Source organism: Crinia signifera, chromosome 4 (genome assembly GCF_055691185.1).
Source record: "Crinia signifera chromosome 4, ASM5569118v1, whole genome shotgun sequence".
NCBI lineage: Eukaryota > Metazoa > Chordata > Amphibia > Anura > Myobatrachidae > Crinia > Crinia signifera.
Window position 1 is genome coordinate 22,376,967 of NC_139220.1, and position 72,089 is coordinate 22,449,055.

The 72,089-nt window shown below is 48.0% G+C and overlaps 1 long non-coding RNA gene across 1 annotated transcript; it reads right to left on the reverse strand.

The window, feature by feature from the left end:
* Positions 1-5,225: 5,225 nt before the first annotated feature.
* On the reverse strand, positions 5,226-59,898 carry LOC146072256 (uncharacterized). Its single transcript, XR_014473007.1, has 3 exons — positions 59,705-59,898; positions 6,491-6,577; positions 5,226-5,606 (listed from the first exon to the last, which is right to left on the reverse strand). It is a non-coding gene; the product is annotated as an uncharacterized LOC146072256 (long non-coding RNA).
* Between the last annotated feature and the right edge of the window lie 12,191 nt (positions 59,899-72,089).

The window sequence follows — 72,089 nt, forward strand, 5'->3', positions numbered from 1 at the left end:
TATTCCATGCTTATGCTCGGTTTACAGTGTGGGGGGGGGGGGGTTAAAGTACTTAAGGTGACTGCCAGATGGGTGTGACAAAGTAACTTATGATGGACCCATTACTTTATGTACATTGTGCTACAGCGCCAGCCGGGCAGCCTAAAGCCAAAGTCTTCTTCCTTCGCCACCAGCATTCAGGGCCGCCAAGAGGTATGCCGAGCCTGGTAAAATTTTGGGGGGCATGGCCTGATCACGGGTGGTCACCTCCCGCGACTAGGCCATGCCCCCAAAATGTTTAGAGGGGGTGAAAAAAACTGTCTAAATTTGTGGGGGGATTGTTGGTGTTGTCTCCCCACCCTTAGCAGCAGCAGCAGCACACCTACAGAATATGCTGTGCTAACAGCAGGCTCAGCATGAGCTCTCACGCTGTCAGTGAGATGCTCATGCTGAGCCTGCTGTAGAGGTGTGTGCTGCTGCCCGGGAGGTAGGGGGTGTGTCGGACCAGGGCCCCAGCCGGGCCCCTCCAGCAAACCCAGGCCCGGGTAATTAGTAACCCCTCTCGGTGGCCCTGCAAACATTAGATCAGGCATGTCCAAACTGCGGCCCTCCAGCTGTTGTGAAACTACACTTCCCAGCATGCCTTGCCATAGTTTTAGCATTCCCTATTAGAAAAACTGTGGCAAGGCATTATGGGACTTGTATTTTCACAACAGCTGGAGGGCCATAGTTTGGACATGCTTTCATTAGATCCTACATGCCAGGTGTATAACCTTCATTGCATGCACATGGGCCGTATGACTAGTGAGTCCCTGAGCTCCCATACACGTGTGCTTAGCAGCATTACATGGGGAGGTGCATGTGTATAAGCCTAGAGCACCTGGAACCTTTAATCAGGCCCTGTGCACCATGGCAGCCTGTAGTCACCAAGGATGCTCTGTGCAGCTTGTAGAGTTCTAGACACCCCATGTACTCATCTTCTTCCAGGACATGGTGGCCCCTCCCCCTTGGTGTGATCATTATGATGTCACCTGCACGAGTCTGCCATATTTTGACCCTGTTTTAAACCAACGTCCATTGCCTTATGCTAGGCACATAATATGCCAGGGTTGCCGACTTTAAGATTCTCCTCTCCGGGAGAAGCCCGGAGAGGAGAGTTTCACCAGCCGATCAGGGGGCGGGGCTTATGAGTGACATCACTAAGCCCCGCCCCCATGCTGGTAAAACAAGGCATTCACAGATTTCCGTGGAGGGGGCGGGGCTAAAATGACGCGATTGTGTCGTTTTAGCTCCGCCCCCTCCTCTGAGCCCCGAGGATTGCGGCATTTTAATGCCGCGATCCGGGGGACAGCGGGGGTCCCCCCTGAATCCGGGAGGGTTGCCCACCCTTCCGGGGGGGCCGGGAGGGGGTCCCGATTTTCGGGAGACTCCCGGAAATTCCGGGAGGGTCGGCAACCCTGTAATATGCTACTGTTTTAGCATCAACTTGGCATATATACCACTTGGCACATAGACCACTGTCAACTTGGCACATATACTGTGCTTTTGGTATAAACCTGGCACATCCGCCTGTGAGATCATGTGTTCCGCTGAACATCCGAATCTACGTCAGTTGATGCATTTGTCTATAAATAATCAGTTCGCTTTCAGGAGTTTCACAGTTCTAAGTTTGTCATTCATTTTTATAGCAACGTTTGTTGCTGATTTTTCAAAATTAGACCATTAGTTCATAAAAAGCCTGATGTCCACACTGCAGAGAAGCAACATTTCAAAAAATGTATTAAAAAATGTGCCATTAAAATGTTGTATGTATAGCTGTCAGTCCTCCAAGTCTGTCATCCTCCAAAGTCTAACAAACTATAACACATTTGTATACAGTATATATTGGCAAAATACAACATGCAAATAAAGCACAGACTGACACCACTGCATACAGCACAGACTGACACCACTGCATAGAACAGACTGACACCACTGCATAAAGCACAGACTGACAACACTGCATAGAACAGACTGACACCACTGCATACAGCACAGACTGACAACACTGCATAGAACAGACTGAGTCTGACACCACTGCATACAGCACAGACTGACAACACTGCATAGAACAGACTGAGTCTGACACCACTGCATACAGCACAGACTGACAACACTGCATAGAACAGACTGACACCACTGCATAAAGCACAGACTGACAACACTGCATAGAACAGACTGACACCACTGCATACAGCACAGACTGACAACACTGCATAGAACAGACTGAGTCTGACACCACTGCATACAGCACAGACTGACAACACTGCATAGAACAGACTGACACCACTGCATACAGCACAGACTGACACCACTGCATAGAACAGACGGACAACACTGCATACAGCACAGACTGACAACACTGCATACAGAACAGACTGACACCACTGCATAGAACAGACTGACAACACTGCATACAGCACAGACTGACAACACTGCATACAGCACAGACTGACACCACTGCATAGAACAGACTGACAACACTGCATACAGCACAGACTGACAACACTGCATACAGCACAGTTTGACACCACTGCATAGAACAGACGGACAACACTGCATACAGCACAGACTGACAACACTGCATACAGAAAAGACTGACACCACTGCATTGAACAGACTGACAACACTGCATACAGCACATACTGACAACACTGCATACAGCACATACTGACACAACTGCATCCAGCACAGACTGACACCACTGCATAATGCACAGACGGACACCACTGCATCCAGCACAGACTGACAACACTGCATAGAACAGAGAGGCAACAATGACACTTCTGATTATGGGGGTTATTTTGGTTCACTCTTTCTGACAAATTCCTTCTTAGATGGACAAAACCATGTGCATTGCAGGTGGGGCAGATGTAACATGTGCAGAGAGAAAGATTTGGGTGAGTTATTTTGTTTCTGTGCAGGGAAAATACTGGCTGCATTATTTTTACACTGCAATATAGATCTCACTTTGAAGTAAAACCCCACCCAAATCTAACTCTATCTGCACAAGTTACATCTGCCCCACCTGCAGTGCACATGGTTTTGTCCATCTAAGAAGGAATATGTCAGAAAAAATGAACCAAAATATCCCCCTATGTCCTACTTGGCTGTAAATCTTGTGACAAATTAGTTAGGAGCTTTGCATGGGGCAGATGTATCATGTCTTGGAGAGAGACAAAGTAAATGGGTTCCCCAAAGTATCCAATCAGCATTCGGCAGCATGGCTCTCGCTAACAATGTCCTCCATCGTTGGAGGATGTCGCTGATGAATCGCGGAAGCGTACATCGTCAGCAACATAGAGTATTGGCTAGTACACAGCACCTTAACTCAGGCTGAATACATAGTGTTTCCCAATTCCTATCCTCAAAGCTCCATCAAATATCTTATGGGGTAATTCAGACCTGCTTGCTAGACTGCAAATATTCGCTGCCCAGCGAGCAACTAAGTGCCGCCCTGTCAAACCCCCCCCCCCGCGACATGATGCAATCGGATGTGCACACTTACATCTCCACTCGCATGCGTCCACACAGATGTTACTCACCATCGAATGACCTCTCCTCGTAGATAATAGTAAACCTGGACGTACTTTTATCTTGCCCATTCTTGTGCGAATTCGGGGTGGGCACTGACATCATATGACGTCATCCTCCCGCCCCACGCAGGCAGGACACCATTTTTGTGGGGACAAACACAAAACACTGTGCGGACCCCAGCGACCGCCCCCTGTATGTCCATCATTCTGTGAACGCCCAGACGAGTATTACCTGTAGCATACATGATCCTTGTTCAAGAGGATGAAATCTCGGTGACAAAAGGTGACTCGCTACGGTTCTAATTGTCCATCTGCACCACAAGTGGAGTATTTTTCTGCCGCATCCAAACGCAGCTAACTTGTACACATCAGCATTTACACAGACAGCACCGGGCTAGTAGGGATACAGTACCTCCCCCCCCCCCCATTAGGAACCCCCCTCCCCCAGCAGTATTTGCCCACACTGTGGGGGATATGTATTAATCAACCAGCTTTTAAATGCCGTTTTACAGGGTGTGGGTGGGATGCACCATGCACCACATTTTAAATGCGACACATCCCGCCATCCCATGTATAGTAGTTGGGTTATTGATACTGTATGCATGAAGATTTGCAATAAAAACCTCAATGGACAGCTGTCCTCTTGCGGTATGAGAACCGCCAGACTAATGTACATGCTGGGGCCACAGGGGACACTGGCAAGTCTGAAGTCTCTGAGGGTAGTCTGCAGTAAGAATCCCACAGGTTCTATTCAATGGCGGTTCCAGGGGCGGAGCTGCAGCACAATTCAAAATTCAAATAGGGGAGCCACACCCACTGCAACCAACTGACATTCCAAACTGACTCCCTGGCAGTGGGTGTGGCTACCCTATTTGATTTTTGAACTGTACTGCAGACCCCTCCAACATTAGTAGCGGATTGTCACAAATTCACGATCCCTTGACGCCTGATTGGGGAATAGGGAACCTTCATCAATTTTTGAAATATGGATACATCGAGGACGACCGCCAAATCAGGGTTTTTTTATATAAAGAATACCCCCGATGGATTACCACTTCTAGATGACCACCGATCTGCAGTTCAGCCGCGTCAGTCAGGGAATCAGAGAATCGGCAGCTAGATTTATGAGTAGCCTTCACAAAGTTATGCACCGTGAAATGCAATCAAAACATTTTGATGCGTGCTTACAGTATATGTCAGACATTAAAAATTATACACTAGGGTGTAATAAAAGTGACAGTATGTTTATCACATAAACAAACCAATAAAAGAAAAATGAGCTAAACCAAATGCCAGCATGCAGATATCTTATCTTCTGATGCCATCTTAATATTCAGCGGAACAGCGGCGAGAGAATAAATAAATGATGAAACGGCCAAAGGAATATATGGTGCTGGTACAGTAAGACTCACATGAAACAGAAGAAAAGATGGCATTTCCCGTTAGCTAACCTCATACACTTTAAATAGGGAAAGATTGAGCATTCTGTAAACCTATGGTGCCCATGGAATGTTGGAGTCAATGCATATCCACATGTCAGAGGTCAAGAGCCAACACCACAAACATTTTTAAAGCGGAAATCATTTACATTTCAAAACCAACTTTGCCTTTTAAACTATTACCGGTTTAAAAATATATGCATCCTTGAGTTTGATGTGTCTACTCCAGAAATGTGCCCTGTACTTACGGTGGGATATAGGGAGGGGTGATAGGGGTAGCACGGGAGTGTGGAGGCATGTGGAGGTGGAGCTGTCTCTCAGTAGCTCCACCTCCACCCTCCTTGTGTTTCCTGCAGGACTGTGTGGCCAGCTTAGGGAACTGCATGGGCAATGAATAGTGTCATTTTAGCCCTGCCCCCTCCCTGCAGGCCCACGAATCACTGAGTTTGTGAGGATTGGGGGCGGGACTTTGTGACATCAGCCTTGATCCCATTCGGTAACATGCCAACATGCAGCAATGGTTCCTCTCCGGTCTTCTCCTGAAGAGGCAACTTTAGAAGTCGGTAAGTATAGGACGAAGGGGAACTAGCCGCTGTGCTAGACAACCGCAAGTCTGAGAAATGAAAAAAAGAGCTATTTACAGTACAACCTATAACAATGATTTGGGGAGTACAAACCATGAAGCCATCATTATGTTGCTATTTATTTTATTTATTGCAACCATTTTAATTATTTAGTACCCATCCCTGTTAGCTCTCACGGTTTCCTGGTCAGAGTGATATAACAAAGGATGCACTGGATACGTTTATTTTGTAACACATATTTTGATCAGCTTTTTATTCTACTCTGGAAAAGATTGTGGTCATGTTCAAGTCAAGCATCAGATAGGAAAGCCTAGCAAAACAGTAATATGGCCTGTGGCCATGAGCATATTATTATTATTATTAATAATAATAATAATAATAATAATAATAATAATAAAAAAAAACCACAATTAAATAGTTATTTTTAGGTAGGTGCAAACACATCTATAGGTTTCCCTGACTTTGATAAAGATTGTGGTCAAGGTCAATCCAAGGTCATAGGTGTAAATAAAACTCGTTTAGGTTAAGGGGACAATTTACCAGAGCCCTCTTATCGGATAAGCACCACCCTGCTAGAGTGAACACCCGCCCTGTGCGAGTCTGCGATTGGCTGGTGATAATAGGCGGCCTGCTGCAAATACAATCGCAACTTGCTCACCATCTAATGATTTTCCCAGTCTGTGCATAACCCAGAACCTACTCTAACTGTACAATATAAACAGGTTCATCAGAGCCGGAGCGGGCGTCACACGCCTCCCCTGGAAATGCTTGGGCACGCCTCTGTTTTCCCTGACACTCCCTGATAATGGCCGGTTATAACCAACAAGCGCCGGCTTCCAATCAATAGAACAGCGGCCTGCTTGCGATTTTGAGAAAAAAAACACAATTTTTTTGTGGTGTTGCACATACGTACCGTGGTCTGTGTGCACATACGCAGTCATTACCGGTCACTGTGTGAATTTGTCCAACAGCAATCAGGTTTGAATAAACCCCCCCATGTCTGTTTAGGATCAAAATAATAAATAAATAATAATAAACAAAAACAACAATAATAATGATAATAATAATAATAATAATAAATGCAATTCAATAGTTATTTGGAGACAGGTGATAACAAGGGCCCTTATTCTGGTTGGTGCGGTAATATCCTCGTGCGTTCGTGCCGCCGATGTTTTGTGTCTGCGCATGTGCAGAGGCGTCTCTGCGCATGTGCGAGCGGGACGCACGGCCACATTCCGCATGAAATGTGAACACTACGAACAGGGGGTGGAGAGGGGTGTGAAGGGCTATTTGGGCTCATTACCATATGTTTACACCCCGCGTTTCATGGGCGTTCCCATGCAAACACTGGGCATACGTATGGTAATGCGGCCGTGGCGCACGTGTAGGGGGCGGACATATGACATTGCCGGATGTCAGCTGCCCGCCCAGATCCCTGCTTTTGCACGGAGAAATGCCCGTGTGGTCTGAGGTTGCGGGAGCTGCCTGGCCACTCGGTCCTGCGACCATCGAATGATGGGGGAGGTTCCCTGAGAAGGAGGAGGTGTATTCATGAGAAATACACGTGCGGTCCGTTTGAACAGCTTCTTACCGCGTACGGACTGAGTTGGTGATCCGTATGGAAGGCGGGGTTTAGGACGCACGGTGCTGGCCGCATATTCGGATCCGGCCGCACCGATCAGAATAAGGGCCAAAGTTCTATGTTTAACTTACATTGAGAAAGATTGTGATCAAGGTCAATCCAAGGCCATAGTTGTAAACAGGATTATAAATACATTATTATTATTATTATGCATATCTCTATATATAAACCGTATTTATTAAACATGCATTAAATAACAGTTATTGCATTTTTATGCTTTCAGATCTGTCACGTCTTTTTCTTTTCTAGAAGACACAACTTTTTGCAGAATTCATTATAAATCAATACATACACTTTAAAACATAAAAATCTTCAGTAAACAGTAAAACGAATATGCAATTTCTATCCTCAAGCAAAGTTTATCTAAGGAATTGAGCATGAAATGCGTTTGGCTTTTCCTTATTATTTCAGGGTCAGACAATATAATAAAACGGATTCTTTATGGGCCATTGAGCAGTGAGAATGACGCTCGCCACCATTCACAGCGAAATGCCACCTGTATATCAGACACCATGTAATGTTGTGGAGATAAATGTCCAGTTAGCGCCACATCTCTTTTACCTGGCTATGGGAGAATCTGTTTTATGACCAGTATTTAAGCTGTGCTGACTGCATTACAGGAGCCTCCAGTGTCTCTCAGGATTGTTACTAATGCACGTAACGTCACTAATTACATTATGCAAAGAGAACAGATTAGTGTGTGACACCTAATATGTAAATCATGGACTCATTGACCTTGTTCATTGCAGCTCTTTATTGGAAATCAATAAGATCAATTGCTTCTGTCAGATGATTTGATGGCTGTTCTGCGGTATAAGATTGTGATTGTCAAGAGGCGTCTTAAGTAGAGGCTGTCACGGAAGAGAATTGTCTTTGACTGTGTTCAGAACGGAGCTGTCCTGTTGTCTCTCTCATCAAAGCGACAACTGCAGAGGTTTAAGCGCCTCTTGTGTTTTCCGAATAACGAATAAGTTTGGGGCTGTGTTTGTATACTGTATACTTTATTTCTATGCTGCACTGAGGACTGTAATTATAAAGCAAGGACATTTGTACACTTTTTGATTCAAATGGAGTCAAAAACACTGATGAGGTTGGACCCAGTCTATTGGGGTATGGATTATAACAGGGGTAGCCAACTCCAGTCCTCGAGAGCTACCCACAGTCCACGTTTTCCAGCTCACCTCGCAGGTACACAAGTGCACCCATTACTGAATGACACATTTTAAAAGATCCACAGGTGGAGCTAATTACTTCACTTGTGATTCTGTGAAAAGACCTGGAAACGTTAACTGTTGGAAGCTCTCGAGGACTGGAGTTGGCTACCACTGGATTATAAAATAGACAAGCGTTAGGTCAACAAACATTAGGTCGAAAATTGAAGGTCGACATGGCTGAAGGTCGACATGCATGTGCATGAAGGTGGACATGACTGAAGGTCGATATGCATGAAGGTGGACATGACTTAAGGTTGACATGGGTTAGGTCGACAGGGTCATTAGGTCGACACAATCATTATGTCGACATGGGGAAGGCCGACCGTCAAAAGGTCGACATGGGGATTATCGCTTTTTTTTACATGAATCTCACCACTACAAAAGTGCACTGCGTCCGCTCACCAGGCTTCGGACATGGTGCATCGCTGCGCTCGGCACAGTGGATGGTAGTGGATGAAATACCGCCTGTCAGCACATGTCGGCTCAAAAAAAGTGAAAAACCCCATGTTGACCTTTTAACTGTTGACCTTCCCTATGTCGACCTAATCACCCTGTCGACCATGTCGACCTTTGGTTATGTTGACTTGCATGCCGACCTTCAGTCGTGTCGGCCTTTAGTGGTCGACCTATTGCTTGTCGACCTAGTGACCGTATCCCGTCTAGTGATGTTCTGCGCTTGCATAATCCATTAGCGTGTACATGCCGGTTGTCTCTGCACGAAGGGCCTGATTCATCTGCTTAACTAATGCAAAGAAAACAATTAAAGAGGGAGAGAGGGGTTGGAGGTTCGCACACAATTGGGCCGCATCCCTTATGTCATTTTTAGGGATTTTATTATATATGGACCACCTTTATTGGATATTATTATTTATTTATTATTTTGGCAGGGGGTGCTATCCGGGCAAAAAAGTCAGAACAATCATTGAAGAGAAGAAAGACTTTGCATAGTGGATGGGCATTCAAAACAGGATGGGCAGGAAGGGGGCGGGCATGAAAAACCAGAAAAAAATTGTGGGTGGGCCCATGGAAACACTGTGCGTACCCCTGCAATCGCCCCTTGGGGCGGGCGGCTGACATCACATGATGTCAGTGCCCACCCCCAATTTGGCGGATAGCGGGCATCTGAAAAGTTGGCTGGAGAAATCATTCGATGTTGATCAACCATCGAATGTTTTCTTCTCCCTGCATCCGCATGAGAGCAGATGTACACATTTGCTCGCATGCTAACGTGGGGATTCACTCGGCTGTGGGGGGGGGGGGGGGGGGGCGGCGTGTGTTTGGCGGGGCGGCATTCACCTGTTCGCTAGGCAGCAAAAATGCACCACCTAGCGAGCAGGTTTGAATTGGGCCCTTTGTGTCTGGAACAAAACATGCTGTCATACAAGGGGAGGGATTACATTTATATTTTTTCAATGCAGGGTAAATGCTGACTGCTTTTGCATGTAGCCCATTTTTACACACCAATTTAGATTTCAGTTTGGACACACCCCACCCAAATCTAATCTCTCTGCACATATTACATCTGCCCCACCTGCAGTGCAGCATGGTTTGCCTAGTTGCTTGATTTTTCGCTTTAATTACAAACATGACTGAGGCTCAGTGTCTGTGCTGGGTCGTGGAGAGCCAAGCCCGGCCCTGGTGCTGCCATGCGTGAGTGACTTACAAAAGTGGAGTATTTAATGTCCACTGAAAAAAAAAATCCGGACGCCATGTTTCTGGAGACCTGCGCATGTGCAGTAGACACTAGAACTATGCCAGAGACTACCGCACCGTGGGAGAGGAAGGGGACCAATCAGAGCCTGCACACGAGACACCCCCTGTCTTAAAGCGCCTCTGCACAAGTGTCTGTGTGTGTTTTTGTGTGTGCGTGTGATTATTTATTGCTTACAATTAATACGTCACAATTTCTTATTTGTGTATGATTGATTTTCTTTAAATTCTTAGAAAAAAGTTAAAAAGTTTGCCAGAACTTCTGTCCCCTTTTTCTCCAGAAAACTATGAATTATACATCTGAAAAAACTATCTCCAGGCAAAGTAAACATTTTAATCTTATGTTCATCTGTAATCACTTTTTCCTACTGTATTTTCCCCGTTCCTATATTTACCATTCTACAGAGGACGTGTTTATCCTTTCACATTAATCTGTGTATCTCCATAAGGCATTGCTAAAATGAAAACGCATTACTATGCATGAGGCCTTGGAAATATATCCGACATTTCTCTTTGTCTACGAGAAAATTAAAATTATTTTATTAATGACAAATTCTAGATTTTCATCTTAATAGTCTCGTTACATTAATGCTTGCATGGTACCACTTACAGTTTAGGTAAACAATAAATCGTTAGAGATGAGCCATCTGGATTCTTAAGAATCTAGACCTCTACGAACACTGGGGATCCGAGGACTCCCCGGTGTTTCCGCCAGACTCAGATCCCACGTCGCGGCGGTATGTCATCCTTCTAGAGGCAGATTCTCATGAGACATGGATTCCATATAAAGGGCAGTGGACAGGACTTGGTTCCATTTCACTTAAAATTCAAGTGCACAGTCCAGAATCTGATCCATAGAAGCGGAGATGTGGCCTCAGGCAGTGGGGCCCACTGGGTATTTCCCCTACAACCTCTGGAACAGTCCAACCCTGTATAGGGGTGCAATGCACTATACTCTGCTGTTTTGGCAGTTCTCTGTATAGTGACCGTGTACAGTATATAGGAGTATATAGTGCTGTAATTTTGCTGTTTGGTGTGCTTTACCCTAGCGCACTTTGTTCACATGCATATTTAAGCCCTTGCACTTTAAACCAAGTTGCAAGTTAAAAAACAAAATAGATTTTTTATTCCATCACCTGTGTTCCTGCTTCGACATCCCAGCGATCAAGCCTAGCTCCGGGACTCTGGTCCTTCCGATGTTCCAACATCGCACACCATGGATGCTCCGACATCATCTGTAAATCCGATACTCCGGATCTCCAGCCTCCAAGCTTCCGTCCGTCATTCCGGACCCACAGTCTCCTATCCGATGTTCCATCATCGTTCACCATCGATGTTCTAACATCATCCATAAGTCCGATACTCCGGATCTCCATCTTCCAGTTCCCGTCCGTCATCCCGGACCCACAGTCTACCATTCCGTATCCGATGTTCCACCATCGATTCCACATCATCCATCTGTAAAGTATTGCTATCTGTACAAGACTGTATAACATCTCCTGCATACTTTACTGCCTGTTTATATATACAGCCATCTGCTAAATAAAACTCGGTTGTATTTTACCACTGACTATTTATTGGCTTCGGGTGCACTGTCGCGCATCCCATGCGCAAGTGTCCTCTCCAACCTCCCCGGTTCAGGTACCGGTCCAGGTCCCCACCAGAGGTCTCAGTCTCGTCGACTCAGACCCCTGGTGTGACAGTAAGCACTAGCCAAATGGATCCAGCCGCAAGCCAAGCATCACCATCCAGCCCTGTACAGCAACTGGCTGTTCGCTTGGATCAGCAAGAGGCTGCGCAGAGCCAAGTGATTCATTGTCTGCAAGATCTGTCTTCCCGGCTGGATAAACTACAGACCACTCTCAGTGGCCCTGAGCCTGTCAGTGAACTTCCAAGTCCAGTTCATCCTCCTGTAATGGCTGCTGCACCTCGCCTTCATCTGTCTGTCCCCACTAAGTATGATGGGAACCCTAAAACCTGCCAAGGTTTTCTCAATCAGTGTGAGATCCACTTTGAGCTGCAACCCAGCAACTTCCCTACTGAAAGGGTCAAGATCGCCTACATCATCTCCCTCCTGTGTGGAGCAGCGTTAGAATGGGCGTCCCCTTTATGGGAAAGATCTGATGCCATCTTGTCTAACTACAAGGACTTTGTGTCAACATTCCGGCGCATCTTCGATGAGCCTGGGCGATCAGCATCCGCCTCCACTGAACTCCTCCGTCTCAGACAGGGATCCCGTTACGTCGGGCAATATCTGGTCCAATTCCAGATTCTGGCGTCTGAACTCTCCTGGTGTGATGGGGCCTTATACGCAGCTTTCTGGCATGGTCTATCCGACCGTATTAAGGATGAACTCGCTACCAGAGACTTACCCTCAGGTCTAGATGACCTTATATCATTATGTATCAAAGTAGACCTACGCTTTCGAGAAAGGGCTGTAGAACGTCACAAGAGTGCTCCAGTTAAAGTGCCAACTCCTCCGCCTTCTTTACCTGCTGCTCCCGTGGCTCATTCCAAAGAAGAACCAATGGAGATAAACCGCTTCCGTTTGTCCCCAGGAGAACGACGACGTCGTCGGTTGGCACAGCTCTGTCTGTATTGTGCCGATCCTGCACATCAAATTTCTGCATGCCCAAAGCGTCAGGAAAACTCCTCCTCCTAGCCCGTCAAGGAGAGGGTAGGCTAGGAGTAATTAAGTCCTCTCCATCAGCAACTGATTGCGTCCTTCCAGTTTCCCTACAAGTTGGTCAGCATTTCAAGACTGTCTCCGCACTTCTTGATTCCGGCACCGCTGGCAACTTCGTCACTGCAGAACTGGTCCGCAAGTGGGGGTTGCCCACTGAAAGTCTTTCCAAGACTGTCTTCCTTACTGCTGTGGATGGCAGTAGGGATCCTGATGCAACAGTCTCCCGCAGAACTTTGCCACTTACAGTGAAAGTGGGAGTCCTGCACACTGAACTTTTGTCCTTCCTGGTTTTACCCCGAGCCACTCATGCTCTGGTTCTGGGTTTACCCTGGCTCTGTCTTCACAATGCTCGCCTTGATTGGAAGACATCCGAAATCCTTTCCTGGGATCCTTCCTGCTCCGGTACCTGTCTCCAAAAGGTACTCCCAGCTCGTCATTCTTCAGCCGATGCAGCAGACCTTCCGCCTCTTCCCTACCAAGAGTACTCAGATGTATTCAGCAAGTCTGGCGCTGATATACTACCTCCTCACAGACCGTGGGATTGCCCTATCGACCTTATCCCAGGCAAAGAACCACCCAGAGGTAGAACCTATCCTCTCTCTCTTCCAGAGACTCAAGCCATGACCGACTACATCAAGGAAAATCTGGCAAAGGGATTCATCCGTCCTTCGACTTCTCCTGCTGGCGCAGAATTCTTTTTCGTAAAGAAGAAGGATGGAGGCCTACGTCCCTGCATTGATTATCACGGCCTCAATGACATCACAGTAAAGAACTGATATCCGTTGCCCCTCATCACCGAGCTGTTTGACCGTGTCAGCGGTGCAACCATCTTCACGAAACTCGACCTGAGGGGCGCATATAATCTCATCCGCATACGAGAGGGCGACGAGTGGAAGACGGCGTTTAATACCAGAGACGGCCACTATGAGTACCTCGTCATGCCCTTCGGGCTCAGCAATGCCCCAGCCGTGTTCCAGCACTATGTCAATGAGATTTTTCGGGACATTCTGTATCGACATGTAGTTGTATATCTCGATGACATTTTAATCTACGCCAATAACATCACAGAACATCGTTATTGGGTCAAAGAGGTTCTGTCCCGGCTGCGAGCTAATCATCTCTACTGCAAACTGGAGAAGTTTGTCTTCGAGGTGAAGTCTATACCCTTCCTAGGGTACATTGTCTCCGGTTCTGGTCTACAAATGGACCCAGGAAAACTGCAGGCCATCCAAGATTGGCCAATTCCCTCTTCGCTGAAAGGTATTCAACGTTTCCTGGGTTTTGCCAATTATTACAGAAAATTCATCCGTAATTTCTCTTCTATTGTGGCACCCATCACTGCCCTAACGAAAAAAGGGTCTAATCCAGCGAAGTGGCCGGCAGAAGCCATCGAAGCCTTCCATCTGTTGAAGCAGAGGTTCACTTCAGCTCCTGTCTTAAGACAACCTGATACCACCTTGCCCTTTATTCTCGAGGTTGACGCCTCCTCCGTGGATGTTGGGGCAGTCCTCTCGCAGAAAGCGCCCGATGGACGTCTTCATCCCTGTGGGTTTTACTCTCGCAAGTTCCTGCCTGCAGAGCGTAACTATGCCATCGGCGATCAAGAGCTCCTCGCCATCAAGTTGGCATTAGAAGAATGGAGATATCTTCTAGAGGGCGCTGTCCATGAGATCACAATTATCACAGACCACAAGAATCTTCTGTATCTCAAGTCTGCTCAATGTTTAAATCCCCGTCAAGCCAGATGGACACTTTTCTTTTCCAGGTTCCGATTCAAGCTGTCATTCTGTCCAGGGACACAAAATCGAAAAGCTGATGCCCTTTCCCGCTCATGGGAGCAAGATAGTGAGGTAAAGTCCACACATCAACATTTCATTATTGATCCAGTGGCCTTCTCCGCAACGGGAGTTTCAAATCTCACGCCCCCTACAGGGAAAAGATATGTAAAGCCAGCTCTAAGGAAGAAGTTGCTTTGTTGGGCGCATTCTTCAAAATTCGCTGGCCATGCAGGCATTCAGAAAACTTACGAGTTTATCACCAGGTCCTACTGGTGGCCGTCCCTCAAACAGGATGTACAGGACTTTGTCTCCTCTTGTGCTAAATGTGCTCAGCACAAGACCAGTCGTCAGTCTCCTCCTGGGCAATTGATGCCACTGTCAGTGCCACATCGTCCTTGGACGCATATATCTATGGACTTTGTAACTGATCTTCCAGAGTCTGACAAGTTCACCACCATCTGGGTGATTGTTGATCGGTTCACCAAGATGGCTCACTTCGTTCCCCTCACCGGTCTTCCCTCAGCTTCCAAGCTGTCCCAGCTCTTCATCAAAGAGATATTCAAGCTTCATGGGCTGCCTCTTGAAATCATCTCCGATAGAGGAGTCCAATTCGTAGCCAAATTCTGGCGAAGCCTGTGCTCCCTGCTTCAAATCAAGCTAAAGTTCTCCACAGCCTATCACCCTCAAACAAATGGCCAAACGGAGAGGGTGAATCAGGACCTTGAAGCATTTCTCCGCACATATGTCTCTTCCTCCCAAGATGACTGGGCTCAACTTCTTCCATGGGCAGAATTCTGCCATAATAACCAATATCATTCTTCATCAAATGTCACTCCATTTCTTGCCAACTATGGGTTTCATCCTCGAGTTCCTGACTTCACTCTGCAACCTGTGTCCTCTGTTCCAGCGGTCGACACGACCATCCGGCAATTCATTAAATCCTGGAAGCTCATTCGTTCTTCACTCCTGAAAGCTTCAAGCAGGTACAAAAAATTTGCCGACAGGAAACGCAGAGCTGTGCCAGCCCTCCGTCCAGGAGATCGTGTCTGGTTGTCAACCAAGAATCTTCGATTGAGAGTGCCATCTATGAAGTTTGCTCCCCGGTATATTGGTCCATTTCCAGTTGAGCGAGTCGTCAATCCTGTAGCTTACAAGCTCAAGTTGCCGCCTTATTTGAAAGTTCCAGCTGCATTCCACATTTCGCTGCTCAAGCCGCTGGTTCTGAATCGCTTTCATTCCAAGCTCCCCAAGGCTCCTAAGGTTTGCACCCAGCGTGGAACAGAATATGAGGTCAGTAAAATCTTGGACTCTCGCATCCGATATGGTCGTCTGCAGTATTTGATCGATTGGAAGGGCTACGGCCCCGAAGAACGATCATGGACCAATGCCATCGATGTCCATGCTCCTAGACTCATCCGGGCGTTCCACTCCAAGTTTCCCCGCAAGCCTAAAAGGTGTCCTGGGGCCACCCTTAAAGGGGGGGGTGCTGTCACGATCCGAGCTGTCAGACAGACTTTCTTACCGGCTAAGTGCCTCCGGAGGTTCAGCTTGCGGTCCAGATGTCATCCCTGCCGGCGTCCTGTCTGCCGTGCGCCATCACCGCTACCATCCTCCAGTCCTCTCAGCGCTGCTGAGTCCACGGCTGCGCGGCGCACCGCTCTCCTGTCTCCCAGTGACAGTGCTCAGTGCACGGCAATCCGCCTGTCCGCCGCCATTGCTCCCAGTAACAAGCATGGCGTGCACAAACACACTTTCCCGCCATAGCAGACATGGGGGCTGCCATGTTCTTCCCAGTCACATGTTTGTCCTGTCCAATCCTGATGGTTCTGATCTCCCAGTCATACCTGCCCGGCCAATCCTGGCCACTCAGTGGGTATAAGTATGCTGGGAGCTCTCAGAACCATTGCTAGTGCTTCAGTTGTCTCCAGTGTATGGTCAGCTGTCCTTGACTCCGTGCAAGTGTATTTCCTGCTGGTGTTGTCTTCTCTGCTGCAGTGTATTCCAGGCATTCCATCTCCTGTGAAGTCCAGGTTATTCCATCACCTGTGTTCCTGCTTCGACATCCCAGCAATCAAGACTAGCTCCGGGACTCTGGTCCTTCCGATGTTCCAACATCGCCCACCATCGATGCTCCGACATCATCTGTAAATCCGATACTCCGGATCTCCAGCCTCCAAGCTTCCGTCATTCCGGACCCACAGTCTCCTATCCGATGTTCCATCATCGTTCACCATCGATGTTCTATCATCATCCATAAGTCCGATACTCCGGATCTCCATCTTCCAGTTCCCATCCGTCATCCCGGACCCACAGTCTACCATTCCGTATCCGATGTTCCACCATCGATTCCACATCATCCATCTGTAAAGTATTGCTATCTGTACAGACTGTATAACATCTCCTGCATACTTTACTGCCTGTTTATATATACAACCATCTGCTAAATAAAACTCGGTTGTATTTTACCACTGACTATTTATTGGCTTCGGGTGCACTGTCGCGCATCCCATGCGCAAGGGTCCTCTCCAACCTCCCCGGTTCAGGTACCAGTCCAGGTCCCCCCCAGAGGTCTCAGTCTCGTCGACTCAGACCCCTGGTGTGACACCCAATCAGGCATAAAGTTGCCGGTGTGGATTATTAGATAGACAGTAAGTAGGTCGAAAGTCACTATTGGTCGACAGAGACATACATTGTCAAAAGGTTGACATGAGTAAAAGGTTGACAGGGAAATGGTAGACTCATGAACAGTTTGACAGGAGTTTTCCACGGTTTTTGGAGTCTATGTCAACATGGACCCCAAATGAGTGAAACGCGTTACCCTCACATGGCTCGCTTCACTTTACCATTGTAATCAACGGGGATTGTAGAGTGAGAACAAGTCAACTGGATGAATAAAATCATGAAAAACCCATGTCGATCTTTTCATTTGTTGGCCATTGCCAAGCCGTCCTACTGTGTTGACCTTTTTGTCACTGTTGACCTAGTGCATGTCAACGATTTCAGTGGTTGACCTATTGCTTGTCAATTAATGTTGACCTACAGCTGGAGCCCTCCGCATTTAGCCCTTTAATAGGATTAAGTGAGTAATAGGATTACTATGCTAATCCCCTACTGTATTGTTCTATGTATTGTATTGCAGCTGAGAACAATAGGATAGCCATGGTGAGCCAAGACCTAAGGAAGATAGTTGAGAGGGGCTCCACCTGTTACAACCGGAACCAAAAGTTGCAATGACATTGCTCAGGTATCAGAGCTAACAGAGTCCTAGGAAAATGTATTCATTTTTTTTTAAATTTAAAGAGGTGATGTTGTCGATAGCAACCAGTCAGATTCGGTCTATCATTTTCAACAATGCAATAAAGAAATTATTGATATTATCTGATTAGTTGCTATGGGCAACCAATCAGATGCACTACTCTGCTTAACATCACTTTTATGCTAAGATGATCGAATGATAACACAATTCTATTAGCAGAAATCCCAAAAGGACTAATACGGCCTTGGTTCAGTATTCCTGCTGGATCCAATCAAGGCCGACTCGTTCCCCCAAATACATCCAGCTGCATGGCCTGATAAAAAGTCGGACATGGGCACTTTCTGACGTGAGACGGTAATCATTTCTCCACCGTAATAACTGCTTATCATTTCTCCACCGTAATAACTGCTTATCACAATGTATGCAACAATAAGTCAATGGTATTATTTTCTGTGCAGATTATCTATCTTCAGCTTCATTGCCATCGATCATGTTATTCCCCCTTCCATAGAGAGAAGAAGCATGGATTTGTCATTGTACCACTGTTGGAATCCCAGGGGTCCTAACGAACACACAGTTCTGTCATGTTTCCTACATGAACATTAATTCCCTTGATTTATTATGCCTGATAGCGATGTGAGTCGTAAGTGGTATCAGGATCTATTTCTGACACGTCAAGTGCTGGTAGGCATAGTGTGATAACACTGCTGTACTCCTGGTACGAAATCCATTTAATGGGGGGAGGGGAGTCTTCATCAAAACATGTTTCGTGTATGCTATAGTATCCTACTTATTACATTTGGTAACGTTTTTATTTTTATTGTTACCGTACTTAAATTATTGTTGTATGGTATTTATCTATGGCTGAACCTGTTCACTCTTTAGGGCCGGATGCACTAATATTCAAAAGCGGTAAAACGGAGAGTGATAAACAGCCAGCCAATCAGCTCCTGCCTGACAATTTTCAAACGCAGCCTGTGACATGGCAGCTAGGAGCTGATTGGCTGGCTGTTCATCACTCTCCATATCATCACATTTGAAGCTTAGTGCAGCTAGCCCTTAGTGAACCAAATTTTGCCCCGATGGTCGGGTTTTCACATACGCACTTCTGCCGCATGTGCAAACCCCAACTGTGAACGGCCTTTACAATGTTGCCGGGCCGTTTGCAGTGGTAGGGAGGGGGTGGCCAGAACGGTGGTGGCTTGGGCCATGGGAACACCCGGCGTTTCAGGCATCCACATTGAAACCCTATGTGTACTCATGGGAATGCGGGTAGGGTGAAGACTGACGGGGTTGGGGGATGCTGTGACATGACGATAGGCGTCCACCCTGTCTTTATCCCAGCGCCCGCAAATATAAGACATACAGTATCTGCAAAGGCATTAGACATCATTCGATTTCGACAAGCATCGACTGATTTCTCCTGCTGCAGGCACATGCGAGGGGGAGTGTCTTGGGTTGCGAGGATATACGTTGGGGGCGGGTCATTCACCAAGGTGGCGACACAAGAATCAACCCCTTTATCAGCAGCTCTGCCAAAGTTCCTTATGCTGCAAATGGAAGTCCAACCCAACAGGATTCTGATGCTGAACTGCCCCTAGCCTTCAGCCACTATCAATGTTCTTGGCCGATACACCTGACCCATATCCTGAGATAAACACAATGACATTTTCAAAGCGGCAGTCATTAACAGCACCATGCCGTGTACATGATTGCAACTTAAAAAAAAAAAAAAAAACGTTTTAATTCATCCTGCATCCCGCACTGTTACTGTTCAAATATAGATTCTAATTGGTTGCCCATAGCAACAACCCATTTTAAATAGAAGTCCCATCTTAGTAAATTTCCCGCAATGTATGTTGCGCCATGCTGTTAAAAAGCAGGTTGCTATTATTGCCTTTGAATGCATAGTAATAGCACTTTTAGTATAGTGTAAATAACGCATTTCAATGAATCACACACTTAGGAGAGTTAAGGCCCCCCATACACTACGCGATTTGGGCCCGGTTTCACCTGATTCTGGTGGATCGGACTGAGAAATCAGGTCAATTTGGCCCAAATCACAGGTGTATGACATCCGTTCCGCGGTCTTGTGCACCCGGATCGAAATCAGAGGTCGGACGGGCTGCATATTTGATAAAGCACCAGCGATATATCGCATCCAATACGGTGCGGTGGGCGGGGTGCGGAGAACGGGGACCCTGTGCGGCGGGAAGAATTGAAAATCCTATTCAAAGACTGGGCAGCCCGAATAGGAGGCCACTGATTGGCTGACAGAGCTCTCTCAGTCAATCAGCGGCTGCCCCGTCTTTTGAATAGGATTTTTCAATTCTTCTGCCCCCCCCCCCCCCCCAGGCTTACATGTGATAAATCACATTTATCACATGTAAATAAAAAAAATGGTGTATCAAGTGCCCACCTGTCCGATTTTGAACGATTTCGCGATTTCACCAGATCCCGACAGATCCGGCCGAGAAATTGGCCCAAATCGGATGTGTTTGACACCTCATCCGACCCAATGTTTTCAAATTCAGCAGCGCTTCCCGCCCGCTGCCCGGGTTCCCAGCAACCGCACAGACCCCGATGGCTGCCCCACGCCACATGGACCCCGTTGCCCGCTCCCCCCACCCACTGCCGCGGCCAGCTCCCTGGGGATATGCATGCAATAAAGTGCCAGATCGTAAGCAAGCCTCCTGGGGAGCCCTCAAGGGCAAACTGGGCCTGCTTGTCACTAAGGACTAGTGTATGAGCCCTCCCGGGGAGCTGCTGGGGGAGATCAGGGGAAATCCTTAGGACAAGTCTGCCAAATATATGGGGCCCTTTACTGAAGTTTCCATTTTTCTTCTTGGAAATTTACTTGATGCAAGTAAAAAAAACAAAGGTCACTTTGCAAACTTTCCTAAAGGCTTGTTTTACGCTAATACAGAAGCAAAGGATCTTCGACATTCAAATAAATGATATATTTAACTCAATAAAAATGATTGTAGATAAAAAAAAAAGTACGATTTTAATATCTCCAAACATTGGAATGAAATCTACAGCTGGTTTGATTTCAGACAGAGGATTTAAGCTGTCAGAATGCAGCATTTCAGCAGAATGATTTCCCCCCGCCCCCCTAAGCCTGTCTGATATTTAATGCCATAGGTTATGATGAAATGATAGCCCTATCCATCTCTTAGCCTTAAATGTGCTGTTATAATCATAAATGTCTCGTTTCACTGCAGAAGGAAATGCTGGGAGAGCTGTAAGTGAGGATGTATTTATTATAAAAGATCCAGGTAATGGCCGGACAATGTACATTATTTGTCGGAATGCTATCGATATATTTTCAAGATGAGTTTGGCGTAAGATAATGAGCAAATACAGAATTATTTACTTGCAACTGGAGAATCAATACCCAACATTTCCATATATTACTTGGTGGCAATCTGATGGATGTTTAGGGGGTCACGTGTACTTTTGTAGTTTTTGCAGCCACACATTAGTTGGGTTCAACAAAAAATATATTTTATTTAGCGATGTGCAGGCTCGGATTTACTCTGATTTACTCTGATTTCAAAGCAGGATCTTATTGGCAATCCCAAATCACATGACAGTTGTTGACAGTTGATAGCCAATAAGATCCTGCTTTGAAATCAGAGTAAATCAGAACCTGCACATCTCTACAATTTGAACATTCAGGTTTGGGTGGAATGATGTAAATAAAACCTACCCCATAAAAGTCACCTACCTGGCTTTGGATGAACAGAGTCCTGACACCTCGCTGCATGCTCTCTCTAGCCAGGGGCAGATTTAGGGGTCAAGGTCAACACAAGCATTAGTTCGACTTTGGGAATGTCGAGAATCAAAAAGTCGACATGGGGTTTTCGCTTCTTTTTGTAACCGAAATGTGCCAACAAGTGGTATTTCATGCCCTACCAGCCACTAGGTCATGGAAGGGAGAATAGAATAGTATGACGAGCCCAGGGAGGCAATGCACTTTTTCGGTGTCTGTATCGACAGTGTTGACATTCGGGACAAAAAAAAGAAAAGCCCATGTTGACCTTTTGACTGTCGAGCTTCCCAATGTGGACCTAATGCTTGTGTCGACCTAATGACCCCGCCAAGTTGACCTTTTTCATGTGTCGATTTTCAGTGGTCAACTTAATGCATGCCGACCTTAGTTCAGTCAAACTGATCGACACCCCTTGGGGGACAGGGGACCCCTTGGCGAACAGGAGAAAGGAAAAAATGGTACTTGTGTATTATCACGGCGCCCAAGTTTCTTACGTGCGGCACCGTAGGAAAATCGCATCGCATGGGCCATTGTAACGGCCGTGCGATGCGATCCGATCCGATTTTCATATGTCATTTATTCACTGCTCTCTTACCCAGGGGGATCGCATCGCATCGCACCTCCCGCAAATATAGGGTGTACGATGGAATTACATTACCTATACAATTATATCATTGTATGACATACAATGAGGTTTTAGGCACCCCCCCTCTATCCACGCCACCCCGCGAGGGGCGGCGGAACGCGCCCTCTGACATTTTCATACCCCTGCTATCCACGTCGGCATGGAGTTGATTTTATATAGTGTGGTGAGCGCAGCGCGCCACCAAGCCCGAGCGTGGCAAGCACAGCGAGCCCCGAGGGGACGCGGATTACTTTACATGTATTCCGCTGCGATCGCCATGCTTCGGGCTCGGTGGCTCGCTGCGCTCGCCACACTATATAAAAATAAACTCCACGCCAACGTGGATAGTAGGGGTATAAAAAGGTCGTAGGAAGTGTTCCGCCGCCACTTGCGGGGCTCGCCATGCTTCGGGGTGGTGTGGATACAGTGGCGTAGCTACGTTTTGGGTGCCCCCCCACCGTTAGGGGGGGCACCCATACCCACCCCCCGCCGCCGCCGCCCCGTCAAGCACACCCCCCGACCGCCCCGTCGCCCCGCCGCCTATGCTAACCCCTTCCCCCGCAGTCTTACCTATTGCGCTGCGCTGGTCCCGGCGGCTCCGTTCTTCTGCTGAGGACCACCACAAAATGGCCGCCCCCGTACAGCAGACAGTTTCAGAGAACAGTGTGCTATATGGGGGCGGCCATTTTGTGGTGGTCCTCAGCAGAAGAACGGAGCCGCCGGGACCAGCGAGATACGTAAGTCTGCGGGGGATTGGGGGGGTAACTATAGCACCGCAGCCCCCGGCGCCCCCACATGCACAGCGCCCCCCCCCCCCGCGCGGTGGCGGGGGCTGCGGTGCTATAGTTACGCCCCTGTGTGGATAGTGGGGGGGTGCCTAAAACCTCATTGTATACCTAATGGCATTGTACACCCTATACAATATAAATAAAAGAGTACTGAATACATTACATAGGAAAATCGGATCGCATCGCATCGCACGGCACTTACAATGGCCCATGCGATGCAATGTGATTTCCCTAAGCAGAATAGCCCACTAAGCAAATAGCTTAGTGGGCGCCATGATAATACACAAGTACCGAAAAAATAATATACTGGTATAAATATCTATAAAGTTAACAACACTATTTTAAATGTTAGCTCAGGATACAGAGACAGAGAATGTTAACAACAAAACTTGCTTTAAATCTAACGCCCCAATAGCCATTGTATATGAAGGAGTTCTTCAGGAAAGGCTTAACCAACCAAGGACCCTTTAAGCCACCATAGGAAATGGGATAACAGTTTTAAAGGTTCAGAAACATTTAAGGAGGAAACATCTCAGGCTACTTTCTGTAAAACCATTGCCGTGAAATGCTTGAACATGTTCTAACAAATTCCTGGGCTTTTCAGTAACATGACAAAAGTACAATAAGAATGGCCTGTGCTATTTACTATAACAAGGGACATCTGATTTGGACTCAATAAAGCTTTGATAATATCTGCAGATAATATTTACTTACATAAAGTAAGATACTTAGAACCAACAGTTTACACTGATATATAAAATTAGGAATTGTAAAAGGTAAAAAAAATATGTTAGGTGCAGAAGACAATCGTTGATATCACAAAAATTACAGACACATGTTTATTGTAAATACTCACATTAATGCTCATGCCCTAAGTTTGTGGGGTACAAGTGTTTTAGAAGTGGAGATGTTGTTTATAGCCAACAATTAGATTCTAGCTTTTATTTTCAAGAAGGTAAGATAAATTATATAAATTATAAGAAGAATCTGACTGGTTTCTATTGGCAACAGGTCCATTTTTAAAAACCCACACTTTAGTAAACCTATCTCTATTTGTTAATGAAAACGTCTATGGATAATCATTTCAGCTTTGACTTGACTGAGTGACTGTTTTCCAGATAAATAAAACTTGACGTTTTTATAATACTTTTTTGAATATTGTGGTTGGGAAAGAATCTTCCTTGCATATAACCCTAACTGTCACCTTCTGCAGCCTTAACTTCACATTAGTGCCTAATCCTAATAACCCCTCCTGCAGCCTAACCCTATCCCTAGTGCCTAACCCTAAACATCCTAGCATCTGATGTGTGTGACCTCTAGCATGTATATACATGACATTTCAAAACTTACAAACTAAACCTGAAATAAAGACTCGGAGACTTAGGTTTGGCAGAAATTGTTAGCTGATTTATTTTAGCACTTTTAAGCTAGATTAATTTATTAATAATTAATTAATTAATGGTGGCCCAGAAAGAACGGCTAATTAACTAAGCTCCACCCACACAATCTGCATACGTAATCAAGCCTACCCTAACAAGAGGTATCCGCTCGACCTACTGCATTGACTACCCACCCATCTGATGGGTTCGCTGCCCCCCGAGCGGGAGATCGAGCGAAGGCCTAAGCCAATGAGAGGCGAGCGCACCGAAAAGCAAACATATACGTAGCATCATCATTTGAATAAGAACTAATTCTATTCACCTGCCGTTCTTTCCCGCCAAAGCGGGGACTTTGAGCCCAGAATCCCCGCCCGGCCACCAACCTAACGCACTGAGCTACAACCAGAGATAGATCCTCCAAAATTAATGAACCATCCCTAACCAAATGCACCCTGTTAGGCAGGAAGACCTGATGGCACCAAAACCTAATCCTCTCCTGTGGGTCAACAGCACCTCTGGCAGCTAGAACCCACTGTGCCACCGCCGATATAGCTGCTTCCGAGCCTCATTTGAAGCCTTACCATTTCTAACATCTCTCAAAACGGAGTCGGGGAAACAATTGGAGACCAACCAAGGTGCAGAAAAACCAAGCTGTATTAATGGCTGCAAGATCACTCAAGATCAAGGCCGACAGCTTCAATCGGGACATTTTCCCAAATTGTTGCCTCCAGCTGAAGTACCAAAGACCTCAGACACTGGCGGACGTTCACCTCAAGGAACGCCTCTAAACTCAAGCCAGTACGGCTCTCGAACTCCAAGCCGCCAGACTAACAGAGAATTTGCAACCGGCCTACTCCCAGATGAGGCCCAGCCGGCTGCCCAATACACAAATGAATGTTCAACTATGCACACTCTGAGCCTATCCTTCCCCATACCTCTAAAGGAGAAGCTATAAGAGGAGACTAGTAGTATTTATATTAAAGGGTTGACCTAAGTATAATAGGAGGATCTGCCAAAAAGAAAATAAATTTGTTCTGTTGAAGCACAATTTTAGGTGCTTAAGACATGCTCCAATACCAATTGAAGCCATACAAGGAAACAAAGATGGAAAGAGACAAACAGGGAGAGGGCAAGGTAGTGGAAGGGTATAAGGAAAAAACGGGTGTACTCGGCCGGAGAAAAAACGACTGGACCTGCTGAGGGACTCTTAATTGAGACTATCAGAGTGATCAAATTCAGTTCGTCAGTTCAGGCAAAAAGCGAGAAAACTCCGGACGCTGGCCCAACAGCAGAGCGTAGCTAATCCCCAAGTAGGATGGACAAGGATGGGGGAATAAACAAATGACCTCAATCAAACACATACATACAAAGCGCAAGGACCTACAGCGCAGTAGGTGAGGCCTAATGTACTATTTAAATTGCGGAGCGCCATCTTCCTAGCGATTTAAAGCTCGACAAGGCCAATTGAGCGGCTATAGCCAACGTGGCAGCCCCAAGGCAGTGGGAATGGATTCCAAATTCCCAGTGGAAACTCGCTGGACAACGCCACCTCGACCCAGCAAACTGACATCAGGTCATCAGAGAGCCACCAAAGTGCAGGAGCCAGAGCCTGCAATGGAAAGCCTGACCAGTGTATAAATGTTTGCCAAGGCCACTGGGAGGATGACCTAGGGCACCACAGGAACCAAGGACACACTTCCGCCCCCAGCCGTCAGATCCATCTCGGCCGCCTAATCTTAAACCCCCGAACCCCGGGGACTAGTCGGATATCTGATGCCAGCAAAAAACGCAGCGCGGGTCCTAGAAAGCACTACCAGATAAGACACCCGAGGGGCACCATGCAGCTGTAGCAAAACAGCAAGGATAGACTCCTCCCGGACAATAGCGTATCGTAAGCAGAGTCTGCGCAACCCTAAACCTAAACCAGCAGCAAGCAAAAGGTGATGGGGTGGTGGGGAGGGGAGGGCATTTTTTGGAAAAATTTAAAAAGAAAATACCCATTAGGTAATGCGCCAGTACCACCCTGAAGTTCCCGGCACTAAACCTCTCCTTGAATAGACAACATTAACCCCAACCCCCGCCAACCTGACTGTGCAGATCAGCCAACCCAACGCCCGGAACATACGTTCCCTAAATAGAATTGCGAATTGCAAACATTGCAGGGCGAGCTGCCCCTAGCCCACGCAACCAAGGAGACCCGGCCTACTGGGTAGATGGCTGCAGCCCTGCATTGACAACTACTAGAGCCAGCTGGATCCCATCCTGCCCAATTATGGTAGACAAGCGAACCAGATGATGGGATCTGGCCACGCCCGCAGCGGCCCTTATTAGTGAGAGGCAGACAAGTGACCCATGGGTACAAATGACTTCATGTAACAGAGGTCATACACAGCGTGTCAGGAACCAGTCTGTTTTGTTTCCTGTCAGTTTCTGTTTGGCATTTTGACTCACTGGTGACCTCCAGTGGCAGGTCTGTTGCCATTACAGCTTTGTGTTCTGGGAGCTTAGTTTATTCACTAGGCTGTGAGATATTAAGCTAATCAAGCACTAGCCTGGGAGCTCCCTGAATCTTCAGGTGTAATTAATCACCTGAGCCCTTTATAGGGCAGGCTCACCTGCAGTATTCCGCCAGTGATAGCTTTCTGTTTAAGTTCCTGCTGCATTTGCAGGGAACTTCTGTTTGCTCCTAGCCACGCTTCCTGGTCCCTTGTTCCAGTCTCCTGTTTGGATCCCAGGATATATCCTCTGCAGCTCAGCTCCTTGCTAGTAATAGCATAAGCCTGATTACCCGGTCCCCGGAGCATTGTTGCTCCAGTCTTTGAAGTGTCCTGGTGTATACTCCTGCTCTCTTGTCTCCCAGCCTGCTTGGATCATCATCCTGTCCTGGGCCAGAGCCTGCACCTGTCCCCGTTACCTATCTGCCTGTGGTTCACGTAAGTGCTCCGTTGGAGCCTGCTGGTTATTCCTTATACCATCTTTGGCCCGCCGTGGCTGTACCCCTCCGTGGGTCTGCTGTTACTTTGCGGTATCATTTCTGTTGTCCTTCCTCTTTGGTTATTGTCTGTCACCTTAGCGTTGGGTAGGCAGGGGTATTTCCCTTCTAGCTACTCCTTGTTTTGGGGAATCGCAGTCTCGGGGTGTCCCTGTTCCGAGATTCCCTATTTCCTTGTTTGTGTCTGCGACTGGGTCGCCGTTCCCCGTTCTTGGCCAGGTGCCGGTAGTTAGGGGTCTCTTCCCAGCTAGGCCCTGTAGTTAGACGGTCCTTTTGAGATACCCCCTGGCGATCGCTCACCCCTTGTCTTTACCTAACACCTGGCTGCATCGGGGTCAGAGCCGGCCTAACTGGCTCTGTCGAACGCGGCGGCTACAGGCGAAGCCTAGCACTTGCAGGGGTATTCCATCTGCCCGGGGGACTCAACAGAGTCAGTGTAGGTTTCGCTGTGGCCGTTCTAAACAGCGGTCCCAGCTGCGGGCTCACGCCTGACCTTTTTCCTCCTGCCAGCTGTCGTATCACCCAGAGCCCAGGCGAAAACCATAACATTATCACTGGCCATACCGATATATGCATGTGTTCACAGTAGTCATAGGTATACATGCATATATAAAATTTTGTTTCAAGGTGATTTGGGTGTTTTTGATTGGTAGCGGGACTTATAGATTTGTCCATATTAAGATTTTTTTTCTTCCCGCATTTTGCCCGTTACGGGGTTTTGCTTTATTCAGCTTGCCCAGTTGGTCTGGTCTGTTTGTTTCATTGCTGTACTTAATCATGCAGGCCTTGCAAGCTTCCTTGATGGCCTTAAATACGGCCTTTACAGAATTAAAACCTGAGCGGGTTAAGGGTCTGCAGCAGTCATTTCTGCAATTGCAAGATCTGTTAACCCAAATTTTCCTGGATCTGTCTGAGGTTTTTGGGGCTCAACCAGCTCCTAGGGAGACCCTGGCTAAGGGGGTAGTCAGTCAAACTTCAGATCAGGAGATTCAGAAGGGACATAGAAGATTTTTACGGCCAAGGCTCACACCAGAAGAGCGGCGACGGCGTAAAGACTTTAACCTATGTCTGTATTGTGGGGAATCAGGCCACTTTCTCCAGTATTGCGAATTGCGCAGACCTGGTGGTGGTACTGGGAAGGGTTTTCCTCAATCCAAGTGGTATCAGGAGATTACATCTATGCCTGTCTCCTCTAAGCAGGAGGAGCCTGACCACACACCCCACATACGTAACGCTCCGACTTACAACTGGGGTCCTAAGACTAGAGCGCCCCATGTTGAGGTACGGAATCAGACGGGAATGTGGAATTCATCCACAAAGATTCCAGACAGAAAGACGTTAGATACTAATCTTCCAGTCAGGGAGATCAACGTTCTTTCAACATTGGAACTGTTAAGTCCCGTAGAGGAGTATCAGGTTTTTCCCTCAAAAGGGGCTTCAAGCGGCATAATCCCAGAGGGGGTCCTTGAAGCCATCACCCCTAAGAGGGTCTTGGGGAACTTAACCCCACATGGAGTTATGGAGGTCATTGCTCCTGATGAGAACTTGGGAGGCATAACTCCGAAAAAAGAATCCCTGACATCAGTCTCAGCCGGGATTTCTAGTGACATCTTCCCCGATCTTGGGGTTCTCGGAGTTGCCTCTGAGGTTGTGGATCCAGGAGTCCCGGTCTCCTTAGGCGAGTCCGATGCCGGGGGCTCATCTAGCGGCAAGGGCGCTTGGGGCTCATTGAACGTTTGTGGTGCTCGAGGTCAGTCGAGCCAATTTGATGCCCAAGGCCCGCCGGGCGTGTCTGATGATACTCCTAACACTCCATACTTCGATGGAGATTTGGCCCAGCTCCGACCAATTGCTCAGCAATTCCTCGCTGGAATGGACTTCTCACATAATGTGAAGATGACTCCTGCTTCTGCTGTCCGTTATCTCTTATCATGCTTTAGAGGAGGAGCTTTGGAGTGGGTTAAACCTCTCATAGAGGCTGATGATCCCATCCTAAGGGATCTTCCGGGTTTCCTAAAAACCGTGCGGAAAGTGTTCAGCCCAAAGGCCGTAGCCCCGAGTGGGGGCCCAAAGGCCGTAGCCCCGAGTGGGGGCCCAAAGGCCGTAGCCCCGAGTGGGGGCCCAAAGGCCGTAGCCCCAAGTGGGGGCCCAAAAGTCTGTTTCGCCCCAGAAGGTGGGCAAGTCTGTTTCGCCCCAGAAGGTGGGCAAGTCTGTCTCGCCCCAGAAGGTGGGCAAGTCTGTCTCGCCCCAGAAGGTGGGCAAGTCTGTCTCGCCCCAGAAGGTGGGCAAGTCTGTCTCGCCCCAGAAGGTGGGCAAGTCTGTCTCGCCCCAGAAGGTGGGCAAGTCTGTCTCGCCCCAGAAGGTGGGCAAGTCTGTCTCGCCCCAGAAGGGGGGCAAGTCTGTTTCGCCCCAGAAGGGGGGCAAGTCAGTTCGGTCCCTGAGGGGGACTCTGCCAGTCCGGTCCCTGAGAGGGACTCTGCCAGTCCGGTCCCTGAGGGGGACTCTGCCAGTCCGGTCCCTGAGGGGGACTCTGCCAGTCCGGTCCCTGAGGGGGACTCTGCCAGTCCGGTATCTGAGGGGGACTCTGCCAGTCCGGTATCTGAGGGGGACTCTGCCAGTCCGGTCCCTGAGGGGGACTCTGCCAGTCCGGTCCCTGAAGGGGACTCAGTCCATCTAGTCTCAAGTGGTATCATAGAAGCTGTGTCCCCGGAAGAGGTGGCCATATCCTTGTCTGAGGTCCCAAAGACCACAGCCTCAGCAAGGGTCTTGATGGCTGCAAACCCGGTGAGCGTTTCTGTTTTGCCAGCCTCTCGGGAGGCTTCAGAAATCTTAGCCCCCAAGGTTGTTGTTCCCATAGAGAATTCCAGTTCTGAGGTCCCAGAGGTGGATGTCCCTACGTCCATCGTGTTTGATGGAGATCTTGCCCATTTTATTGCCCTGGTTGGACACTATGTTTCCCTGTTTGAATCTGGACCATCTTCAGGGGTCACTTGGGCTAACAATGTAGACCTCATCATTTCTGCCTTTAGGGGTAGACCTCAGACATGGGCCTACGAGCGGATCAATGCTGGTGACCCTTGTATCCGAGATCTATCTTCTTTCTGTGATGCAGTTATTAAGAAGTTCAGTCCCAAAAAGAAGGATGGAGTTCCACCAGCTCCTGGAAATGTGGTGCCCAGCATAAGCCAGGGGCTTAAGGACCTGGCTTCTGGAGACTCACAGTCTCTGTTTGTTCGTTCTTCTGCCTCATCGCTTGGTCCAGAATCCAGGAGTTTAGCTATTGGTTTTGTCTCACTGACTCCTGACAAAAATTTTTTGGACACATCTGGTACCTGTAATTCTGGGTCTGGGGAATCCAATAAGAGTTCTGCCTATGGCCAATTAAGACATTCTTCCCTTTCTGAGATTCCATCTGTTAAAAAGACTCTCATGATCTCCTCAGATCGAGACTTCAACTCTGTTTCTGATTTGGTAACCCATAGCTGTGATTTGATAGAAGGTACCATCAGATCTGATAATGTGTGGGGCCTTAAACTGCTGATTCCATCAAAATCTAGGAAAAAGAAAAAGAAGAAGCATTAATCTTTTTCCGCTTTCCTGGATCATCTTGTTTGTCTTTTTGGTTGTGCCCTGTGGTCACCCTCAAGGGGGGGCACTGAGACAAGCCGTGGTTTTAGCTTGTGTTCACCTTTCTGTTGCCTTTGCCCCGTTATCCAGAATCCAGATACATTTAATTTTTGGAGGTCTGGATTTTGGGGTCTGTTGACCCCTCCTCAAGGGGGGGGTACTGTCAGGAACCAGTCTGTTTTGTTTCCTGTCAGTTTCTGTTTGGCATTTTGACTCACTGGTGACCTCCAGTGGCAGGTCTGTTGCCATTACAGCTTTGTGTTCTGGGAGCTTAGTTTATTCACTAGGCTGTGAGATATTAAGCTAATCAAGCACTAGCCTGGGAGCTCCCTGAATCTTCAGGTGTAATTAATCACCTGAGCCCTTTATAGGGCAGGCTCACCTGCAGTATTCTGCCAGTGATAGCTTTCTGTTTAAGTTCCTGCTGCATTTGCAGGGAACTTCTGTTTGCTCCTAGCCACGCTTCCTGGTCCCTTGTTCCAGTCTCCTGTTTGGATCCCAGGATATATCCTCTGCAGCTCAGCTCCTTGCTAGTAATAGCATAAGCCTGATTACCCGGTCCCCGGAGCATTGTTGCTCCAGTCTTTGAAGTGTCCTGGTGTATACTCCTGCTCTCTTGTCTCCCAGCCTGCTTGGATCATCATCCTGTCCTGGGCCAGAGCCTGCACCTGTCCCCGTTACCTATCTGCCTGTGGTTCACGTAAGTGCTCCGTTGGAGCCTGCTGGTTATTCCTTATACCATCTTTGGCCCGCCGTGGCTGTACCCCTCCGTGGGTCCGCTGTTACTTTGCGGTATCATTTCTGTTGTCCTTCCTCTTTGGTTATTGTCTGTCACCTTAGCGTTGGGTAGGCAGGGGTATTTCCCTTCTAGCTACTCCTTGTTTTGGGGAATCGCAGTCTCGGGGTGTCCCTGTTCCGAGATTCCCTATTTCCTTGTTTGTGTCTGCGACTGGGTCGCCGTTCCCCGTTCTTGGCCAGGTGCCGGTAGTTAGGGGTCTCTTCCCAGCTAGGCCCTGTAGTTAGACGGTCCTTTTGAGATACCCCCTGGCGATCGCTCACCCCTTGTCTTTACCTAACACCTGGCTGCATCGGGGTCAGAGCCGGCCTAACTGGCTCTGTCGAACGCGGCGGCTACAGGCGAAGCCTAGCACTTGCAGGGGTATTCCATCTGCCCGGGGGACTCAACAGAGTCAGTGTAGGTTTAGCTGTGGCCGTTCTAAACAGCGGTCCCAGCTGCGGGCTCACGCCTGACCTTTTTCCTCCTGCCAGCTGTTGTATCACCCAGAGCCCAGGCGAAAACCATAACACAGCGGCAATCTGGATTCCCAGAAAGGACAGGTAAGTAACCGCTCCTCCATTCCAACCTCAGCAATTAGCACACCAAAATGTCCGAATAGCGAACGGAAACCACCCAGGAGCCTAGCGCAGCGTTCAGAATAAGCAGGGCCAACAAAAAGCAATTCCTAAAGGTAGTGAGAGATCCAGCCCTGACACGGGGACACTTCAACGCCCCAGTGTAAAGGTGTGTAACCCCTTAAATTATGTGCGAGAAATGGAACACCCCATCGGCAACACTTGACGATGAAGTATTCCTCGCCTCTCCACAGCAGATCCGTTCGTTAAGGCTAGTGAATAACAGGCTAAAGGTGTTATAATCCTGATTTATTTATTCATGGCATTGCTGCTATTTAATTGGTAGTGGTGATGTACATTGTTCCCATACTACGTAGTGCGTTACAGGGGACGTATGCACCCATAGATTGCTGCCTTAAACTTAAAGTCTATATTTTAATTCACCTGGACACGTATGCCCACCAAAACTCATTTCGTTCTTGGCATCCAATAAATTTTAGAAGTATTATTGTGGAATATTATTATCGAAAATAATGATTATTACTGCAATGCTAGAGATTTTGCCTTTCTTTATTTTGCTGCTTGTGACACTTTCGAGAAGCAAATATTTTGATTTGAACGACCCCTTATCCAGATATGCGTCTGTAGCATAGCCTGGAGCGCTGGAAATTTTTAGAAGGGAATATTACTGTGCGAGAACACAGCGTTGCCCATGCGCTTACCTGATGTGTTCTACCGCCAATCATGTCACCTTTCCCTCACTCATCGTAATTTTAGCATTACAAAGCAAATGACAGGTCTTGTACCTTAGAATACAGCTAATCCAAGCTTTAGATGCTCCTAAATAACTCATTAGCTGGTACTGCGCTTCCACCGCCATGTTATGTAATCTATTTATTCTGCAGTAATAATCACACCCTTCTGGAGAAATACCCTGGAGAAGGATGGTCCCTGAGCTGAACTACTTTATTAGGAAAGCTGTATCTGGGGCAGGGGTTCCCAATCTTTTTCTAATTGCGACACTCTAGAGTATCAGAATTTTTCCAAGGCACCCCCAGGCCCCAAAAATACATCAAATCAAGTAGATTCTGTTGATATATTTCTCTTAGGGTCAGTTATGTGGTAAAGGGCAGGATTTGCTTCCGATTGTACACATTTTATGATCTATGATTTTATCTGGACCTGTGATGGGACTATAATTACTGGCCACCACACCATCCAATCAGGACTTGGTAAATATTTGCTGCAGTTCGGTTTTTATACATATTTTTCCATTTTTATTTTTTACTTTTTCTGCAATTGCTTTTGAAAAATATTTTAGAGTATTTCTATACGAAATATATTTTTTACTCTGTTTGCATGCATGCAAAGCTATTTGTCAAGTGTATTTTGTGTTTTGTGTACTGTATTTATGTGTATTATTGATTATAATAATTTAGTTTACAGAAGGCGCCCACTGGCTCGCTCTTCCTTGTAAGCACTTTTGTTAGGGCGGTATCCCTATACCAGAGGGCAGCATTCTGTACTACACAGCACACGTGCCCCTAGCGCTCAAGAAAACCCCAATTGCTTTTTTCCATAGTTTGGGAACCACTGATCTAGGGGTTGAGGCTGATCTAATTGAGACATAGGAACACCGAGCCTGGGAGGCTTACATGGACTCGTCGGTTAGGCTGAACAAGTACATAAAGTCATCCTTCTAAATTTACCCCTTACGGCTCTCACTTAATGCCTCGATACCTGAAGGACTGCTGTGCATTCGCAGAGCCCAACCAATGTCAACCCCATGGGGGGGGGACGAGTGAGAAATGCCAGATAAGCCGCCCGACACAGGCTCAGCCCCCTCACCTGAAAATCCAGGCCGCGCCGCCCATGTACCAACATCAGCATCACTATCCATGCCCGCTTCCATAGCCGACTCCACTGCCCGAAAATCCGTGGGGACTTGACGTCTGAAGATTCAGGCTGAGCAGCCCATGTGTCATCATCTGCATCGTCCTCCCCGACTTCGCCAGCAGCGAACGAATCCTCTTCGCTGTAGTCCAGCTGTGCCTCAACATCTGTGGGAACATGCAAAAGGGGGGGGGGGGACCCCGAGGACTGTAGGCCTCGGTCACGTATGCGGCTCTGTGCAGAACCATCACCTCAGAGTGTCTCCCTCTCCATCATGGCAACAGCTGACCCCATATCCCTGAAAGCCTGCAAGAATTCTGAGCACCCTGGAATGGGCCTCCTTTGTGCCCCCATAGACCAATCCTCTAACTGTCTGGGACCCCACCGTCTCCCGGGGCAGAGTATTAACAATGGGCACCAGAGCCCCAGCAACGGAGGACACTGCTGCGGACAGCAGAGAGGGGTCAAAGGAGGTAATGGAGACTCCAGTCGTGGTTGCACCCCCAGACCCTGCCTTGGATCCAGAGCCTGCCATCCCCCCTGACTCCACCCCCCAGAAGCCCGTGCAGTAGTATGTCCCCTAGGTGGCAGCGCCTCACAGCGGGCCGATGAGGGCATGTAAATGCTGCCCGCACTAACCTGGCCCACGCTGCCCGACCCCTAATGTTCGCAGCTACTGTAGCGCTCACCTACAACACCGGGCCTTGCTGCCCCATGGCGTCCCGCCCCTTGGCTCTAGCCGCACCGGGGCCTGAGCCGGAAGCAGGCCGCAGCGCAGGAGCCTCCAAGGCTTCACCTGCAGCCAGGTGTCTACCACAAGCCCATCCGCGAACGGGATGATGCCACAGCGTCTGTTCAGGCCTCCTTGACTTCGCACAGCATCTACTCAGCATCGCAGAGGGGTGGGGGGGCCTAATCGCGGCTAATTAGCATATGCCGCGACCTAATTAGCATATGCAGCGACCTAATTAGCATATACCGCGACCTAATTAGCATATGCCGCGACCTAATTAGCATACACCGCAACCTAATTAGCATAGGCCATGCCCCTTGCGGGCGCTGTGAGAGTCCCTATTTGCAATCTTCAGAAATTGGGAGGTATCCATGGCATGGTAATAGTCAGGGAAAGCACTACTGAGGCAGCAAAGCAATGTATCAGCACTCAACTGAATACAGTTATACACTAACTGGGGAGCTCAGGGGCACAGGTCCACTCACCAGAAAACTTTCAGGAAAGAGAGAAATACTCCTCCCTTTCCTGCCCTGATATCCCAGCTAATACTGCCCTTCCCTAAGTCCTTATTGGAACACCGAGTCACATGCTTCCCTAGGTCACACAACAGTCTTGGATGTTTAACCCACTCCATGCCTATTGCAGACATTACGTTATTCTAACCAACCCCTCCTGCAGCCTAACCCTATCCCTAGTGCCTAACCCTAACCAACCCCTCCTGCAGCCTAACCCTATCCCTAGTGCCTAACCCTAACCAACCCCTCCTGCAGCCTATTCTTATCCATAGCGACTAACCCTAACCAACCCCTCCTGCAGCCTAACTCTATCCTTAGTGCCAAACCCTAACCAACCCCTCCTGCAGCTTAACCCTATCCCTAGTGCCTAACACTAACTAACCCCTCCTGCAGCCTAACCCTATCCCTAGTGCCTAACCAACCCCGCCTAAAGCCTAACCCTAGTGACTAACCCTAACCAACCCCTCCTGCAGCCTAACCCTATCCTTAGTGCCTATTCCTAAACAACCCCTCCTGCAGCCTAACCCTATCCCTAGTGCCTAACAAACCCCGTCTAAAGCCTAACCCTATCCTTAATGCCTATTCCTAAACAACCCCTCCTGCAGCCTAACCCTATCCCTAGTGCCTAACCAACCCCGCCTAAAGCGTAACCCTATCCCTAGAGACTAACCCTAACCAAATCCTCCTGCAGCCTAACCCTATCCCTAGTGATTAACCCTAACCAACCCCTCCTGCAGCCTAACCCTATCCCTAGTGACTAACCCTAACCAACCCCTCCTGCAGCCTAACCCTATCCTTAGTGCCAAACCCTAACCAACCCCTAATGCAGCCTAACCCTATCCTTAGTGCCAAACCCTAACCAACCGCTCCTGCAGCCTAACCCTATCCCTAGTGCCTAACCCTAACTAACCCCTCCTGCAGCCTAACCCTATCCCTAGTGCCTAACCAACCCCGCCTAAAGCCTAACCCTAGTGACTAACCCTAACCAACCCCTCCTGCAGCCTAACCCTACTCCTAGTGCCTAACCAACCCCGCCTAAAGCCTAACCCTATCCCTAGTGACTAACCCTAACCAACCCCTCCTGCAGCCTAACCCTATCCCTAGTGATTAACCCTAACCAACCCCTCCTGCAGCCTAACCCTATCCCTAGTGACTAACCCTAACCAACCCCTCCTGCAGCCTAACCCTATCCCTAGTGCCTAACCCTAACCAACCCCTCCTGTAGCCTAACCCTATCCCTAGTGACTAACCCTAACCAACCCCTCCTGCAGCCTAACCCTATCCTTAGTGCCAAACCCTAACCAACCCCACCTGCAGCCTAACCCTATCCCTAGTGCCTAACCCTAACTAACCCCTCCTGCAGCCTAACCCTATCCCTAGTGCCTAACCAACCCTGCCTAAAGCCTAACCCTAGTGACTAACCCTAACCAACCCCTCCTGCAGCCTAACCCTATTTCTAGTGCCTAACCAACCCCGCCTAAAGCCTAACCCTATCCCTAGTGACTAACCCTAACCAACCCCTCCTGCAGCCTAACCCTATCCCTAGTGATTAACCCTAACCAACCCCTACTGCAGCCTAACCCTATCCCTAGTGACTAACCCTAACCAACCCCTCCTGCAGCCTAACCCTATCCCTAGTGCCTAACCCTAACCAACCCCTCCTGCAGCCTATCCCAATCCGAAGTGACTAACCCTAACCAACCCCTCCTGCAGTCTAACCCTTTCCCTAGTGACTAACCCTAACCAACCCCTCCTGCAGCCTAAACATATCCCTAGTGACTAACCCTAACCAACCCCTCCTGTAGCCTAACCCTATCCCTAGTGACTAACCCTAACCAACCCCTCCTGCAGCCTAACCCTATCCCTAGTGACTAACCCTAACCAACCCCTCCTGCAGCCTAACCCTATCTCTAGTGCCTAACCCTAACTAACCCCTCCTGCAGCCTAACCCTATCCCTAGTGCCTAACCCTAACTAACCCCTCCTACAGCCTAACCCTATCCCTAGTGCCTAACCCTAACTAACCCCTCCTGCAGCCTAACCCTATCCCTAGTGCCTAACCAACCCCTCCTGCAGCCTAACCCTATCCCTAGTGACTAACCCTAACCAACCCCTCCTGCAGCCTAACCCTATCCCTAGTGCCTAACCCTAACCAACCCCTCCTGCAGCCTATCCCAATCCGTAGTGACTAACCCAAACCAACCCCTCCTGCAGTCTAACCCTTTACCTAGTGACTAACCCTAACCAACCGTCCTGCAGCCTAACCCTATCCCTAGTGACTAACCAACCCCTCCTGCAGCCTATCCCAATCTGTAGTGACTAACCCTAACCAACCCCTCCTGCAGCCTAACCCTATCCCTAGTGACTAACCCTAACCAACCCCTCCTGCAGCCTATTCTTATCCATAGTGACTAACCCTAACCAACCCCTCCTGCAGCCTAACCCTATCCCTAGTGCCTAACCATCCACTCCAGTAGCCTAGACCTATCCATAGTGCCTAACCCTAACCACCCCCTCCTGTAGCCTAACCCTATCCCTAGTGCCTCACTCTAACCATCCCCTCCTGTAGCCAAACCCTTTCCCTCTCCCTAATGCCTAACCATCCCCTCCTGGGGGATGTAGCCTAACCCTTATTCTCACCGCTTGGATTATTGTGTATTGTGAGCAGGGTCAGTGCAAAGTTTATCAATACCTTAGGCAAATCTATAGTTTACTGCTTTCACCACACACACACACACACACACACACACCAATACCCACTTTCTTGAACCTCAGGTGAAAGTGTGGAAGTGGCGTCTTAGAAGTTCAAAACCTCCCGCTTGCAACAAATTCAACAACGATGCTCTCTCTCCTTAATTATATGATAGACTCAGGGGCGCCCCCCAGATTCTGGAACTCCTAGGCGGCAGCCTAAAGCTATCTAATGGTAAAGCTGGCACTGACTGTGAGTATGGGGATTCTGTAGCCAAGATTGTTACTGTCTTGATGCTAGACTAGCAAGAGCATACCTCCCAACTTTGAAAACCTTGCCGGTGGGACCTCTGACATTTGGGGGCGTGTTCTAGCGGTAAGGGGATATGGCCTTCAAATTGTGTCACTCCCATGAGGCCACGCCCCCTATTTTGCACCTCTGGGGGCATCACCAGCGGCTCTGAGCTTCTAGTCATGCCCCCAGCCCCTGCGTCTGTGGGAATAGATGCTGTGCGCGTGCGCGGTGTCTATTCACTGCTGCTCAGCAGGTGGCTCCCAACTGCCCCCCCACACCGCAGGACACTGTTGCGTAGGACGTGGGAATGTCCCACAAAATAATGGGATTTTCCCATGGAAAAAGGGACAGTTGGGAGGTATGGCAAGAGTTCCGTATCTAAATAAAAATTTAAATTGATCAAAGTATAATATCTTCACAATTATAATTTAATAAAATGATGTACACACAGGCATTCATTTAAGTGTTTATAGCACATTTTAACATTTTATTCAATATATATCTAGTTAAAAAAATAATGTAAGTAAGTAGAACGGCACACAGACATTCTGAGAAGGTTCCGCTGTGCTTTGCTTTACTTCGCATCCATTTCAGCATAGCCTGCAGCATCCCAATGCATTAATTCCCAGTAACATACCACAGACTTCTATGGCAAGAACACAGTATACTGCGCCGCAGGGCAGCTCTGCGATAGGTTAATCAATACAATGTTTATGTGAAGACAAAGCGGAAGGTTGTTTTCTATACTGTTAAATAACATTGCTTTTCAGCTGCTGTTCCGGCTGTCAAAGCCTTAGCAAATGGTCTCATTTCTGTACATTCCAACCTGGTAAATGTTTACAATTGACAAATAGTAGTAATTTACATAGAAACTAAAGTTTCTGCATCATTTTATGGTTTGTTGCCATTTTGGCAAGCTGTACCATCCCGAACCCCCCCCCCCCCCCCCATGGTACGGCAAAAATGAAAGCGGCTTTAAATCTGATTCATGCAGCGAAACGCGTCAGTGACATAGCACTGAACTCCCACAGTTGGAGAACTGGCAGAACCAGCCCTAGGATTTGGAATCCACTTAAAGTTGCACTCCAATGCATGAATGAGGAGTAAAGGCACAATGGAGGTCGTTCTGGTTCCCACGGAGCAGTGTGGACGGGGGCCATGGGGAGGCTGGCATGGAGTGTGCCCATGGGAATGTCCAGCGTTACATGAACATTCTGGGTGGTCCCATGGTAATTTGGCCGGGGGCAGGCAGCTCCCACCCTGTTCATGTACCAAGGCACCACAAATCTGAGTCACCAGAGAGTTACTTAGATTATTGAGCGTCTTAGAAATCGTCCGATGGTCTCTGACCATCGAATGATTTCTGCCCCGCACGCAAAGCTGCGAATGGAGGATTATGCAAAACATCCATTCACATGCGTGTGAGGAAAATCGGTGTGTGAGTGGCGGGCTAGCCTTTGTGTGGGCGGCGTTTAGTTGGCTCACAAAGCTGCTTTGCGAGACTACTAGAATGACCTCCAATATCCCTTCCTCTAGTGCAGTGGTTCTCAGGTACTTGTACCCATGGGGGTACTCTACAGACCGGCTAGCGGTACTTGAAAATAATATTTTTACTGGAGGAAGAAGTCTCTTATTGCCATGGAGACGAACCACTTCTGGTTCTGTCTGCAGTATCACCAGCATCTCCTCGTGCTTTTACCTGGCCAGCAATCCACTGGGAGCTACCCGCGCTGCCCTCAGACATCAGCAATCATCAGCCCCATGCTACCACGGCTGAAGGAAGCAGCAGCACAAATCCTACAGGCATTAGCGGGAACCCTGGAGACAGTACACAGCCAGCAGCCAGACACGGCGGGGGCCCCGATTCCTGACCGCACACTACTCCTTCACTACTCAATATAAGGACAAGCATAGCGCTCACTTCCACTCCACTCGTAAGTACTGTGGATATTTCAAATTTAGTGAAGGGGGCTTTCATAAATGAAAAGCCTAATTAAAGGGTACGGAAGAGAACAAGGTTGGGAACTGCTGTTCTAGTGGTTCATTGGACATTCTACCACCAGCAACGGTTACCAAAATGCATGAGGTACAGAAACCATCAGCCCCACTCCCACACAAGGCGGTCGGTAAATATTTACCTTGTTTTCACTGGCTTCCAGAGATTCTATTGAATAAACAGAGGCGTGATAGGAACTGACAGTTGTTTAGCACAGCCACTGGGGTAACCAATCACAATGCAGCAGGGTTTTTATGGTCTACAATTGGTATGCCACAGACATATGCATAATATCGTTGGGTGCCGGGTGACAGAGCAACACCGACATCGGAATCCTGACTGTAAAATGCCCGACAGCCGGGATCCCGGCTTTTCTCCCCATAGAGTCGAGCACAGCAAGCCTGTCGGAGTACCAGCAATTGGGATTCTGATGTCGGAATACCGACTGTCAGGCCAGTATACAACACCCAATACCGCTAGTACGGTCATAAAAAGGCGCTAATGTTTTTTTTTTTCAGGATGATTTTGCTGCTAAAAATTGTTACGTTTTTGAACAGTTTATTGGGGAACAAAACCGTTTATACCGCCGCTGCTGTTAATGACATCTTCTACTGAGCAATCTTCATGCTATCAACGTCCTCAATAATGTTCTAAGTTTTAATAAAAGGCACCAATCAACCTCAGAGATCTGAGGACGTGTTAAAAAAATGAAAGTTCCAAACGTCTGCTTTGGGAGAAGCAGGTTGGAGAATACAGCTCACGGATCGGCAGTCTGATGGAGACAAAAGGTTTCCATTAGGACATGTGAAAGTGGCTGAAATTGCGTAGCCACACAATCCAATTCTAATAGAGCTGTAGCACCAAATGTAATGGCACAGAACAGAATGCTTCAATCACGGGCCTGGGCTGCCCGTCAGGGATCCGAGTTCATTTAAGAAGATGATATTAGCCTTCGTCTCTCTGATACCGGCTAATGGGCTGAAAATAAATGGCCGTGAATGAATGGTTAGATTTTCCAGGGTGTAAATTATTCGTAGAATCTTGCAAACAAATTGTAATTTTGCTGGTACTGTCCGATGGCTTTGTGTTCAGTGCTGTAAAAACATAGAGGGCTGGGTGCATAGTTGCAGGTATTACATACAGTAACTTATCTGCACCAAGGGCCTTATTCTGATCGGTGCGGATATTCCCGCATGCGGACGGACCGCCGATGTTGATTGTCTGCGCATGTGCAGAGGTCACTCTGCGCATGTGCAGGCGATTTCGCCGCACGGATTCTTTATACGCCGCACAGGGGGCGTAGAGGGGCGTGAGGGGCTACTTAGCCTCATTACCCTATGCATACGCCCCGCGTTTCATGGGCGTTCCCATGCAAACGCGGGGCGTATGCATGGTAATGAGGCCGTGACGCGTGGGTACGGGGCGGGCATCTGACATCGCCGGATGTCAGCTGCCCGCCCCCATACATGATTTCATACGGACAAGTGTCCGTGTGGTCTTGTGTTGCGGGACCTGGTGGAGCGTGCGGCCCTGCCTTCGATGTTCGGCGACCATCGAATGCAGGGGCTGCTCCCAAGACGGAGGAGGCGTATCCCCATCCAATTTCATGCGGATCGCCACATATTCGCGTACGGACGGCAGGTGGCGATCCGTATGGAAGGCGGGGATTCGCCTGCACGGTTGCGGCCGCATATTCTGATCGGGCCGCACCGATCAGAATAAGGCCCCAAGAAAGGTAGCAAATATACGCGTAAGTAAATTTGCTCACGTGTGATATTTGAAAGATGTAGGGATGGCCATCGAACATCGATGATTAGAAATCATCGATGGTTTATGGCCGATGTCAAATAGTTTTGACATCGATGGGGGAGAACCAGATGGTTTCCCACCATCGATGTCAAGCTTAAACAAATAGTTTCGTTTTTGCTTTTTATCCAAGGAGCCGGGACACGGAGCATAGCTCCACCCCCGGCACTCGCAAATCCCTGCCCCCCGTATTTTGATTGGCCCAGAGGCCAATCAATCAAACAAAATGGATGACCATCGATATGTAAAAACATTGATGGTTATCGACTGGATAGTTATGCACTATCGATGGTCAGTTGCGCTTTTGCCATCGATGGCAAAGGCAACGATGGACATCCCTAGAAAGATGTGAGAGGGACTGGGCAGCCTAAGGGGGTCATTCAGCAGTGTTCGGTCGATGGTGCGGTTCTACGCATGCGTATGGCCGATTATACTCATGTGCAGGGCCGCTGTGCAAACGCCTTTGGCTACTATCACAGTTAGAACGGATAGGGGAGGGGGGGGAGGCGGTCAGGGGGAATGCCCAGTTTTCTATGGGCATTCCCTTGCCTGCCGTGGGCAGGTGGATGATGTCACATGACGTCAGCGCCCGCCCCCTCTTCAGCAGACTCCGATGGAAATAAAAGTCACTTTAGACTGACTTTTATTTACGAAGGGGAGAGAAATCATTCGATGGTCAGCGAGGGGGATGTGTCCTCGTACAGATCCCCTCGCATGTTACAGAGAGTATTCAGCGTTAGGGCGGGCGGACGTTTAGCCGGGCGGCATTAAGGTGCTCGTTAAGCAGCAAACGACTGCTGCTTAGCGAGCAGTATCGAATCAGGCTCTAAGGGCCCAATTCAGACCTGAGCACTTGTACCCCTGGGGTACCCCCCCAGAACCCCCATACCCCCATGTGTGCATCCTGTGACTTACTTGGCGCTACGATAAAAGATGGCTTGATTGGAGCCAAATCTAATATCAGAGGTCCTTCCAATAAAGACCTGGTTGGCGCCTGCGTTTTTCCAGACACTCCCAATAAACGGTTGGGGCCCTCCTACATCCACCAGCTGTCAATCACCCAGCCTATGTCCTGCTTGAAAAGGCCTTCGCTGGATTAGTTCACACGGGGACCTCACCCATGAGCACTATAAAACGTGCAGATGCGCTCGATAATTGTCAGGGCTGCAAATTCGCAGACCTGCGTGAAGGACTGAATTGGGAGAAGGTGCATGGAGATGTGTATGCACCAGCAGTAGTACCGTGCCATAGCCTGCTAGCCAGTGCATTGCACCGCTAGTAGATAACTGTTTCTGATTGGCTGATAGTGTATTCACCTTTAGAGCTTATAGGAACTTTCTTTATTGATATTGCATATGTTATATGTCTCTGAAAGTGGGCCTTATTCTGGTTTACTCCTTCTGGCAAATTCCTTCTTAGCTGGACAAAACCATGTGCACTGCAGGTGGGGTAGATGTAACATGTGCAGAGAGAGTTAGATTTGGGTGGGGTTTTACTTCAAAGTGAGATCTACTGTATATTGCAGTGTAAAAATAAAGCAGTCAGTATTTTCCCTGCACAGAAACAAAATAAGTCACCCAAATCTAATTCTATCTGCACATGTTACATCTGCCCCCCTGCAGCGCATAATGGTTTTGTCCATATAAAAAGGAATTTGCCAGAAAAGAGTGAGCCAGAATAAGGCCCAGTGTATATTCAAATATAGTTTGTTTCTGCTACCTTTATACATTGCCATACTAGTAGTGTGCCACTCAGGAAAAAGGAAAATGCAGGTGCACATTATTAGCATAAGGAATAAGAACCATTTAACAAGGATTACAAATAAGGTTCTTAGCACGTTTGACCAAAGATTCATAAGGGGGGATTTAATAGGATGGGAGATTCAGAAAGTGAGAGATTTGGTAAGAAATCTCCAGTTTTTTTAAAGCGGCAATCATTTACACTCCAGTTTGATTTTGTTGTATTAATGATTGCCGCTTTAAAACAACTGGAGATTTCTTACCAAATCTCTCACTTTCTGAATCTCTCATCCTATTAAATTTCACCCACGCTCTCCTAGTAGGTAGAGATAAACCTGATTAAGTCATACTTGCCTACCTGACCCTCTCCATGCGGGAGAAAATGCTCTGTTCCTGGACGTCCCTGGTAATGTATGATTGCCATCACCTGTGGTGAAACACCTTTACCTAGCAGGTGATGGCAATCATACATTACCAGGGAAGCACAGGAACAGAGCATTTTCTCCTGCATGGAGAGGGTCAGGTAGGCAAGTATGGATTAAGTGGGTTCTCAGCATCCCTAATTATAGTCCTGGGTAAATGTAAAAAAGGCCCTTATTCTAGGTGTCCACCAGTCGCCGCCTGCACAGATGTTTCCCTACATGGAGGTGTATCCAGCTGCCCACACCAACTATGCCTATGTATTTTTTTAAAGGAGGTCTGGCAACACCTCCTCCCATTGGCCACACCCTCTGCATTTTGCGGGCATTTATTGGTGGACTGCACACGCGCCAAGGTACTTAATCAGAAGCAAAAATATAGTGCTATGGATTGTTTGAGGTAGGAGGGCCCCAAACAGGTATCTTGCTTAGGTTCCCAAGACGTCTAAATCAATCTCTAGTGCTAAGCACCTTATTTGTAATTATGTTTAATTGTGATTGATACATGAGGCACTCATCCTTCCATGCTCCGTGTCTCTGCCGCTTTCTCCTCTGACCTCTTACACTGGAGTCTGGAACCTCTCAGTAGTACTGTAGCCGCCTGTTCACTAATTTACCATCCGTGCTGAAAGGGGAACTTCTGCACTTACACTTGATTAGGCATCATCCCGAATGGTCCCAAAGGGTAACTTGAACCAAAGCTCTTAAAGGGCTTCCAGTCATCCCAAGTCACTCATTTAATCAATATGACCAGCAATTACTCCAGATGTATCATTGTGGTATCATGTGTCACAGCTGTCAAACAGTCGAAGGGTTATAACAGAGACAAGAATTAAAAATAACAGAAGACCAATGGAAAATTATAATAAGAGGCTAAAAATAGTTTCATAATAATTGGGGTCAGAAAAGTTTCTGTGGCTTATAATTACAGGGTGAGCAAGGTTCACGTAATCTTTTCCCTTGCTAAAAAACAGTAACTATGTATTGCTCATTGAGCAAGACATTATTACCATATACAGGCAACAGGAAGGATTCAGAGCTGACTGGATCACGTGCGTCTTAGACAAGGATTCCTCCTCGTAAGACTTTTGAAGCATAGCAAGCTTATCTGTATCCAATTCCGATTTTCAGGAGCCTCCCGGTCATTCTGGGAGGGCAGGTAAGTATGACGCAGACAGTTAGATTTGGGTGTTTTATTGTTTCTGTGCAGGGTAAATACTGGCTGCTTTATTTTTACACTGCAATATAGATATCAGTTTGAAGTACCCAAATCTAACTCTCTCTGCACATGTTACATAAGCCCCACCTGCAGTGCACATGGTTTTGTTCATTAGAGAGTGATTGTGCTTTTGCGAGTGAACCAGAATAACCACCATGGTCAACACAAGTTTTTTTTGTTAAACTATTATTTACCATCCACGTGGACTATGACTGGGAATAGTAACCTGAGACTAAAAACATACAAACATGTGTCAACCTTTAATTGTGTCGACCATACCTATGTTGACATTTTAACTGTGTTCAACTTTTGTACCTCTCAACCTTTTGTGGTATCGGCCTTTTTTTTATGTCAAAATGTTAACTCCCCTCCCACAGCCTATCTGTAAAACCCTCCCACATTCAAACCTTTCCTCCTGCACCTTTAACCTAATATCAGCATAGCTGTCGACAGTGGCATAACTAAAATTTGTGCGCCCCTCCGACCCAAAAAAATGTTCAACGCCCCCCCATTCGAACCACTGCTATTGCCATTTCTGTTGCTGCTCTGCTGCCAGCCTGCCGGGACCAGCAGATCTACCTGTCTGCTGTCCCGGCGCTCCTCCTGATACAATGAAAAAATATCTCTTGCAAAATGGCCGCTGCCTCCTCTACCATCCTCAAACTGTCTGCTGCGAGGGAGCAGCCATTTTGTGAGGGGCATTTATAATGGCAACAGGAGGAGCCCTGGGACCTCAGACAGGAAGATCTGCCGATCCCAGCGGAGCAGTAACAGACCTGGCGATGTCCGCAGTCTCCTTAGCGGGCAGCAATAGCCCCCCCGGTGCCCAAACTTATCAAGTGCCTCCAAGCCACCGCAGGGTCTGCGGAGCTATCTTACGCCACTGGCAGTCGACATTGCCATGTCAACATTACGACTGTTGACACAGTGGCCCATCCCGCATTTACTGTGGTCTGTCTTTATATGTATCTTGATATGGCTCATTATTAAAGTGATTTAATAACATCTGTCACTGATTCTCCTTTACCAAACCCAGGGAAATAATATAAATAATACTGAAATTTTGCACACTTTTTGCCCCGCTAAGCTGCCATGCTTCAGTGTACACGTAACTTCTTAGCTTCACATCCAATTACAGTGCATTCCTTACTTTATCAAGCTTGAAGAATCAATGCTCTAATGGATCCCGCTTCGTCTCGTACTGCACATTTAAGCATATGCTAACATATTCCAATGCTTAGCATGCGGCTCACGTCCTCTCGGCAATGTGATTGTGGTTCATAATCAAGGAAGGTTCATGGACCTGTGGACTCACTAATGGAAACATCTTCTCTGCTGCAAACAGTGTTTTGATTACACTTTATCTAACATACTGCAAAAGCACATCCATATTCCACTCACATACTTCTGTCACACACTTCCACCCACAAAAGTAACACCATTCTCTGGTTCCTCTCTATTTCCAGTTCCGGCAGCTCTGCATTTCTCAAAATAACAACTGAAGCACAGAAAGGAGTTAAGTGCCTTAGCTGCACATTGAAGAACCTACTTAATGTAATATCCCATAGGTTTCAATCTTACGGAGAATTTAAAATAAGGGTGTGGAATACTTGAGCTTGTAGTCTGATGGGAAGTGCTCAGTATCCCCAGATGTATCGAGATCCAAAAGGTGTTTTTTTTCATGTTTTCCCAACATTCGCTTAACTTGCTATCCAAGTGGACTATGGTGGAGTAACCGGTGGACAGAACGGTGGTAGCAAGGAATCACCTTGATAAAAGCTGGGGGGAAAGAAATGAGTGTCGAACTTTTGTACCTGTTATGAAAATCTGGGGTGAACTCAGTGGTAACCCTTGCTCTGACTGACAGGTCTTCAAGGTGTTGATTACAACCTGAAATGTGCTGCTGTGGCTGAGGTGGTGAAGCCACAGCAGCACCTGAGCCTGAGCCTGACTCTTACTATACCCCGAGTCGGTTGGCACCTGCAGAGGTCTTGGTACACACCAATACGATTTGGGCACAATCCCATCAATATGGATCCAATTCAGACTGATTGGATGCAGATTGGGTCAAAATAGTTTGGTTGGATCCGAAATGGATCCGATCCCGATCCTACCTGCTGCAGGTAGGATCTGTATAAGATCCATTCATCTAAATACAGATGGGATCAGCTTGCACAATGTGCATACGATTTGCATACGATCCAAATAGTTTTGACGTGTACCCAGCATTAGACTTTGCCTTTCAGGGCAGACTAGCTCCACCCTGTACTCGGATGCCACCTGGTCTTTTGCGGTGACACAAAGTCCCAACCGAGTCAGGGTACTAGTAAGAGGATACACTGACTAGACAATGCTAAGATAAACTAGGCTCTGCGCATTACACATAAACTAGAGAATGCAACCTTGCAGACAGGAGCTGAACAAAGGATTTGAGGCCTTTACCGCTATAATGCAAATCCGTCACAATAAACCAAACAAGAACTATAGCCAAGGTATTGCGGATAGGTCAGCAACCCAACTGCCTATGCGACACCATTAGAAGGCTAGACCAATATCTCTGGCATCTTGCCGTGAGACAAACAAACAAGAGACATAAACAAGGCAAGTTAGCATGCGGTTAGGCCTGCACCCAAAAAGCCTCTGTGTCACGGAACAAGACCTACAAGACCTGGCGCCATGAGAATAACACTAGCACAGTGGTTCCCAACCCTGGTCCTCAAGTACCCCCAACAGTGCACGTTTTCCAGGTCACCCAGCAGATACACTCATTATTCAGATACTTTTTTAAAAGATCCACAGGTGGAGCTAATTATTTCACCTGTGATTCTGTGTGGAGACCTGGAAAACATGCACTGTTGGGGGTACCTGAGGACCAGGGTTGGGAACCACTGCACTAGCAGATAGTAATGAAAGGTGCGACTTCCTCCATAATGTGTGGGGAAGCCGCTGGTACTCACAACACCTCTGTACAGAAGCTGGACAGAGACAAGATCTCACAGACTGGATGCAATGGTTCTCTGACACAGGCAGGAGGTCACAGGATACATGGCAGGTATGCTTGCTGGAATACTCAGACACGGGCTGGAGCAATCTAGGACACAGCTGCTGCACTGAGGTCTTAAGCGGTGTACACACGGGCAGGGGCGTAACTAACTATTTTGCCCCTCCCGCCGCACGTTTTTTCGCCCCCCCCCCCCCCCCGCGCGCACACCTAACCTGCCCCCCCCCCCTTCTTACCCGTACCTGTCCTGCACCCGCGGTCTGCGTCTCACCCGGCTCTCTGCCGGGACCTGCCTGACCGTCACGGTCCCAGCCGGCTCCTGCTGCTACAATGAAAACTGACTCTTAGAAAATGGCTGCCCCATACTGCAGACAGAAAACTGTCTGCAGTATGGGGGCAGCCATTTTCTAATAGTCAGTTTTCATTGCAGCAGGAGCCAGCCGGGACCGTGACGGTCAGGCAGGTCCCGGCAGAGAGCCGGGCGAAACGCAGACCACGGGTAACTATAGCCCTGCAGCCCTCCGGCGGCGCCCCCAATTTCTCTGTGCCCTCCCGCCACCGCGGGGGCTGCGGAGCTATAGTTACAACACTGCACACGGGGGCGATATAAGCAGATATAGCTGGCAATATGGTCGGAGGTAGGGCACAAATATATAGTTTGCAGGGGGTGCAGTAAACCCTGACTTCGGCTAATAGGGGGGTGGGGGAGGAAATTAGTTCCACCACCTCTCCAGGAGCACTTCAATCCCTACATTTATGGCATTAGTACTATCAGGCAGCTGGTACCACTTACACAATAGGCAAAACCAAGAATTTGTTTTCTGTATCTGTGTGTGGTCAGGAAACGGATGACGACTCCTGTCTGGCAACTGAGCCCCAAACTTTATTTTGTAGCCAGATTGATTTATTATTATGCTCAAACACATCCTATTACAATAATATTTCTGCTTTTTGGCAGCTGTCAGAGCTGATAAATGGAATATGCTATTAAAAGACACAACTTTGCTATTTAAAAACCTTACTGAATTATTATTATTTTTTTACACTACAGCCAAATTCATAGGAAAAACACATGCAAAAAACACAGCTCCGCGCCAGGAACATTTATAGAAGGCAGATGAAAAAATGACGGCACACAATTACCGATATTCCTATACATGTGTTACATGGAATAACGTGTGAAGTATATTACCAAATATTTTAACAGAAGTGAATCTTTCCTTGCCGACTGCTACAGAATCATAAACAATGTAACAAGACTAATTACAGAAGAGTCAAAACAGCAAAACACGCCAATCTGTGAACGAGAAAATAGGATAATGATATGAAGCAGGCAGATCAGAAGGCGCAGATGGGACGGTGGCTAAAATAGCATCCAGGAAATTACTCCCACAGCCAGGGCCGGATTTATCACTAGGCCCGGGCCTAGGGGCGGCACCTGTCAAGGGCGGCAGCCGCCGGGCACCTGCTGCCACTCAGTTTGTCAGTCTGACTGACACTGACTTTTACAGAGCGGCCGCTCCTCAGTGCAGGGAGGAGCTCTCTAGCCTCTCTGCATCCCCTCAGCGTTGCTGTCGGCTGCCGCCGTACCTGTCCCTCTTTTGGGCAGCAGCGTGAAGCCACAGTCCTGTCCCGTCCCTCCCTCTGTGCAGAGCATACTGCCTGTATGCCTGCCTTACTGACAGCCTGTAAGTCTGGAGCCCGTCCACACAAAGTTACCTACTAGTGTTACTTTCTGTTCCGTGCAAGCAGCAAGGAACTATTCTCCCTGCAGTACCAAAATTGTGCCTAGGGGTGGCCTGACCACCAAATTCGCCCCTACCTACAGCACATTAAGGGGGGTATTCAAACACAGTCGTGCTCCCGCAGCCATCTCCCGACGGGGGAGATGGCTGCGGGGCCCTATTCAATGATGTCTTCCCCGACAGCATTGAACAGGGTTTCACCGCAGAACGAGCCCGACAGCATAAGCTGTCGGGCTCGTTCTGCCGAGAAAAGCCGGAAATAGGCGAGCTTCTGGCCGGAGCTCGTCTATTTCCGTCATCAACTCGTGGCCACGCCCCCTTCTCGCCGCTCGGCGGCCGGGACATTGAATCCCGACAGCCGAGCTCCAGTCGAGCCAAGCGAGAACGGGACAGGGGCACGGCTGTCGAGCTTGCTCGACAGCCGTGCCCCTGACATTGAATACCCCCCTAAAAGTTCGAAGGAAACTTGAAACGTTCTCTCTTTTCTTTCATTAACCGCTATCAGTACAAATTATATGATGGTTCCTTGAACAATATGGTCAACAGGTCAGCGTTGCCTCGCACGCCTCCAGCGCTGGCCGCATCCCCTCGCTAGCATGTGTCCTAGAGCACAGCCCCTCACATGCGGCAGAAGGGGAGAGAATTAATTCGATGATTTCTCTCCCCTTCGGTAATAAATGTCAGTCAGAACTGAATTTTATTACCGTCGGAGATGGCCGAAAAGAGAAACTGAGAAAAAGTAGAAACTTTTGGCCTAGGGGGTGCCATGTAAACAATTCTCAGGGGCGCCGTGACTCAAAAATGTGTGTGATTTATTGTCTTAATCTAAAGCTGGCCATACGCTCTGCCGGCCCTGGCACTATGAGGGGGTGTGGCCAACTCAGTGAGGTGTGGCCAGGCCGCCTCTGTGCAAAGATGTTAGCAAGCATGTGCTGGGCTTGGCAGAGAGTGTGCTGTAGCACCAGTATCGCATTTCTCCCTGTGCAAAGTACCATGTTGCTGCCCCCCCCCCCGCCCCCCACTGGGCCTCTCCAACAGATCCGGGCCCAGGTTAAGAGCCCCTCCCCCTTCTCTCTCGTCACCGCTGGGGGGCTGCCGCAGCTGAGCTACAGCGCTCCTCCTCTGCTGGTGGTAGAGTTGGGGGATGTAATCACACTGATTGTGCTCCTCATGGATCTGCCCCCAACTGAGCAGTAGATGGCGCTCCTCTGTGCAAGGTGCCACAACTTTGGTTATGTTTAAAGGGGCTGATTCTGGTTCATTTGTAGTGAACCGATTTCAGCATGGTTGCGAGGGGATATGGCAGCGGTGGTGGTTGTGGTGGTGGGGGGGATATTCCGCAGGTGGCGTAAAAGGGTCTCAGTAAAGCTGTGAGCTTCACAGTTTACCAAGTCAATCAGAATGACCCCCAAAGTTTTTTTCAAAGAGGGTGTGGCCATTGCTCTCATAACTAGGCCATGCCCCCTGCAGTGCCCAGTCCCTGGTCTACTTCTCTATGCCCCTGGTGATGGCTAAATAGATGTAACAAGCTGGTCTGTGTTATGGGCATGTTGTGTTATTATCAAAGTGTTTGCATACCCAAAAGCTTAACTTTGGAGGACATAGTCACATGGTAAAAAGTAATATTTGGCCCCTGGACTCTAGGCACATTTGTGAGCAACCAATCAATTTCTAGCTGTTGTGAAAATGACAGAAACCATCTTATTGGTTGGTGTGCTAAGCCCCATCTTTTCCTTTGCACTTAGGCGCTTATTTTTAGAAATTAATCCCATTATAGAAAAACAGCATCAACATTTGATTTATGTATGATATGTGTAAAGTAAAATATATGGGGCCAGATGCACTAAGCTTCAAAAGTGATAAAATGGAGAGTGATAAACAGCCAGCCAATCAGCTCCTACCTGCCATGTCACAGGCTGTGTTTGAAAAATGTCAGACAGGAGCTGATTGGTTGGTTGTTTATCACTCTCCATTTTATCACTTTTGAAGATTAGTGTATCTGGCCCTTAAACCCTAGATCTTACCGCACCAATCTCTAGGAGTGATGGCTAGACAAGTACTCTTACGGTGCCCATACAGTTGTGCGATCGGTTGTGATGGGACATCACAATGCAATGTTCTACCGCATCTGATCGCATCACCAATTAGGATGGGGGAACACCTACGTAACATTAAAAAAGGCCTCGAGGTGCATGCTCTTTCCCTACATTTTAGGGAAGAACACAATTGTGACCCCAAATATATAAAGAGCTTCGCAGCACTCAAAAAGATCAATGTGGGAGAAATGGGGGGAAATATTGCCACAAAATTAGCGAAATGTGAGATGAGCATGATTTATCAATTCAAAACATTAGTGCCAAACGGGCTAAACAAAGATTTTGAATTAAAGTGGTTTTTATAGGTCTTTTAGTATTTTTTTCCCTGCTTTTATATAAAAAAATTTTTTTATGCAATGTTCATGGTTCCCTATAATGATGTGTGTATTAATTCATGTCTTATTCCTTCTTTTATATATGCGGGCACACCAAAACTAAGTCATCGCCAAACAAAATGGCAGTGGAACGCAAGCTACAGTTGGTTATATACACGTGGAACGCATATATGGGGACAGAGAATAGGTCCGGACTCGCTCAGAAGTTAGCAAGTAAAAGACAAGCATGGAATGGGTGTTACCGTGGAACCGGAAGTGACGATGACACTCACACAACTTCCGACTTCCGGTACCGACTGGAATGCACGGAAGTTCAGGGTTAGACGCGCGAGATGCCGGACACAGAGTACATCCCCTGTAAAAACAGGAGAAGAAGTCCAGGAATACATCAGCATTGTGTCATATTTGATTAGAGGTTAGAAATCCGTGTCTGGAAATAGGTCTCACTGTGTGATTGGGATGTTTGGGTATAAATACCCGGACAAGGGAATATGTCTCTATGCCAGTGGTTCCCAAACTTTTTAAAATTACGGCACCCTAGAGCATCAGAATTTTTTTCACGGCCCCCTAGTCCAAAAGTTTCTTCTTCTGTAAATTGATTTGTATGTCATACATGGATTTCTTTATGGGTGAGGGACAGGATTAGCTTCTGTTTGTCCACATATTTTATTATTGGTAGCCCAGCAGCAATATTTTTGCCTTTTACAATGACCATAAATAATTTCAATTGCCTCTAGACCACTAATCCACGGCACCCCTGCAAATGTCCCGAGGCACCCCAGGGAGCCTAGGCACACAGTTTGGGAACCACTGCTCTATGCCTTGATAAAGGACATTTATGTCTGAAACGCGTTGGCGGAGGGTACTGATAGACTTTGGAAGGACCACCAGGACTTTTGTACATCTTCCAACTTCCAGGGACGCCTGAGGTTTTTTACCATCCACGCTGTTTATGTCTGCTTCTTGCACAAGTAGACATAATGTTCTGGTCCACTGTTTATTACCCATTTTGTGTTATGTACATTGTTTTGAAAATATACTCCTTTGAATAAAACGGTATTTCACCATTGGAGAATTTCTTTGCTCAAATGTTTTACATGTTGGGTGAATATGGACAAGTTTGAAGGATCTTCTTGAGGACCTAATTTCCAGACCTCACTCCATTAAGCGATTATTGTCTGCTTTGGTGTGGACACTTAAAGAGGGTACGATTTCCATCTTACAGCATTATTTATATTGATTCACCAACATCCGGAGGTGTTACACTATATTGCTGTTTCTTTCTCCTTTCATGTTACACGAGTGATCTACAGTGGTCCATGTGAAGGAGACACACGAAGGGAGCGCTTGAAAGACTGTCAGTAATTTTTCATTGTTGGTTCATGTTTGGTGCATTTTGGTGAAGCATCTACTGTACAGGTTAGGCTGCTCTACAGCGCATTATTCTACCCAGAAAACCCCATTCTTGTACATTCAGGTGGCCGCTGATTGGCTGAGAGAGCTTTCTCTCAGCTAATCAGAGGGCCACCCAATTTTTTTAAAATGTTTTTCAAATTCTGCCGCCTACCGCTGACTACCGCTACATGCCAGCCTTCCTGCCACCCACTCTGCTACACCACCGTTCGCACATGCAGTTTGCTAAATATTATGTGCAGCACTATAACATTTGACTGGCAGCAGTGGTGTAGCTTGGTTGCACAGTGCCCGGAGCAAGGTCATTTTTCGTGTCGCACCCCCCCGCGTGGCAAAAAGAGGGACTGTCCTTTCTCATTGCTAAGAGGACTGACCTTGCTAGTTAATAATAATAACAGTACCCCACAGGCTGCTCCCCCTGTATAATCACAACATGACCCCACAGGCTGCTCCCCCTGTATAATAAAAGGACACCACAGGCTGCTCCCCCTGTATAATAAAAGGACACCAGAGGCTGCTCCCCCTGTATAATAATAATAATAATAATAATAATAATAATAATAGGACCCCACAGCGCTCACCCCTTGACCCCTGGAGAGGGTCTCCCATGCCAGGGATGCGCCATGATGTTGATGCCCGCTGTGCCCAGCATCAGTCTGTGGGGAAAGTTAAAACCTGGCGAGCGCTCTCACATCGCACATCTACAGGTTTGGGACGCCGGAGGCAGGAATGCGGCGTCATGACGTTGTCACTGAGACAGAAAGGGCCAATTCTATGCTGGGAGAACATTAATAAAGCAATCTCACCCTGGCAAATGCATGTTGTACTGCAGGTGGGGCTGTTAGGATGGGGTGCGTCCTAGCTTAAATCTGTATTCCAGTGTCGGGGGGGGGGGGGGGGGCACTAAATTTGTATACAGCATGAACAACCTCTTCTATTAGCGGTTAGCACTAAATCAGGCCCAAAGTGCCCCCACAAATGCAGAAAGATTTGGGTGGCTGACAGACAAAGTCTAGGTCAAAGAATAGGGGGAATTAAAAGACGTAAAATTAGAGCGCTCGTCATGTGCTGCTGGATCACAGCAGATGCTTTAAAAAAAAGTAGTCCACTCCTATACAACAATGGTAAAAGAACAAAAATACCAGCGCTGGAAAAATTCTATGTCTAAAAAGTATATTTAATAACATAATAAACTTGTATTAAACCAGCAACTTTCAGGGAAAAAAACCATGTGCACTAATATAGATGACCCACTTGGTGATTGAAGAACATGCACTGAAACAAAGCAGTAGTCCCAATTGGTGGAGTCCAAAGTGCCCGGCATCAGTCAGTGGGGAGAGTTAAAACCCGGCGAGCGCTCTCACATTGCGCATGCGCTGGTTTGGGACGCCGGAGGCAGGAATGAGGCGCCATGGCGTTGTTACGTCATGGCGCCGCATCCCTGCCTCCGGCGTCCCAACCGGCGCATGCGCAGTGAGAGCGCCCGCTGGGTTTTAAATGTCCATAGTGCAGACTGATGCCGGGCACAGAGGGGAGCGGGCAAGCAGGGTGGGGGAGCCGGCGGCAGAGCTCCGGCGCCAGGTGACATGTCGGCGCCCGGAGCTGGTGCTCCGCCCTAGCTACGCCTCTGACCGGCGGGCCCGTGCATTGCGTCGGGTGACACATGCCATATCTCACAAGTGTATGGGCACCATTAGTCCTACTGACAGACATGTCTGAGATCAGCGGCCGGGTGAGCTGTAACAGATCTATTCAAAAATGATCAACTCTCGGCTTCACTTCTGAGCAGCTGATACTCTGAGGTCTAATTAGTACTTGGATAGGAGTCTAATTAACCCTGCAAACGCTACTCCCATCAGACATCTGTAAGTGCAGTGGTGGGTTAAGGGCATTCTTCAATGTACGACACCAAGTGATTTATTCTTATGTCACTGACACATTTTTCCATATTTACGGTATAAAACAGGACTTGCCAATATGGGGGGGGGGGGGGGGGGGGGCTGTTCAACTGTAATGGGCATTGTTGAAAATTGCCTGGTTGGGTGTTAAATCTCTGTCAGCCTCTCCCAGTATACCATCTCACCACTGCTAGTACTCAATGACCATACATTATCCAATTTATGTGAAGGTTTCAAAATAATATAGAAGTACTCACACTGCATAAAATATGTGCTTCAACTGTTAAAACTGTCTTTACGTCATAGGGCAGTATTCAATGAGAAAAGTTCTCCGTGTTTTGTGGAGAACTTGTGCTTTGTTTGCCTTGGACGGAGCATTTTGCTCTCCAAAAGCGAGCAACCCTATTCAATGTGAAATGTTCTCCGTCTTTCTAAGTGATTTTCTCCGTGTCTCTCCGTGTAGCAATTCTCCATCTTTTGATGGGGAGCTGGAATGTGAACTTTTAAACTAAAAGGTTTTTTTTTTTAATTTTGGTGTCAAAAAATCAGTTTTTTTTTCTGTGAAGGTTCATGTTATTTTTATTCATGTGCATGCACATGAATATATATTTAATTTTAAAAAATATATTTTTGTTAAATTTTTTTTTTTTTTTTACACAGTGCAGCCAGCAGGGGGCCGGAGCGCTCGAGCCGCTCATTACATATTCATATATTCACTGCACCCGATCGTTAATATGCACGATCGGGTGCAGTGAATACTGGGTCCCCCGCTGGCTATAGGGGGGGGGCAGCCTGTGCTGCCTGGGTCTCGGAGAGCCCCCCTCATCTCCACATTCCTCTGGAGCAGCCAGGGAGACTATAATCTCTCTGGCAGCTCCGTCCCCCAGCTCCCTGAAAGCTCCCTGCCGCGGACGCTCGTCCGCTGCAGGGGTTAAGACTCGCCGCGAGTGGCGGCGAGTCTTAACCACATTGAATAGAGGGAGCAGGAGTGGCAGCGAGCCCTCCGGAACACGGAGAGTGCATGGAGAGCGAAATAAAACGCTCTCCATGCACGGAGAACTTTGTCATTGAATACTGCCCATAGAAGGCATAAAATATTTATCTGATCAATATTACAGAGGCATCACTTGAGTCAGTGACAAAAAAGGGGTGTGGCCACAGGGGTGAAGGTGTGGCCTCACAAGACGTCCAGTTTTCATCTCTTCAGGGGTGTGCCCCGCATTTCTGGAGATACTGGGCTGCCCCCAGACACTTTGCATGCACTGTGCCTCCTCACTGACAGGAGCTGAGCTCTACAAAAGTCATATTTTCATGTGAATTTTCTTTAACAAGCATCTTATTTGCATTTTGGATGCACAAACAGATTCTGCTGATTAAAATGATATACAGCATGTCGGTACTTGTTTCCTTGCAGGGCGCCCAGTACGCTGTAAGCATACAGGGCTATTCTCCTTACTGAAATCGCATCACATGGGCCATTTTAGTGCCGTGCGATGCAATGCGATTTTTAAATGTAATTGAGTCACTGCTCTGTTGGCCCCAGGGGATCGCACCTCCCGCTAAATCGCATGCGATTTTATAGGGTGCGATGCCATGCCATTAGCTATACACTTGTATGACATACAATGATGTTTTTGTCACCCCCACTATCCATGCTACCCCGAAGTGTGGCAAGTGCGAGCCCTGCGAGGGGCGGCGGAACGCATCCTCCCGACCTTTTCATACCCCCACTATCCACGTCGGTGTGGAGTTGATTTTATATAGTGTAGAGAGCGCAGCGAGTCAACGAGCCCGAAGCGTGGCGAGGGTACGCGGAAAACATGTAAAGTAATCCGTGTCCGCTCGCCACGCTTCGGCTCGGTGGCTCGCTGCACTCGCCACACTATATAAACTCAATTCCACGCCGACATGGATAGTAGGGGTATGAAAAGGTTGTGAGGACGCGTTACGCCGCCGCTCGTCACGCTTCGGGTGAAAGAAAAGATGTACGGCGCTTCGAAATCAAGCTATGGCATGGTCCAACTAGATGGACTGTTTAATGTGCAAGGAGGGTAAATATACAGTATTAGGCATATCTGTTCTTACATTAGAGCAATATTTTCCAAAGGGCAAGATTGTTGGTGTTAGGGGTAGCATATTACTGTAGCACTGGGGCCTTGGGTTCGATTTCCACGAAGATTACATGAATTTTGAGGACTACTGAATATGATATGAATATGTTAGAAAGCAATGGGCTACTGTGTATATATGCTGGGCACTAGGACCCAGGGTGGTTTGTCCTACAATCTGATGTGATGGTGTATCATCTCTGCTTCATTTTTCAAGTCTGCTGGTACTAAACCTTCTTTGCTTCAATTTCTGTTTATGTATCCAAGTCTCTACAGTGTCAGGCACTCCTGCCTGCCCTAGATGTCCCAACTGCAGTTTTGCCAGCCTCAGCTAATCAAGTTGTGCCAGTCCATGGCTATCAGTAATGCTACATGGCCGCCAAGCTCTGCCTCTACATTCCACATCTTCCTACCTTGGAATATATTCCATCAGGGGACATTACAATATCACCTACGGATAGATTTGCCAGTTTGCTGGTATACATGTGACTTGCTGTATTGTATATAATTACAGTTTTCCATTTTAATTCCCAAACTCAATAAATTCTTTCAAGCAACAGACCCTTCTTAGAAAACATTGTGCTGTGGGGTTTGTGCATTGTTCCTTGCACCTCCCACATACATGAATCCCACCCCTCATTGTGCTGTGAGTGTCACACTTGCTACGTTTGTGAACCCGGAGTCAGTATGTCTGTGTTGGAGACTGGAGGTATGGGAGGCTGGCTGGTCTGGGAAACTCTGGGTATGTAGTGGAAGAGGTGCAATCCCTGACTGGGAATCGAACCCGGGTCTCGGCAGAGGGAGAGAGACGTATTCTGACCACGGGAATACCAGGGACTTTGGTGGTGATGACAGCTGGAATATTAAGCAGGCAAAAGTGTAGCTGTAGACAGGGCCGCCACTAGAAATGTTGGGGCCCGGGACTGACCTACAGTACGGGCCCCCAGCGGCACAGCGCCATACCTCCAGCTGCCCCCTACCCTGGCACCACGCCTCTCCCTGCCCCATCCCCATTACTTACCATCACCCACGTCGCGCATGGTCCTCCGGCTCCTTCAGTGTCCACAGTCAGGTCCGGCCTGCACACTGCACAGTACAGCCTGCAGAGCGCCGAGCCCCTCTGTGTCCTCTGTGACTGTATAATGGATTGGTACAGTAGATAATAATAAACACTCTCCGTACTGTAGACTGGGATGGATAGCAGCTGTGGTTTACCAGGAACTTAAACCAGTGAAGCAAGAAACAATGGATATAAATGCTGGGAGCTCAGAGTTTAATTGCACTGCTGTGATTTCTGGATTTCTTGTATCAGAGGAAGGTGCAGGTGAAACATATAGGAGGTAATTAATAGCAGTGAACGTCTCAATTAAACAATGCAGGAATCTTGCTACTAACAAATACCTGCTCAGGAAACTGGAGATGAATGGAAATATCCTCTGTCTGGAGACTGGACGCAAATGGCTGTTGGTTAGGGAATAGCAAAGGTACTTGTAGAGGCACTAGTCAGGAAACTAGTCACATGATTCACTGGGAAGCTGTATCCTATGAGGGCTGGGTTACACAAGACAGTACCGCCGGATAGCAGCACTGCACTGCTCAGGATACCACTACTTTGGGACAGTAGATCAGAGCTCAGTGTAGCTGCGGCTCAGTGGGCGGAGCTACAATGTTGTACTGGCCTTTTGCTCCAGTCAGTGGCTTGAATTTATACTCCTGGGTGGCTGTAAGAGGCGGAGCTGAGTCAGGTTATTCAGAGAATCCCAGTCTGGTTTAGGATTGGATGGATCATGGTCAGGTGATTGGAACATGTCACAGCAGTACTCCAGCTTAGGATCTGATGTGTACTGAGGCCTAGTAGGCCAAGAAAGCTGAAGCCTAAGCATCTTAAAGTGGACAGAGGATGCTGACACAATTCCATAAGCTTAGACCACTTCATTGCAGGAGAGGTAAGTGAACCAGCAGCAAGATAAACAGACTGGATCATGACAGTGGTGCTCCTGCATTGTTCCATGCAACTCCCACATACATGAATCACACCACTCATTGTGCTGTGGGGATCCTGCATTGTTCCTGCACCTCCCACATACACAACTCACACCCTCATTGTGCTGTGGGGCTCCTGCATTATTTGCCGCACCTCCCACGTACATGGATCACACCCCTCATTGGGCTTTGGGGTTCCTGCATTGTTCCCTGTACCGCCCACCTATATGGATCACCCCCCTCAATGTGCTGTGGGACTCCTGCATTGTTCCATGCAACTCCCACATACATGAATCACACCCCTCATTGTGCTTTGGGGCTCCTGCATTGTTCCCTGCCCCTCCCACATACATGAATTACACCCGTCATTATGCTGTGGGGCTCCTGCATTGTTCCTTGCACCACCCACATACATTACTCACACCACTCATTGTGCTTTGGGGCTCCTGCATTGTTCCCTGTACCTCCCACCTATATGTATAACCCCCTCAATGTGCTGTGGGACTCCTGCATTGCTCCATACACCTCCTACCTACATGAATCTAACCCTCATTGTGCTGTGGGGATCCTGCCTTGTTCCTGCACCTCCCACATACACAACTCACACCCTCATTGTGCTGTGGGGCTCCTGCATTATTTGCCGCACCTCCCATGTACATGGATCACACCCCTCATTGTGCTGTGGGGCTCCTGCATTGTTCCCCACACCTCCCACATACCTTGTGCTGTGGGGATCCTGCATTGTTCACTGCACCTCCCACATACATTAATCACACGACTCATTGTGCTGTGGGAATCCTGCATTGTTCCTTACACCTCCCACATACATTAATCACACCACTCATTGTGCTGTGGGAATCTTGCATTGTTCCCTACACCTCCCACACACATGAATCACACCCCTCATTGCGCTGTGGGGCTCGTGCATTGTTCCCCGCAACTCCCATAACTATGTAAACCCCTCCCCAGACCTTCTTACACCTTTCATAATTGTATCTGGTGTCAGCACAAATAGTGGCAGCCAATGAGAGTGCTTGTATAATACTGTAGGTTAATATACCCAGGTAGCCTCTACATTATTTTCTTTTCTTGATACAAACATGTTCTCTCATTGTTAGATGGCAGAGCTATTTGGGATAAAATAGAAAATAATGCAAAAGAATGATTGTTTGTTCCAGTTCAGTAGACCATATATGTGAATACATAATATATTTTTTAAGATGGAATATGGAATTCAAAGATAATTTGCTTGGTGAATGCAAGGAGGCGCATGCAAAAGTACTTGCTGTAGCAGAGACATTACTTTTATCCAAGTTTATTTGTATTTGTTTCTCAAGTCTACATTTCTAAGATAATACAAGGCGGTTTCTGTGCCCAGGGCCGGGGCCAGCCCTGTCTGCGCCCCAGACGGCCCCCTCGCTCGCCCGCCTCCCTTCTCCCCTCCAACGGGGGGTGGGGGGGATGCGTCTCTGCAACACCAGGAGGGGGGGGGGGGGTCAGTGGGCGCCTGGGGTAGCTGGGAGGGGGGCTCCAGGGGGGTGCCGCTGATGACCAGCACGGGGGGACGGACAGTGGGTTTAATGCTGATCCGGGGGGGGGGGCATACGGCTCACCTTCTGTGATGAATTCCATCCTGCTGGGACCTGGTAGCCTGCTGCAGCTTTCTTCCTGCTCTCCTCGGCGGCTCAGTACCGCCCTCCAGTGGCCGGCGCCCTAGACAAATGACTTAAGCTGCCTAGTGGTGGCGCCGGCCCTCTCTGTGCCAAATAGAGCAAGCGACTGCGCACCTTGGCACCACCATGGGCCCGATCCAAGGTGCATACAATACGCATGGCTGCTATTTTTCAAGGGTTCAGTGTGACAACATGCACATGCCGGTTCAAACTGTCTCCTTCTGGCTCTAGCGTGTGGTGGACAAACCCAGTGATCCCCATGTTTCGTATCTGCACAATGCTCAAGGGCACTGGTGGATCTTATCATTCCACCCTCCACACTCCATCGGTCGCAACATCAATTCCTCGAATAGTCCCTGACCCTCTTGTTACTTTCTCGAAAAATGGCCATTGTGGCCGCAAAAGCGATGACAGCGGCATGCCGAATCGTAGAATGTGACGACAGATAAGAACCAGTTGGCCCTTCTAGTCTTCAGTGGACACCAACACACTAGGGTTGATTTTGTGTTACAGCCAGGTAACCTACCAGTAGATATTTGGATTGTGGGAGGAAACCGAAGTATCCGAGGAAACCCACGCAAGCACGGGAAGAATATACAAACTCCGCACAGTTAGGTCCTTGGTGGGAATCAAACCTATGACCTCAGTGTTGTGAGGCAGTTTCTTAAACCATTACACCATCTGTAGTACCTATGTTCATCACACGCCCATAATATGTCCATGATACTCAAATAACACTCCCAGGACAACTCTCCTTTTTACAATGGCTTTCACAATCTCTGTCCGGACAGTCTTCATCCTGAAACACCCATGGATCGCAGAAGCCATCTCAGGTAATAGCGATGGTGTTTGCTGCTTTCCTCGCTCCAAGGCTTAGTAAATAGACCCCCAAAGTGTCCAGTGCTATTGGTTTCCATGCTCAAAACAGCTGCAGTAAGGGGAGAAGGCCTTTCTTATCTTACCACATACAGGACCAGATGCACTAAGCTTCAATAGTGATCAAATGGAGAGTGATAAACAGCCAGCCAATCAGCTCCTACCTGTCATGTCACAGACTGTTTTTAAAAATGTCAGGCAGGAGCTGATTGGCTGGCTGTTTATCACTCTCCATTTTATCACTTTTGAAGCTTATGGGCCCCACACACAGCACAAATTTCAGGCATTTTCTGATCGATTTTAACAAATCACTCAGAAAATCCCTGAAAATGCATGTAAATCGCTGTGTGTATAGCCCACACAGCGATTTGCATGCGCGCCCCCACCATTCTGAATCTGCCCAAGATTCAGAACAGACCTGCCTGTCAATCTAGAGCAGTCGCTCAGAAGCTCCTGCTCATATGTGGCCTCGGATGTGAGCAGGGCCTTCTGAGCGATGCTGAACGCCACCCTGATGTCCCCTGCTCACCGCCCCCTTGACACGCCGGACGCCGCCTCCTCCTGCTCGTCGCATGAAGACGCTGCAAAGACCCGCCACCCCACCGCCGCCCCCTGCTCGCCGGCAAATCTGCTGCCTACCCGCAGCAACTCCCGGTCCCTCTGTCACCTGTCCTCTGGCGGCGAAGTACTTCAAGCCGCCTGCCCGCTCACACGTCCCCCTGCTGCTGCAGCTCCACTGCCACCAATGATAAAGTTTATTTATAGAATATAATATATATATATATATATAAACCACTGCCACCAATGACAAGGCTTCCACATATATATATATATATATATATATATATATATATATATATATATATATACACAATCTAACCATGCACTTGATGGCTGTGCTGCTCTTCTGTTCGATATATATATATATATATATATATATATATATATAGATATATATATATCTATATTTATATATATCTATCTATATATATATATATATATATATATATAGATATCTATATATATATATATCTATATAGATATACAGTAGATATATATATATATATATATATATATATATATATATATATATATATATATATATATATATATATATATATATACGTTGTCTTCAAAATTATTCAACCCCCACTGAAATTGAATGTTTTGGCCAGTTTGACATTGATTTTGATCATTCAGTCATCTTGCTTACATTTACATGAAAGAGGCACTTGTAGGTCAGAGAAATATAAACTTAAGTTTATAATGAAATAACCACAAATGTCTTTTCTGTGCTCACATCATTATTAGTTTTTATTCAACCCCCAAGTGACATTCAATCTTAGTACTTAGTACAACATCCTTTTACAGTTATAACAGCTTTTAAACGTGAAGCATAGCTTGACACAAGTGTCTTGCAGCGATCTACGGGTATCTTCGCCCATTCTTCATGGGCAAAAGCCTCCAGTTCAGTCAAATTCTTAGGCTTGCGCACTGCAACTGCTTTCTTTAAATCCCACCAGAGGTTCTCAATCGGATTTAAGTCTGGTGACTGCGATGGCCACTCCAAAATGTTCCAGCCTTTCCTCTGCAACCATGCTCTAGTGGACTTGGAGGTATGCTTGGGATCATTGTCCTGTTGAAAGGTCCAACGTCTCCCAAGCCTCAGGTGTGTGACGGACTGCATCACATTTTCATCCAATATCTCCTGGTACTGAAGAGAATTCATGGTACCTTGTACACGCTGAAGCTTCCCTGTACCTGCAGAAGCAAAACAGCCCCAAAGCATAATTGACCCTCCGCCATGCTTCACAGTAGGCAAGGTGTTCTTTTCGTCATATGCCTTGTTCTTCCTCCTCCAAACATAGCGTTGATCCATGGGCCCAAACAGTTCTAATTTTGTTTCATCAGTCCACAGAACACTATCCCACAACTTTTGTGGTTTGCCCACATGACTTTTGGCATACTGCAGTCGACTCTTCTTATTCTTGGGAGACAGCAAGGGGGTGCGCCTGGGGGTTCTGGCATGGAGACCTTCATTACGCAGTGTCTGAGCTGAAACTTCTATACCCACATCTGACAAATCTTTTTTCAGTTCCTCAGCAGTCAAACGGGGACTTTTATCCACTCTACGCTTCAGGTAGCGCACAGCAGTCGAAGTCAGGATCTTCTTTCTTCCACGACCAGGTAGCATTTCAATAGTGCCCTTTGCCTTGAATTTGCGAATGATGCTTCCTATGGTGTCTCTTGGTATGTTTAACTTCTTTGCAATCTTCTTATAGCCATTGCCCTTCCTGTGAAGACAAATCACCTCTTCTCTTGTCTTCCTGGACCATTCTCTTGACTTCACCATGTTTGTAACCACACCAGTAAATGTCTAGAAGGAGCTGAGTATCACAGTCATTTTAAAGCTGCCTAATTGGTGCTTATTATGCTTGATTGGTGCTCGGTGACATCCACAGGTGTTTTCAATACCTGATTGAAAACACCAGAATTAACCTCTCTTCTTCAGAGTGGTAGTCTTTAAGGGGTTGAATAATTGTGGCAATGAAGAAACCACAAAATACACATTTACTACTGTGTTATATAAACAATTGATGTCATTTTAGTTGCATTTGGTTCTTTAAAACGTCCCTGTAGGATTTCATTCTGAATACAATTCCAAATGTACACTATAGTCCCTAAACCCCTTTACAGCATTGGGGGTTGAATAATTTTGAACACAACTGTATATATATATATATATATATATATATATATATATATATATCAAAAGAAAGGCTGGCACTCTGGGGTCTTAACAAAACCTGCTGTATTTCAAAGCAAACGACCATAAATAAAATAAAAAATACAGCAAGTTTTGTTAAGACCCCAGAGTGCCAGCCTTTCTTTTGCTATTTACATCATATTTCGGAGGGGCACCAGGGCGCTGGAGGGGGGGGGCGCTAGTGTGCGGTCCTGGGTCTCCTGGCAGCGGGTCCGGGGACGGGCAGCGGGGTCCCGGGGAGTGGTGTGTTAACTCCGGCTCCTAGCGCTGCCGGGCAGCAGATTTTGAAAAGACTCGCCGGACGCTGATTGGCTGAATTCAGCCAATCAGCGTCCGGCAAGTCATTTCAAAGTCATCAGCGCTTCCCGCCGCCAGGCACAGACAGATAGCGCTAGGAGACGGAGTGAGTGAAGGCTGCCGCTACACCAGTCCCTGGACCCCTGGACGCTGCCTTCCCCCGCTGGCTGCACACAGGTATGTTTGCAGCAGGGGTCCAGGGACTGGTGTAGCGGCAGCTTTCACTCACTCGTCACTCCGTCTCCTAGCGCTATTTGCCTGGAGGCGGGAAGCGCTGGTGATTTTGAAAACACTTGCCGGACGCTGATTGGCAACCAAATCAGCGTCCGGCAAGTCGACCAAATGACTGCCGCCCCGGGCACCGAAACACCTAGTTTCGGCCCTGTATATAGTGACACTCCCCCAGGCTTTAGTTCAACCCCTTATTTACATTTTTAATTTTTTTTTTATTCCCCTGAAGTTTCTGTGAGAGATTTGAAATCTCTCATGCTGAATCTGCCATTATGAATCTCTGGCACAAATCTGTGTGTGTGGCTCATTATCTGAAAAATTCCGTTTTAGGGAAATCTCTCGTGCTGAATCTCCTGTTATGAATCTCTGGCACAAATCTCTGCGTATGTAGGGCCCTTTAGTGCATTTGGCCCACAGTATGTCTGTTTAAATCTCAGGAAATGGTATTAAGTGCAGTTGAGTAGCCCCCTGCCCCAAGAATGAAATTAAGTCTGGCCTAAGACTCTCAGGGCCAGATGCATCAAGCAAAAAAAATAAATTGTTTTTGATAAAGTGGAGAGTGCCAAACAACCAGCCAATCAGCTCCTACCTGTCATTTTTCAAAGCCAGCCTGTAGCATGACAGTTAGGAGCCAATTGGCTGGCTGTTTATCACTCTCCATTTTAAAAGCCCATAAAAATGCTGGCCGTTCCCCTGCTGAATGCCGGCGTGTTGATGCCACACAGTGCCGGACTGGGACCAGAAATCGGCCCTAGCATTTTGAGCCCACAGGCCCACCCGCAGCAGATGGGACCCATGCAGAGCAATGCTGCGCGGGGAAAAGGGGCGTTGTCTCGTTTAGTTTCTCGTTTAGTTGTCTCGTTTAGTTTCATGGCGGCAGCATGGCCGCGCGTCTGAGTCCCCTTGCGGGGCTCGCCACGCTCTCCCACGCTACAGGCTCGGTGGCTCGCTATGCTCGCCACACTATCTAAAATCAACTTCATGCCAACGTGGATAGTGGGGGTATGAACTATCCACGTTGGCATAGAGTTTATTTAGTTTATTTTAGAAAGTTTAGCAAGCGCCGAACCCGGAAGTAGCCATGCTGCCGCCTTGAAACTAAACAAGTACCATAATAACTGATCCCCACAGGCTGCTCCACCGGTATAATCACAGGCCACCACAGGCTGGTTGGTTTGGTTAGAGTTTAGGATGCGGGGGGAGGGGGGGCGGTATGGTTACAGTATATGCTGTAGTAGGTGGTGGTGGTTGGGGGTTTGATAGTGATAGGCTGTGAGGGGGTGCAAAGTGGCTACTAACCAGGCACTCTTATGCTTGATCAGAGGCACTCTGACTGTATATATCTCCAGCGCGATCCTCCGGTTTCCTAGATACCTCTCATGCAGCCTGTGCTGGTGGTGCCAGAAGACGCTGGGACCCGCACTTACTGGGGACAAGCTGCACATGTTATTCCTACAACTAGTCCCCGCAGTAGCGTGCACACACTGCTGCCAGCAGGCCTGCAGGAGTATCAGAGATCTGAGGCGTACTGGAGCTGTGAGCTCTGCAAAGTCCCACAACACCACTCTCCCTGTAGCGGCCTCCTGCACTAGAAATGTCCTCAGTGCAGGAGGCCGGCGGCCAGGTTTTTGCAGACCAGTTGGAGACTGGTGGCCGCTCGCACAGCACAAATTCGGCCCACCTGCCCATCGGCCCTGATGCCACATGACATCTGCGCCCACCCCAAATTTTCCCATCTCCAGGCCAAGATAAAAGTCAGCCTAGACTGACTTTTTTCTGCAAACAGGGAAACAAAAATCATCTGATGTTCGGTGAGCATGGAATGATTTTTCCCCCCCGTGCGGTCGCATGTGAGGGGATGTGTAAGCGTACATGTGCAGCCTAGCAAACATGTCTGAATAAAGCCCTATATGCTGTACTTAGTCAGGGAGTTCCAGGGGGAAGCTCATAGACAGTCATATGGTCGACAGTCACAAGGTCGACAAGGTCAAAAGGTCGACATAGTTAAATGGTCAACAGGAAAAAGCTCGACATGGTCAAAAGGTTGACAGGTAAAAGGTCGACATGGTTAAAAGGTCGACATGGTTAAAATGTCGACATGGTCAAATGTCGACATGGAAAAGGTCGACATGAGGTTTTAATGATTTTAAGGTGTCTATATCGACATGGACACTGTCTAAGTGTACCGCGTCCCCTCGCATGGCTCGCTGCACTCAGTACACTCAGGGCCGGCGCCACCACTAAGCAGGTCTAGGCATTTGCCTAGGGCGCCGGCCACTGGAGGGCGGAAGTTCGCCCCTCGCCCCCCGTGCAAAGGGGGTACCTGCTGCATCGTCTGGGGAGCGGGCAGGGGGGTCCATGCCGGCTTCTGACAGGAGCCTGCAGTGGTGTCCTTGCCGTGCGGGTACCTGCAGCGCTGTGTATAAAGCTGGCGGCGGTGGGGGTTCCTGCAGTGAATAAGAAATAACTAGCGCTATCCGCTGGGCTATGCGGCGGCCCGGGAAGCGCTGCCGGGTTTGAAAACACTGGCCGCATGCTGATTGGCTGAGATTCAGCCAATCAGCGTGCAGCCAGTGTTTTCAAAACAGAAGCGCTTCCCGTGCCGCCGAATAGCGCTAATTATTTCTTATTCACTGCAGGGACCCCCTGCCGCCGCCAGCTTTATACACAGCACCGCAGGTACCCGCAAGGCAAGGACACCCCTGCCCGCTCCCCAGACGGTGCAACAGGTACCCCCCGCCCCCACCCCCCGGCACCGGGGCGCTCCCACCTCGACTCGCCTGGGGCGCTCCGGTGCCTTGCACCGGCCCTGAGTACACTATTTTGTTCTCCCTCCACGCCTTAGTGGATGGTAGGATATGAAATACCGCCTGTCGGCACATGTCGCTTGAAAATTTTGTACAAAAAAATGCATGTCGACCTTTTTCATGTCGACCGTTTGACCATGTCAACCTATTGCCTATCGACCTTTAAACCCTGCAACCTTTTCTATGTCGACCATTAGTCCCTGTCAACCTATGGTGTGTCGACCTTTAACCCCTGTCGACCTTTTGACTGTCGACCATTAGGGGTCGACCACATGACTGTCTATGACGAGCCTGTCTATGACCAGTCCGGATACCGTTCCAGGGAGTTCAAGTGAAATGATGAGCGAATTTGTATAGTTTGCATTGTGGTCTAATGTGTATCAAGCTTAAGTTTAAGTTGGAGGTTTTGGATTGGGAACGTACAGTAGACCCTTTTGACCGTTTTGATCCCATTTTGCAGAAACAGCATGAAGGAGCTGATGGAAAGTGCACTATGAAACTGAAAGGTTTCATTTTTTTCAGTATAGTGTAATAAACCATATTTAACTGGATTAATACCGTTTTACAACACATGTGATCTAATGCATTATTTCATCCCTACCAATCTCATATTTTGTGACATCCAACCTTAGCAATGAGGTAATACTTGCAGGGGATTGAAGTTATTCACAGTGCATTCGGAGGTGGCCTCTCCTCTACATGCATTACTAGATGTTAACTTAATGTTCAAATATGCAAGCCAGCCATTGGTTTATAGTGTTCTATTTGCACACCCAGCAAAACGGTGAAGCCAGGTCTACAATATAATTTCCACAGCAGGTTAAGAAATAAAAAACATAGTCATTTGTCCACACTGTCAATCATCTACATTTCCAGCAGCTGTCCTTAAAGAAAAGCAAGAAGAATATACTGTACTAAACCAATGAAAATCAAAAGCCCTGCAGAACAATAGCCCCCTCATGCCCTGATAAAGGGAACTGTGATTCCCGAAAGGCGTTGGCCAGAGGGAACCACATTGTAATACCCCTTTTACACCAAAACGCCGGGTCGCACCCGGCTTTTTTAGACCCAGGTTCAAGCCGGGTGCGACCCGGCGTTTAGTGCAATTTACACCGGGCGGACAGCCCGGCCCGCACCCCCCTCCCCTCCCCTCTCGGTGCTTGGAGATGACAGGATGATGTCATCTCCAAGCGCCAATCACTGCCGCCGCCGGACCGGAACGCTGCTGGGGGCAGCCCAGCAATAAGGTAAGCTGCTGGGCTGCCCCCAGTCACCGCGCGCACCCCCCCGCCGTCGCACAGGAGGTGAATGGATGCCGCACACAGGCATCCGTTCACCTCCCTCCCCCGCCGCCGCTGCTGTCTGCAGGGTATAGCAGACAGCAGCGCCGGCTGTCAGTGTCAGGCTGACAACCCGTCCAACCTGCGGACGCTGCGGTCCGCAGGTTGGACGTTCCCCATTCATGTAAATGGGAGCCGGGTCATCCGACCCGGCGTTCCCATTTACACCACCCTCTACCCAGGTCCTAGCCGTGTTCTACCCAGGTCAGGACCTGGGTAGAAGTCCCGTGTAAAGGGACACGGCGTTAGGGATTTACACCGCCGAAGATCCGGGTCTGACCGGCCGCTGACCCGGATTTTTCGGCGGTGTAAAAGGGGTATAACAGAGAGGCTCATTCTGTCATCACAGCATCCTGAAGGACAAGGTAACACACTATTAAAAAACCTTAGTATTTTTCTCGGCCGGACTGACCAGGTTTGTGGTTACCAAACCCCTCCCGGATAACTGTGATCCTCTCTAGATTTTATATCATCTCTTTTATGCAAAAATTGTTTTTTTTTAAGCAATAAAAACCCTTTAAAGATACCAGGATTATAATTGTCCATATCAAAGATACCTTGATGGGAGGAGCCATCTTTAAAGAAACCTAGATATGTCTGGAAACACCTAACCCGATGTGAGTTAGGTGCGCCACAGAAAAATCGTACCACCATTTTCAGACTATGACAAGAAATTTTTGTGAAGTATTTGTTTAAACTTATACACATTGAATCTTTTTTTCCACATAATTTACCATTTGGAAACCGGAGGACCAACGAGGAAAATCACCAGACCTTCAAAAGGAAACTTCTAAGTTAAGCATTCCCTACAGATCATTTACCGTTGATACAGGCGAAGCGCCGCTACACTATACTACCTCTTTTTCTTCTATGAAAATCAAACTCTGGGGAAAAAAACTAAACGCAGTGTACTGCAGTGTTGGATTGGACACGAAGGGTTCAAAAGGGACTGTAGTAATAGAAGGCCAAGCTTAACATGTCCAACCACCAGAAGGGGTTTGGCCAGCCGTCAGAAGGGGTGTGACCAGCTACTGCAGAGGAATTTGGCAAACCATTAGATAGGATAAGCAAAGTACAGGGCTTCTTTATAAATGAGGTCATAGGGGTGTGTCAGGACCACCTGCTTTCATTAAGGGGAGGGTTATTCCGAATAAACAAATCAAGCTCCTATATTTATCTCTAATCCTATGGTATCAAGTTACCAGGTTAGGGGGGGATGCTCTAACATCCACGCCCCCTATCGCCGGCTACCGCATACATAATTATCGCATATGCTGTAACATATGCGATAATTATGGCAAAGGACAGCTCTTGCGTTAAGAGCTGTCCTTTGCGGTGAGTCAGCTGGTCCCATCGGGACCCGGCGGCTCCCTCCTTCCTCCCTTACCAAGAACTGTGCTGCTGCTGCGGCAGGGGGGATGGCTCTCCTCCTCCCTGCACCCGGAAGAGGACCAAAAGTGCAGGGAGGAGGAGGTCACAGGTCCGGGCAGCACAGCTCTGTGCTGCCCGGACACAGGTGAGGGAGGTCGGTGTGGGGCGGCGAGGGTCGGTGCGGGGCGGCGGTGGGTTGGTGCGGGGCGGCAGGGGGGTCACGTTAGAAGCCCATAGGCTTCTATGGGGCATCACCAGATTTTTCTGGCAATGCCCCCACCGGGGTTACCCGGCGGGGGATGCTTAGAGCATCCCAACTGCGGTAAAAACCCGATAACGGGGTTTTTACCGCATTTTTAGTTTCGAGAATCTCCCCATGATCCTTCAACCAGTGGAGTCCACCTGGGATTTCCGCATTACACCTGTGGACCAGCCCAGCAC